This window comes from Lotus japonicus, chromosome 5 (assembly GCF_012489685.1).
Source record: "Lotus japonicus ecotype B-129 chromosome 5, LjGifu_v1.2".
NCBI lineage: Eukaryota > Viridiplantae > Streptophyta > Magnoliopsida > Fabales > Fabaceae > Lotus > Lotus japonicus.
Genome location: NC_080045.1, coordinates 27,224,204 through 27,296,292, shown reverse-complemented (window position 1 = coordinate 27,296,292; position 72,089 = coordinate 27,224,204). Strand labels below are relative to the sequence as shown.

Below are 72,089 nucleotides of genomic sequence, written 5' to 3'. Positions count from 1 at the left end.
GCAAGTAAACAAATAGGCTTAGCACCATGAACAGGTTTAACTAATTTCATATATAATTGGAACGGGTAGAAACATAGCAAAGGGTAGACGAAATCAATTTCCCGGTGCGCTTTTCTCTGATTAATATCAAATCAATAATTGTCTTTTCTGCATTTTCCTGTTACTTCGTATTATCAACCAACCAAACCTCATTTTTACTTTAGTTTTCCGTCCTTACAACGAGAAATTCGTAACAATAGAAGTAAACTATCACAATCCTTGAGGTTCGATAAATTAAAACCCCGGGCGAAACTGTACACTTGCAGTTTGGCTTATCAAGTTTTTGGCGCCGTTGCCGGGGATTGTGCTTCCGCTTCTATTAGTTAAGCTAGCCGGGTGTTGTTTAGAACATTATCATAGTATGCATTTTTTATGTTATGCTTCTTATATGTCAATTCGATTGATTTGTTCTTGTTCTAAATGCTTGTTGTGGCCTGATCAACTATAACATGATATGAGGTTTGGAATTCTGTGAACCTGACTTAGAATGAATCAGCTAGTGGATTTAATGAGAATTAAGTTCATTAGTAAGGAATTGATGATTTGATGCATTTTATTTTGAGTCATAGTGTCTCATTAAATTATTTGAGTTGTGTTGTGGTGTTTTAATTTGTGTGCTCATTTTTGCAAGGACTAAGTAATTTTACAGGAATTAATTTGAGTTAGAGGGCCCAACTGACCATGTCCTGATGCTTTCAAGTTTGCACCCAAATTGAGTACAGGGAGTTTTTCTGAACCACTCATCTCTCATTTAATTTAATGATCATGCATATAGCATTTGTTTATTTAGATTGCACACACTAGTATGCACATGCCTTGGATTCTTGGTATTCACACTTTTGTGCTTGAATAATGCTTGTTGTTATTCTTAATATATGTTCTGAGTTGGATGCTAGTTGTTATAATAAAATGAGCTTGATGCATGTGTGTGAGTGAAACTTGTGGAACATGTGGAGAGTTAGGTGATAGAGACTTGAGTGAGTTTTGGGAAAGTGCAGTCAGGTTATTAAGATGCCAGGTTAGTGGGGATAATGCATAAAATATGTAGTTTTCCTTTTAATCTTTATATTGGGTCTACACTCTTTTTGGCTGTGAGGTTACAAAAGGGGCACACATGTGAAAGTAAAGATAAAGTGCTAAAGATGCAAAAAAAAAAATGGGAAAGGATGTGAGTAAGGGAATGGGAAGTATTTGCACCACTGAGCATACCCCCAATCATATTCTGACCTTGTTAAATAAAAGAAAAGAATTTCGCCCTGAGTTGGTAATAACTGTGAAGGGTTGGGAAAAAGCTAAATTGAAAAGGAAAGAAAACATGTGTGTGCTCATAATAACTAAAACTGCTGGCCATCATTAGTGGATTCTCTATATAGGGTTGGGGAAATAGGGATAAAATGTGAAACCCCGCATCTTGGTATTTTCTATAATTTTTATTTGCACTGACTAAAGGTTACTCAGTTTTTAAAACTTGAATCTTTGCATGAACTATTTTGTGGAATTCATCTCATGTATCTTTTGTGAAAATATGTTACTAGCATTTTACTTTGAATTGTTTTCTTGAGCTTGAGGACAAGCAACCTTAAGTTTACGCTTGAGGACAAGCTGCCGTTGAGTATAAGGGTATGATGACCCGGGATTTAAGGTTATTTTCCTAGTTTATTTGCATACATTTTAATATATTTTTTAGGATATTTCAGTCATTTTAGGACACTTTAGGATTATTTCATGCATTTTAATATTTTTATTTAGTTTTAGTATTTTTCTACATTTTATATTATTTTTTTTAGATTTTATTAGGATTTAAATTAGCTTTATATTCTATTTAATTATTATTAGGATTTGTTTACTTTAATTTAGGAATAGATAATTTTATTTCAAGTTGTTATCTTATTTTTATCTTTTATTTTATTGTTATTTTAGGAGAAGATAGAGAAAATTCGGAATTAAATTAGAATTCTGGAGGCTGGAATCATACGATGCGCAAGTGCACGAGCTTACCATGTAACTGCGGCGGGATCGCGACACGTGGCAGATGGGGGAAGGAAATGCACCAGATGCACGCTAGGCCCTTGAGGGCCGGTGTCAGGGCCATGGAGGAGGTGACAGCTTCTCCGGATGTCCATGGCTCCGTTCTATTTTGGGTTTTGCTTTTCTCTTTACCTATTTTATTGTTTTGACTCTCTTTTGGTATTTGGAATGACTTATTTGATTTTCTTTCTTGTTCAATATACTTTCATGCAATTATAATTATGAGTTTTCATTATTTGGTGTTTCTCTCTATGTTTAATGCTTCAGTTGGTTAATTGGTAATTTAAAGGGTTTATATTAATTCATAAATAGATTGAGAAATTGATATGAGTTAATGTAGCTTAGTTCATAGAAAGGGGAAAAATTCCTATGTCTTAGGTTATTAATTCTCTTTGCGCGTTCATGTATCTCTTGCCAATATGATGATTTTTAGGATTTGCATGACAATTGAAAAGTTGGTGTGAGTTTAGTTAATGAGAGAAACCACTCTTGCATCAGTCATCTTAAGAAAGACGTGTCTTAGGTAGGGTTGAGGTTTTCTAGGTGACAATAGGAGACATTAATTCTTAGGTATGAATATCATGAGTTGGAAAAGAGGTCTAAACCGAGTGACTAGTCGGGATACTCACCTCTCTAGGATATGATTATCTAGTAGGAACTATTAGGATTTCTTGAGTGACAGTCAGAGATTCTATCCACTAGGACATGAACTTCTTGGGTTAGGAACAGAGCTTGGGAATGTCTTATCGAGTAGGTATGTGTATAATGCTCCTTTTATGATCACTAGGTCTTAAGAGATTAAGGCTAGATTTTTAATGGGTAGATTCGCTTAGCTAAGAAATTAGTGGGTGAATAACTCTTATCGGCATCTTAAATGTTAATTTCATCTTATTAGAGTATATTGGTTGAGAATAAGTGATGAATCAAGTGAACTCATTTTCCAAATACGTTTTCTTCTTTGTTTGCCTCCGTGAACTTCTTTTATCGCTTTAGTTACTGTTGTCCTTTATTTGAATAAATTCATATTGACTTTTTAAGCCATTCATCCAACATCTAGCTAGTAAGATTAATACGTAGCAACACAATCCCTGTGGAGACGACAAAACCTGATACTATACTACGATTGAGTCTTGAAAGGGATTTGATAGTAGTTAGTTGAGGAAAACCTCTTCATTAAATATCCTTTCATCAGGCTTATTCCCTTAATGTCACTGATGGTCCACCCCAAGGCAGATTTATACTCCCTCAACACTCTCAAAACTTTTTCTTCCTCTAAAGGAGAAAGAGAGCTACTTATGATCACAGGTTTTAATTGGCCCTCATCAAGATAAGCATACTTGAGAGTGGAGGGCAAAGGTTTGAATTCTACCTTTTCGGGTTCAGGGGTCTCAACATCTCTAATTAATTCTTCTCTCCATATTCTTTTAGAATCAAGAGATGAAATAGCCTCCAACTGGTTAATAGTGGCATTTAATACGTCATTGTCAAAATCATCTAATTTACACCCTTCCATGATTACAACTTCTAAGGTGTTTTTAGTAGATATCCTAACAAATTCTTTGCAAATTAATTCATCAACTACGTCACAGCTAAAGACATCTCCCTCTCTAGAGTATTTCAAGGAATCAAAGACATTGAATCTTACTTTTTCATCTCCCACCTTTAAGGATAATTCACCCTTCTTTACATTAATTTTGGCATTTCCAGTGGCTAAGAAGGGTCTTCCCAAAATCAGAGGGACTTTAGAGTCCTCTTCCATATCAAGAATAACAAAATCTACAAGGAAGACAAACTTATCAACTCTCACTAACACATCCTCTATTATTCCATAGGGTGTCTTAACAGACCTATCAGCTAGTTGTAAAGTAATCATAGTAGGGGTGACTTGTCCTAATTCTAGCCTCTCAAACATGGACAGAGGCATCAAGTTTATGCTTGCACCTAAATCACATAATGCCTTAGCAACCGATAAACCCTCAATATCTACCAGAAGAGTGAAACTCCCCGAATCTTTCATCTTTTGAGGGGGTTTTCTTTGTAAAATAGCACTACACTCTTCTGTCATCATTATTGTTTCATCTATCTCACTTAATTTTCTCCTCCTAGACAGAATATCTTTCATGAATTTAGCATAAGCAGGCATCTGTTCCAAAGCTTCAGAAAATGGAATATTAATTTGTAATTTTTTGAAAACTTCAAGAAATTTAGAAAATTGCTTTTCTAAATTCTTTTTTACTAAAGCCTTTGGAAAAGGTACCTTGCAATTGCTATTAGTGGGGATGGTAGTGGTAATTTTGTTCTTGTCCTCTTTTTTCTTTTCAGCTTCTACCTTATTCTCTGTGAAAGGTTCAATATCTCCTACAAACTCATCATTGACATTATTATTTTCTACATTTTTCTGTTTAGGCTCACTCAAGGTAGCACCACTTCTAAGAGTTATGGCAGAGCAATTTTCTTTAGGATTAACCACAGTATCTGAAGGAAACATACCTGAGGGTCTTTCTGACATTTGCTTAGCCATCTGTCCCACCTGAGTCTCCAAATTTTTGATAGCAGCTTCATGATTTTTGAGACTGGTGTCTGATTTGTTAATGAAATTCTCCATCATCTCTTCTAAGCTTTTCTTCCCACTGCCGCTTCCTTGATCCTGAGTTTGTTGAGGTCTTGAATTCTGAGACTGAAATCGTTGATTTGAATATTGTCTCTGATTATTTCCTCCTTGATTGGAGTTGTTCTGATCCCTCCAGGAAAAGTTAGGATGATTCCTCCACCCCGGATTGTAGGTGTTGGAATAAGGATTATTTTGGGAATTTCCCAAAACCTTGACTTCCTCGTCAAAATCTGTTCCGCACTCTTCACTGGCATGAGGGCCACCGCATGTTCCACAATGGATACTATTCACATTCGATATCTTGGCTGCCTGGAACTGTCGTTGCATAGCTGTCATTTGTTGAGATAATTGCTTGTTTGAAGCAACCATCCTATCATACGCTTTTATTTCCAGTACACCCCTTCTGTTTTGGCGGTCATTGGTAGAGTTTACTGCACTTTCAGCCATTTTATTGATTAAGTCCCAACCTGCTTGAGCTGAAAGAGCATCAAATTCGGCACTAGCTGCTGCTTCCAAGTTTGATCTAGCAGAATCAGTCAAGCCGTCATAAAACCTCTCCACCTGTGCTCCCAATGTGAGGTTGTGCTGAGGGCACTTCCTTAACAGTTTCTTGAACCTCTCTAGAGCTTCATGGAGATTCTCAGTATCTTCCTGTTTAAAAACCAGGATGTCGTTCTTCAGCTTCCTCAGCAAGGTACGAGGGAAGAACTTTTTAATGAATTTCTTAGCTAAATCTTCCCAAGTTGTTATGCTGCCTTGAGGTTGGGAGTTGAGCCACTCCTCAGCTGTGTCCCTTAGTGAAAAAGGAAAAAGTTGCAAACGAACAAGCTCGGGGTTGGGAAGACGTGTAGTACTACAGTTTCTGATGAACCGCTCTAGATGAGCATGTGCATCTTCAGTGGCAGATCCTCCATATTGATGTTGACTGATCAGGTTGATGAGTGCAGGTCTGAGTTCAAAGTTCTGAGCCTCGGCATTCTGAGGGGCTATACTTCCTGGGTAATCATAACTCATGACAGGCTCATTCAGATCCCTGAGGGGGCGGTTGGCCTCCTCTAATTCTCTTTCTTGCTGGATTCGGCGCACGGCTTCCTGCACCCGTTCCTCTTGAGTCCTTGCGAACTCCGCTCGAAGTCGCGCTTCCAATTCAGCATTCGTTTCAGCTGCCATTGCAGATGCAAGTCCTCTTCTTTGTTGTGCTAACCGGTAATGAAAGGTGCGGTCGATTTCTGGATCAAAAAGCAATGCCTCTGGATCAACTGTACCTCGCATACACTGAACACACTAATTAGAAGCACCCGTTCAATAAAGATGGAATAACAAAAAAAAATTGAAACACAAAAAAAAAAAAATCTAAACAAAAGAGATTAATTAAAACTAGTATTGGAAAGACAATTCCCCAGCAACGACGCCAAAAACTTGATAGCTCCTTTGCAAGTGTACAAAGTTGCCCGTACTAATAAATTATCGATCCCTCGAGGATTGTGATTCAATACTAATTATATTAACTTCTAGTATTTATATTATGAAAATAAAAACCAATTTTAAGGATTTTAAAGATTGTAACAATCACTAATAAAAAGTAAAAGCGAAAATCAAATAGTTTATGAAATCAGATGAGAAAGATAGTACTTGGGTCCTGTTTCACCTATTCGGCTTATGCCTTTATTCTAACAATGTTCATATGAATTTAATAAACTCCTCTACGACGATTTAACCTATGTTCTAAGCTGTTGATAACTCACACACCCTAGACTTTCAATTCAATTACTAAATCTGTTTTACGAGCACCTAGACCAGGGAATTGAAGATTAAGTTCTATTTAAACTAGCCAACGCAATTAGGTTCTACTCTTGAATCAAGCAGTAGGGAACGCCTAATCTAATTGTTTCCTTGTTTCTCTAATTCCTAATCAACTTCCGTTCTGATAAGAATCAGTAAATTACTCGCATGCATTCAAGTATAATCAAGATAAATTGAAACAACTACGTAGATTAATAAACAAAATTCATATGAAGCAAAGATTCGAATCAAAACATAATCCTAAAAAGGATCCGCATCCCAAGTACTAAAAGAGGTTTAGCCAAGCATGGCCATAATCAAGAATTAAAGATAAAGAAAATAGCACCTAAAATCTCCAGGAGGAACCTTGCAAAAGCTCTCAAAACCCTAAGAAGACTGTGCTCAATTCCAATCACCAAAAGCCTCCCCCAAATCAAACTTCTACCAAAATATATATATATATGTAGATCTAATTGTTTTTTTCTGCAATTTTCCCTTTTCAGTTTCAAAAATCCGTTGCCTGCTGCACTCTTCACGTGGTCCCCTTTTTCACATTTTGTCTTTTAGTTCTTCCACGTGTCAGAATCCAATTGGTCCAAGCCTTAAGTGAAGATTTCAGTGCTCCGCGGGTGCATGGCCTTTCAGTAATCCTCCAGCTTGATTAAATCACGTGGCAAGGATAGAAACAACAACCGTTTGATCTCCTGCGGGTGCACAGTAGCTCCGTGGACCTGCAGCTCCGGATCAGATCCCTTTTCCTGATTTTCTCTTTTCTCTTTATTCCGAAAATCCTAAATAAAATAACAAAATAAATCAAAATCAAATACTAAAAAGATAATAATCCCAAAATAAACAACTCAAATCCTAACTAAATCTATCATTTAAAAAGTACTAATTAATAATAAGATAAAAACTACTAAAATCTACCAAATCGTAATAAAAACTCCTAAAATCCTAAATTAATTAAAAATACGAAAATTACTTAAAATTACCATAAAAGCTAATTAAAACTTAGAAAATAAATTATAAATAAAATAAAAGACCCATAAAAATACTCTTATATTCTCGGGTCAACATTGTGCTAGATATCAAGCTGCTCCAAAGACTAGTCATCTCTTGCAAGTGAAGAGAATAATCAAATACGTTAATTGTAAGGCCCAAGTTTTTAAACTTATGCTAAGTGAATAAACTTCTTATTCACGATTAGGGTTGATGTAATGTGAAGGGAAACCTGAACGAAAGTTTATTAAATGAAATATATTTATGAAGGAGAAAGTTCAGGAAAAGTTCAAGGATTTCATTATGATCGATAAAAGTTATAGCACGAACGTTTTACGCTTAAACCTAGGTCAGAAACCCTAGTATATAGCTAATTTTCACTTTTAGGCACGATGGCAGTTAATTCCAAAAATATTCAGAGAAATGTTAGAACTTCTCTTTTTCCATATATCACAATCGTTTCGAGGCGAAACTCTAGGATCTACGAACGTCCGATTCCAATCATCGGAAGTTTGCCGAAACCGAATCCCTGGTATTTCAAAACCCTAGAATTTCTCGACAATGAAGACTTTTTCTATTCAGAGCTTCAAATGAATATTCTACACGCGTACACCCATTTCTCTTGATGATTTCAATCTTTCTTCAGAAGGAAGTTTTCCATTCCGACATCCGATGCAAAAAGCAACTTATCGGGTAAAATAGTTTTATACCGACTATGCTTTAGTTGCCAAAAATACAAAGAGACCTCATTTTAGTTTTGGAATTCTTTCGCCAAAACATATCTATTAATTCACGGAGAATGACGCCGGAAAAATCAGATTCGCGAAACTTTCATTTTCCCGCGAATTTCCAACCTTTATATATAGCAAAGAAAGGAAGAAAAATCAAAACAAACTACCCAAAACCCACCCAAAGGCCGCGAGTTTGCTAAGGAGAGGAGGAGAAGAGATTTTGTTCAATCCTTGCTTGATCGTTGATTAATCAGTTGCTGCTTCAAGGTTTCGAGGTATAGTCGCTAATCCTTACCTCTGATCGCTTTTTCCATAGCTTTTCTGTAGAGTTTTCTGAGTGGATAGTTTATGGGTTTTTGCAAAACTATCCTGAATCTTTCATTTCTGATTCTAAACCTCTTCTATATGTGCCCAAGATCACTTCTGCCGGATTAGATTTTCCGTTATGTCGCCGGAATTCCGTCGGAATCAATTTTAGCCTAAAATACCCATTTTGGAGTTTTTGGAGTAAAGCTTCAACCTTTAGGCTGAAAACTATCGCCTTAGCTTAGTGCTAGTAGGATTAGTTGTCATAAACGTCGTTGGTGACGTCCCTGCAAAATTTTATTTTTGGGATTTCAGTTTTGAAAATCCTAAGTTAAAAATCATGACCAAAATACCCTTGCGACAGTTTTTGATCCGATAATTTTTCCGAGTTCAGAATACCCTTAGTTACGGCTTATGAAAGCATAGGAACCAAGTTTGATCGAAGAAAAATCGAGCCCCTTAATTGTGAAAAGTGGCCGAGCCTATTAGAGGGGGAGGAGGAAATTTCCTTTTCCGAAAACTTGTCTTTTCGCGCTAGATTATCGTACCTTAGAGTATAGATTACTTCGAGTAACCTTAGTAAGTATCGATAGCTTAGTTTCCGATAGATTCTTATAGTATTCTGTGATTTTGTTGTAAAGGTGCTTTTGAGGATTTCTCTGAGGACCAACACTTTGAGTGCGAGGAAGCACTAGTTGATCATTCTGGAGAACTTTCAGGTGAGGGCTTCTCACTGAATCTCTAGTTAATGCTTAGGGTCGATGTTTCGACATTGTTTACTGTTTATGCACTGAGATTGTGTGTGATTGAAAATGTTTTCTGAGGCTTCGGCTGACAATGTAGATGATTCATCTACTGAATGTTTTTGAAGATTGACTTACATGCTATGTGCTATGTGGGTAATCTAGGATGTGTGGTGCATGCTTTATATGCTAAGTGCTAAGTGTTAATGTTGAGATTTCTTGATATATGACATGTTGTTGATTGTGATGATTTAAATATGCTTTACACTGGAAATCTGAGATTCTGAATGGTGAGAATAGCGGGCAGGTCATGCCGATTTTATTTTGAGAGTTTTGAGAAAGTTTGATAGGACGAACGAGGTTCGGGCCTTGATTTTGTTTAGTGGATCGAGACATCCTCTGGAAGCGACTTGGGATTGGGAGATCCTGCAAATGTATAAGACTTGCGATAAGACAAAATGGAATCTATTTTATAAAGAAAACTCATAAGACCTTAAATAACCTCTAAATCTTTAAGTAATGATAACAACCTCGAAGGAAGGCATTGGAAGTGAAATCTTAATTTTGGAAAACGAGGAGTGTCGTCGGATCCAAGTGTTGAGTATGTTGTCGTTGTGCTGTTGGAGCAGCGTTTGATGTTGTGCTGTTGGAGCAGCGTTTATTGTTGTGCTGTTGGAGCAGCGTGTGTTATTGTGCTGTTGGAGCAGCGTGTGTTGTGGTGCTGTTGGAGCAGCTATGTGTCGTTATGAAGTGTGTCTTTTGGTCGCAGAATCGACTTTACCTTAGGGTAAGCTTTTAGAGACTTTAACTTCCCTAGAACACGTGGCGACGTGTCGAGTGAGGTCGGAGACGTTGTTTGACTAATCATTTTGCATACATGCAACATTAATGAGGTATTAACACAGGACGTACTCTGGACCTCGTCGGTTTCCAAAATGGTCATAAGACCCGGAATGCCGTGAAAGAGCGTTTGTAGACGTCTCTTGTAGCAGACCGAAATGGCAGACCTACGGGTTTACTGCTGATCTGACTACCCCTGTTGGAGTAAGAGGCATCACGGGCCGAAATGGCACCACCGTGGCTGGTGAAGGGCTGATCCGATGATGTCCATCCGTTCCGGATTGCATATTGGTTGACTGGGTTAACCTGCATACATATCACGCAACATGCATACTGACTTAGTTGATGAGTGTGGTTGCTATTTGATAAACTTACTTGGAACATGCTAATTGTTATTATTGTCGTTATGATTTTGTGGAACATGCAACCCTAGGAATGATATCTCTAGTTATAAGCCTAAGTGGCTATCTATTATTTGTACCTATTGGGTTTATTATCTACATAGTTCTTTAGAGTTGACCCTCGCGTCTTCTGTGTGTGTTTTGGCGGACAACGCCTTTTGTCAGATGAATATTGCGGATTGGTTCACCATGGTCCACCCTTCGGGGGGGATTAGATATGAGATGATCGATCAGGACGACCCCGGGTCGTGGGTGGTTGACCCCGCGAGCCATCGAGCGACGTATTCGGGGCGCATCATGGAGGACCACGTGGACAGTGGAGGACTCTTGAGGTCAGGAGTGTTGAGGCGATGCTCTATCAGCTTCAACTTGCCACCGGGCGTTCACTGCGGACCAGGATTCGGAGGAGCACCGCCGCCACCGTCATCTTCAGAGGAGGAGGATCCCTCAGAGGAGATTCCAGTGGGAGTGCCTTCGGCAGGGTCTAGTGCACCCTCTGTTGCGATCATTGATGATCAGGGTTTGGGCCCTAAGCCCGTGAGTCCAGCATCGGAGCGCACTGCGGTTGCGAGGGGAGGACGGATAGGGTTAGTAGACTTGGTCGTTCTGGATTCTGATTCAGACGACGATCATGCTAGCACATAGTTTTGAGTGTTGGTATGAGCTCCTCGAGTTAGGATTAGTGTAGGAGTAGAGTTTTAGCTCTGACAGTCTTGCTTCATTTGTTACTTAGGGGACAGGGTAGATCCGCCTATAGCTTTTTGTGTGGTTTCCTTACGGGAATCACAGAGAGTTGGTTGGACTTAGGAGGTCTTATTTTCAGGCCATTGGGTCAGCTGATTCTCAGTTTTGAGGGATGGTGTTGCGGGCACTTCACCCTTTTCATTTGGTTTGTATATATTGCCTACGGGCGTCGCACTTTTCTTTCCGTCACTGGAGGTTACTCGTGACGAGGTTGTTACTTACAACGGGGGCTGTTTATATATTGTATATTAGTTCTATTGCTTTTCGCTTTTGGGTTTTATTTAATTCAGTCTTGTCTTAGTTATTATCGAAAAAAAATATTTCACGTTTTTCCGCATTAAGTTTACTTTTGGTTACTAAAGTGACGCCACCGAAATCGGGGTGTTACATTGTGGTATCAGAGCACGGTCGAGTCTTTCGGGAGTTGTTGGGGAATAGGTCTTCTGTGCTAGGTTGTGTGACTCTGCAAAGAGTGAAAATTGATTGTCTGCAAGCGATTTTTCGCTTAAAAATTGATTGAAGTTATTGCTTACTCATATTGTATAGTGATGCTAGATGCTATCTTATGATAAGTACTGACTGTTTGCTTCCTTTAACAGAACATGGTGAACACTAACCAGTTAGCTGAGATGATGGCCACTATGGCCCAAGCGGTAACAGCGCAGGCCCAAGCGGTAACAGCACAGGCAAATGATAATGCCATGAGGCGTGCTACTGAAGAAGCACGTGAACAGCATCAACGTCAGAGAGAGATAACTCTGGACCAGAACAAAGGCCTCAATGACTTCAAGAGGCAAAACCCACCAAAGTTCTCTGGTGGTACTGACCCGGACGCAGCGGATCTCTGGATCCAGGAAATCGAGAAGATTTTCGGTGTTCTGCAGACTGTAGAGGGTGCCAAGGTGGGAATGGCGACTTATCTTCTGCTGGGAGATGCTGAATACTGGTGGAAGGGCACCAGGGGAATCATGGAAGCCAACCATGAAGAAATTAACTGGAACTCGTTCCGGACCGCATTCTTGGAAAAGTATTTTCCGACAAGTGCCCGGGATGAGAGAGAGGCGCAGTTTCTGACACTCCGTCAGGGAGGTATGTCTGTACCGGAATTTGCTTCGAAGCTGGAGTCTTTGGCGAAGCATTTTCAATTCTTTAATGATCATGTTGACGAGCGCTACATGTGCAAGCGCTTCGTGAATGGACTGAGGCCGGATATTGAGGACTCAGTGAGGCCACTGGGAATCATGCGATTCCAATCAGTGGTGGAGAAAGCCACTGAAGTGGAGCTGATGAAGAACCGGAGGTTGAACCGGGCTGGAACTGGAGGGCCGATGAGGTCGGGCTCTCAGAATAATCAGAACAAGGGAAGGTTTCAGAACAGGAGGCCGTATCAGCGTCCTGCTGGTAGAGGGTTTGCATCAGGATCTTACCGGCCCATGGTGGGTGCTGCTGGAGGTTCTGGAGGTCAGACTCAGAACAGGGAACTGACGTGCTTCAAGTGTGGGAAGCCGGGGCACTTTGCTCGTGCTTGTCCCGACACGAGGCCTCAATGCTTCAATTGCAACAAGTTGGGGCATACTGCTGCTCAGTGCAGGGCACCAAAGGCGGAGCCAACCGTCAACACTGCTCAAGGAAAGCGTCCTGCTGCAAAGGCGAGAGTCTACACCATGGATGGTGAAGATGCTGAGGGGGTAGATGGACTGATTAGAGGCGACTGCGGGATTGACGGTAATCTTCTATCCGTACTTTTTGATTCCGGAGCAACGCATTCATTTATCTCTAGAGATTGTGCAATCAGATTAAGACTTCCTATTACTGCTTTGAGCTTCGATCTGATAGTTGCTACTCCTGCCAAGACTCTACTTGCTAATTCAGCATGCATGTATTGTCCGATAACATACAACAATAGGATCTACCATGCTAACCTAGTATGCCTAACTCTTAAGAACCTAGATGTTATCCTAGGAATGGATTGGTTGTCCCGCTATCATTGTCTTTTGGACTGCAACCGAAAGAGAGTGGTATTCCCTGATTCGGATCTTTCCGAGTATCTATCTGCCAATCACATCAGCGTCGCTTTGAACGAGGGATCTCAGGAGTATTCTGTTTTGCTAAGCTTGGAGAGCAAAGGGAACCCAGAAGTTGGCAGTATTCCAGTGGTGAAAGAATTCACGGATGTTTTTCCTGGCGATGTACCTGGATTGCCGCCTGTGCGCGACATTGAGTTTGCTATAGACATCGTACCGGGAACAGGGCCGATTTCGATTGCACCATATCGTATGGCACCTGCGGAGCTAGTGGAATTGAAGTCCCAACTCGAAGATCTTCTGTCGAAGGGATTCATACGACCAAGCGTTTCACCTTGGGGAGCGCCAGTCTTATTGGTGAAGAAGAAGGACGGGAAGTCGAGATTATGTGTCGACTACCGACAATTGAACAAGGTAACCGTCAAGAATAGGTATCCGTTACCTAGAATTGATGATTTGATGGATCAACTACGAGGAGCTACAATATTCTCGAAGATCGACCTGAAGTCGGGTTATCATCAAATCAGGGTCAAGACCGAGGATATCCAGAAGATGGCATTCAGAACCCGTTATGGACACTATGAGTACTTAGTGATGCCATTTGGGGTGACAAATGCACCGGCAATATTCATGGCTTACATGAATATGACTTTCCATACATTCCTGGATCGATTCGTCGTGGTGTTTATCGACGACATTCTGATCTATTCAAAGAATGCTGAGGAACATGAGGAGCACTTGCGACAAGTTTTACAAGTGCTGAGGGAGAAGGAGTTGTATGCCAATCCTTCTAAGTGCGAATTTTGGCTTAAAGAGGTAAAATTCTTAGGCCATGTGATCTCTAAGGAGGGGATAGCTGTGGATCCAGCAAAGGTAGAGACCGTATTGTCGTGGGAACGGCCCAAGACAGTGACGGAGATCAGAAGTTTTGTCGGTTTGGCGGGATACTATCGTCGCTTTATCGAGAATTTCGCGAAGATTGTTGGACCTTTGACTCAACTGACGAGGAAGGACCAACCGTTTGCATGGACTGAAGCGTGCGAGACTAGCTTTCAGACGATGAAGGAACGGTTGACGACGTCACCTGTACTCGTCTTACCGCAACCGGAGGAACCTTATGAGGTATACTGTGATGCTTCGCATCAAGGTTTGGGATGTGTGCTGATGCAACATCGGAAGGTGGTTGCTTATGCTTCAAGACAACTGAAGGTGCATGAGAAGAATTATCCGACTCATGACTTGGAACTAGCTGCAATCGTATTTGCGCTGAAGATTTGGAGACATCACTTATATGGATGCAATTTCACCATATTCAGTGATCATAAGAGCTTGAAGTACTTGTTTGAGCAGAAGGAGCTGAACATGAGACAGCGTCGGTGGATGGAATTTCTCAAAGATTACGAGTTCACTCTGCAATATCATCCTGGAAAGGCGAATGTTGTTGCTGATGCCTTGAGCAGGAAGATGCACATCTCGTCGATGATGGTGAAGGAGCTGCAGCTGTTAGAGCAATTTCGAGATTTGAGCTTGGATGTGAAATTATCCGAGGGAGAACTGAAGTTCGGGATGATCAGGATTACCAATGGGTTGATGGAGGAAATCCGAGACCAACAGTTACAAGATGAGTTTCTGCTCGGGAAGAGAAATTTGGTAAGTCAAGGTAAGGACCCAGAATTCAAGGTGGGAAGTGACAATATCCTACGGTGCAAGGATAGGGTTTGTGTACCTAACAACCCTGACTTGAGAAGATTGATTATGGATGAAGGTCACAAGAGCAAGTTAAGCATTCATCCTGGAATGAAGAAGATGTACCAGGACTTGAAGGTGAATTTTTGGTGGCCAGGAATGAAAAGACAAGTGGCTGAGTATGTAGCTGCATGTCTGACATGTCAGAAGGCGAAGGTGGAGCATCAGAAGTCTTCAGGTATGCTACAAAGCTTGGATGTGCCAGAATGGAAATGGGATAGCATATCGATGGATTTCGTCGTGGCTTTGCCAAGAACTCAGAAGGGATACGATTCTATTTGGGTAATCGTGGATCGACTGACTAAGTCGGCTCATTTCGTACCTGTGAGGACTACGTACAACGTGGAGAAACTATCAGAGATATATATAGCGGAGATTGTACGACTTCACGGAGTACCGACAAGTATTGTATCCGATCGAGACCCGAAGTTTACATCACATTTTTGGGGAGCTCTTCAAGAGGCTTTGGGAACGAGGCTGAGACTAAGTTCTGCTTATCATCCGCAGACTGATGGACAGACTGAGAGAACTATTCAGTCGTTGGAAGATTTGCTACGCGCTTGCGTTCTGGACAACATGGGCAGTTGGGATACCTTATTGCCATTGATTGAGTTCACATACAACAACAGTTTTCATACGAGCATTGGTATGGCACCGTATGAGGCTTTGTATGGCCGCAAGTGTAGAACACCTTTGTGTTGGTACCAAAACGGAGAAAATCTGTTGGTAGGACCGGAACTTCTGCAACAAACCACTGAGAAGATCAAGCAGATCAGAGAGAAGATGAGGACTTCTCAGAGTAGACAGAAGAGTTATGCAGATCAGAGGTGCAGAACTCTGGAGTTCGAAGAAGAAGATCATGTATTTCTGAGAGTTACTCAGACGACGGGTGTTGGTCGAGCAATCAAGTCAAAGAAGCTTACGCCCAAGTTCATTGGACCGTATCAGATCACTCGTCGAATTGGACCAGTCGCATATCAGATTGCACTACCTCCATTTCTATCAAATATTCATGACGTATTCCACGTGTCACAACTGAGGAAATATATTGCGGATCCGACACATGTTATCGAGCTGGATGACATTGAGTTGAAGGATGATCTGTCTTTCGAGACACCGCCAATTAGCATTGGTGACACCAGGATAAAACAGTTGAGAGGGAAAGAGATCGAGTTAGTGAAGGTCATTTGGAACAAAGACACCGGTGATGCGACATGGGAGCTGAAGGAGAAGATTCAAGAACAGTATCCAGAACTTTTTACTAACCCTTAAGTTTCGAGGTCGAAACTTTCTTTTTGGAGGGTAGTAATGTAAGGCCCAAGTTTTTAAACTTATGCTAAGTGAATAAACTTCTTATTCACGATTAGGATTGATGTAATGTGAAGGGAAACCTGAACGAAAGTTTATTAAATGAAATATATTTATGAAGGAGAAAGTTCAGGAAAAGTTCAAGGATTTCATTATGATCGATAAAAGTTATAGCACGAACGTTTTACGCTTAAACCTAGGTCAGAAACCCTAGTATATAGCTTATTTTCACTTTTAGGCACGATGGCAGTTAATTCCAAAAATCTTCAGAGAAATGTTAGAACTTCTCTTTTTCCATATATCACAATCGTTTCGAGGCGAAACTCTAGGATCTACGAACGTCCGATTCCAATCATCGGAAGTTTGCCGAAACCGAATCCCTGGTATTTCAAAACCCTAGAATTTCTCGACAATGAAGACTTTTTCTATTCAGAGCTTCAAATGAATATTCTACACGCGTACACCCATTTCTCTTGATGATTTCAATCTTTCTTCAGAAGGAAGTTTTCCATTCCGACATCCGATGCAAAAAGCAACTTATCGGGTAAAATAGTTTTATACCGACTATGCTTTAGTTGCCAAAAATACAAAGAGACCTCATTTTAGTTTTGGAATTCTTTCGCCAAAACATATCTATTAATTCACGGAGAATGACGCCGGAAAAATCAGATTCGCGAAACTTTCATTTTCCCGCGAATTTCCAACCTTTATATATAGCAAAGAAAGGAAGAAAAATCAAAACAAACTACCCAAAACCCACCCAAAGGCCGCGAGTTTTCTAAGGAGAGGAGGAGAAGAGATTTTGTTCAATCCTTGCTTGATCGTTGATTAATCAGTTGCTGCTTCAAGGTTTCGAGGTATAGTCGCTAATCCTTACCTCTGATCGCTTTTTCCATAGCTTTTCTGTAGAGTTTTCTGAGTGGATAGTTTATGGGTTTTTGCAAAACTATCCTGAATCTTTCATTTCTGATTCTAAACCTCTTCTATATGTGCCCAAGATCACTTCTGCCGGATTAGATTTTCCGTTATGTCGCCGGAATTCCGTCGGAATCAATTTTAGCCTAAAATACCCATTTTGGAGTTTTTGGAGTAAAGCTTCAACCTTTAGGCTGAAAACTATCGCCTTAGCTTAGTGCTAGTAGGATTAGTTGTCATAAACGTCGTTGGTGACGTCCCTGCAAAATTTTATTTTTGGGATTTCAGTTTTGAAAATCCTAAGTTAAAAATCATGACCAAAATACCCTTGCGACAGTTTTTGATCCGATAATTTTTCCGAGTTCAGAATACCCTTAGTTACGGCTTATGAAAGCATAGGAACCAAGTTTGATCGAAGAAAAATCGAGCCCCTTAATTGTGAAAAGTGGCCGAGCCTATTAGAGGGGGAGGAGGAAATTTCCTTTTCCGAAAACTTGTCTTTTCGCGCTAGATTATCGTACCTTAGAGTATAGATTACTTCGAGTAACCTTAGTAAGTATCGATAGCTTAGTTTCCGATAGATTCTTATAGTATTCTGTGATTTTGTTGTAAAGGTGCTTTTGAGGATTTCTCTGAGGACCAACACTTTGAGTGCGAGGAAGCACTAGTTGATCATTCTGGAGAACTTTCAGGTGAGGGCTTCTCACTGAATCTCTAGTTAATGCTTAGGGTCGATGTTTCGACATTGTTTACTGTTTATGCACTGAGATTGTGTGTGATTGAAAATGTTTTCTGAGGCTTCGGCTGACAATGTAGATGATTCATCTACTGAATGTTTTTGAAGATTGACTTACATGCTATGTGCTATGTGGGTAATCTAGGATGTGTGGTGCATGCTTTATATGCTAAGTGCTAAGTGTTAATGTTGAGATTTCTTGATATATGACATGTTGTTGATTGTGATGATTTAAATATGCTTTACACTAGAAATCTGAGATTCTGAATGGTGAGAATAGCGGGCAGGTCATGCCGATTTTATTTTGAGAGTTTTGAGAAAGTTTGATAGGACGAACGAGGTTCGGGCCTTGATTTTGTTTAGTGGATCGAGACATCCTCTGGAAGCGACTTGGGATTGGGAGATCCTGCAAATGTATAAGACTTGCGATAAGACAAAATGGAATCTATTTTATAAAGAAAACTCATAAGACCTTAAATAACCTCTAAATCTTTAAGTAATGATAACAACCTCGAAGGAAGGCATTGGAAGTGAAATCTTAATTTTGGAAAACGAGGAGTGTCGTCGGATCCAAGTGTTGAGTATGTTGTCGTTGTGCTGTTGGAGCAGCGTTTGATGTTGTGCTGTTGGAGCAGCGTTTATTGTTGTGCTGTTGGAGCAGCGTGTGTTATTGTGCTGTTGGAGCAGCGTGTGTTGTGGTGCTGTTGGAGCAGCTATGTGTCGTTATGAAGTGTGTCTTTTGGTCGCAGAATCGACTTTACCTTAGGGTAAGCTTTTAGAGACTTTAACTTCCCTAGAACACGTGGCGACGTGTCGAGTGAGGTCGGAGACGTTGTTTGACTAATCATTTTGCATACATGCAACATTAATGAGGTATTAACACAGGACGTACTCTGGACCTCGTCGGTTTCCAAAATGGTCATAAGACCCGGAATGCCGTGAAAGAGCGTTTGTAGACGTCTCTTGTAGCAGACCGAAATGGCAGACCTACGGGTTTACTGCTGATCTGACTACCCCTGTTGGAGTAAGAGGCATCACGGGCCGAAATGGCACCACCGTGGCTGGTGAAGGGCTGATCCGATGATGTCCATCCGTTCCGGATTGCATATTGGTTGACTGGGTTAACCTGCATACATATCACGCAACATGCATACTGACTTAGTTGATGAGTGTGGTTGCTATTTGATAAACTTACTTGGAACATGCTAATTGTTATTATTGTCGTTATGATTTTGTGGAACATGCAACCCTAGGAATGATATCTCTAGTTATAAGCCTAAGTGGCTATCTATTATTTGTACCTATTGGGTTTATTATCTACATAGTTCTTTAGAGTTGACCCTCGCGTCTTCTGTGTGTGTTTTGGCGGACAACGCCTTTTGTCAGATGAATATTGCGGATTGGTTCACCATGGTCCACCCTTCGGGGGGGATTAGATATGAGATGATCGATCAGGACGACCCCGGGTCGTGGGTGGTTGACCCCGCGAGCCATCGAGCGACGTATTCGGGGCGCATCATGGAGGACCACGTGGACAGTGGAGGACTCTTGAGGTCAGGAGTGTTGAGGCGATGCTCTATCAGCTTCAACTTGCCACCGGGCGTTCACTGCGGACCAGGATTCGGAGGAGCACCGCCGCCACCGTCATCTTCAGAGGAGGAGGATCCCTCAGAGGAGATTCCAGTGGGAGTGCCTTCGGCAGGGTCTAGTGCACCCTCTGTTGCGATCATTGATGATCAGGGTTCGGGCCCTAAGCCCGTGAGTCCAGCATCGGAGCGCACTGCGGTTGCGAGGGGAGGACGGATAGGGTTAGTAGACTTGGTCGTTCTGGATTCTGATTCAGACGACGATCATGATAGCACATAGTTTTGAGTGTTGGTATGAGCTCCTCGAGTTAGGATTAGTGTAGGAGTAGAGTTTTAGCTCTGACAGTCTTGCTTCATTTGTTACTTAGGGGACAGGGTAGATCCGCCTATAGCTTTTTGTGTGGTTTCCTTACGGGAATCACAGAGAGTTGGTTGGACTTAGGAGGTCTTATTTTCAGGCCATTGGGTCAGCTGATTCTCAGTTTTGAGGGATGGTGTTGCGGGCACTTCACCCTTTTCATTTGGTTTGTATATATTGCCTACGGGCGTCGCACTTTTCTTTCCGTCACTGGAGGTTACTCGTGACGAGGTTGTTACTTACAGCGGGGGCTGTTTATATATTGTATATTAGTTCTATTGCTTTTCGCTTTTGGGTTTTATTTAATTCAGTCTTGTCTTAGTTATTATCGAAAAAAAATATTTCACGTTTTTCCGCATTAAGTTTACTTTTGGTTACTAAAGTGACGCCACCGAAATCGGGGTGTTACATTAATGGTACATGTGATTATGGTATTCTTTATACACATGATACAAATTCTACTCTTGTTGGTTATTGTGATGCAAATGGGGCTGGAAGTGCTGATGATAGGAAAAGCACATCTGGATGTTGTTTCTACCTAGGAAATAACTTGATTTCTTGGTTCAGCAAGAAGCAAAATTGTGTCTCTTTGTCAACTGCTGAAGCTGAATATGTTGATGCTGGGAGTAGCTGCACTCAACTCATGTGGATGAAACAAATGCTAAAGGAGTATGAAGTCAAGCAAGATGTCATGACATTGTATTATGACAATCTTAGTGCTATTAATATTTCCAAAAATCGACTTCAACATAGCAGGACCAAGCACATTGATATCAGACACCACTTCATTAGAGACTTGGTTGAAGATAAAATTATTACTTTCGAGCATGTTTCTACTGAAAAGCAACTGGGGGATATCTTCACCAAACCACTTGATGCTATCACATTTGAGAAGTTAAGAGGAAATCTTGGGATCTGTTTCTTTGAAGAAGCATAGCAATTACCGCATCTCCTTGCTCTAACAGCTAGTTTTCTCGTAACTACCAATAACAGCCGTTATGATATCATCATCATGATTGCTTCTCCTCTACTCAGTCGTTATATAATCATCACCAACGACCACTTTTCTACCTTACAACTGATTGAGTGTTCTGGTTCAGTAATCCTTTTCTTTCTCTGCTCTCAATTTTTCTTCAATTCTCGGAATTTGTAAACTCTGTACTATTTCATCATGTCTCAAGTCTCAGGAAAGCAAGATTCTATCTGTGACACATCGATTTCCGGGTGTAAGATCAAGTTTTGATCGTGTAGTACAACTCTATGTTTTGATGATTACAAGTTAACATTTTAGTATGAACAATTATGGTACTCTAACGTGTTTTTCTGAGTGTGCTATTTACAGGCTCTGACCTCAATTCAATCTCACACAAATCAGAAGCACTGTGAATAAAGAGTGACCCAAGCAACGCTTTCGCAACATCTATGTTCACTCTGAACAGTAGAAACGCTTCAGAAGATCTGAAGTCATACAAGCTCTGATATGGACTCAGTCACTTGAAGTTCTGAAGATCCAGACGTTCTGACCACCAAGAAACTCTGAAGGTTCAGATGTTCTGATGGTGTAGAAGACTCTGAAGATCCAGAAGCTGAAAAGTGGAAACTCTGATGTCCAGAAGCAAGATGACTCTGAAGACCATGTACTTCCCTCTGAGTTCAGAATCAGAAGATACAACGGTCAGAGGATCTCTGCTTCCCTCTGACTCTGATCAACGAGCTTCACAAGTTCCAACATGAAGCATTCCCCTGATCAGAAGTCTACTAGGTTTAAAGGTCAAGTCACTATCCAAGTACAAAAGCAAATGTACTATCCTGACGACCTACGTAACATTCTCAGCCACAGCAGAAGCTGGAATTTCCAGAACTGCCCTCCAACGGTAGCATTTTCATGCAGCGTTCAAACCCTAATCCTTGGAGTATAAATAGAGGCTGAAGATTGAAAGATGCGGTTGGAAGAATCTCACACGCGCAAGCCATATTCAAACTTTCTAAGCATTCTTTCATCTGAATTCATTGTGTTTACTCTTAGCTTTTTAGATGCAAATTCTTTGTAAACATTCTTTCTTAAACAGTTGTTTAGTTACCTTTAGGAGATCAAGTTTGATCGGATCCTAGAGAAGACTAAGAGAATGAATCTTAGAGTGAGCTAAGTCAGTGTATTGTTAGTCACTTGTAGGTTTCAAGTGCAGTTGTAACATTTACCTGATTAGTGGATTGCCTTCATTCTAAGAAGGAAGATATCACCTTAACGGGTGGACTAGATTAGCTTGAGTGATTCATCAAGTGAACCAAGATAAAATCCTTGTGTGCTTTTCTATCTCTTATCTTAAGCACTTTGTTCTCGAAAGATTTGTTAAAATCTTTAAGGTGGAAGTTTTATTCGGAAAACGTTATTCAAACCCCCCCCTTTCTACCGTTTTTCATACCTTCAATTGGTATCAGAGCGCAAGTTCTGATTACCACACCTAACAGTGTTCAGTGATCCGGGCCGGTGTGAAAAACAATGGCTACCACCAGTGAAACGCAAAAAGATGGTTACAATGCAAAGCCTCCCGTGTTCGATGGTCAAAGGTTCGAATATTGGAAAGATAGACTTGAAAGTTTCTTTCTGGGTTTCGATGCAGATCTCTGGGATATTATTGTGGATGGCTATGAGCGTCCAGTTGATGAAGAGGGCAAGAAGATCCCAAGGTCAGAGATGACTGCAGATCAAAAGAAGCTTTACTCACAACATCACAAAGCTAGAGCAATTCTTCTAAGTGCTATCTCTTATGAAGAGTACCAGAAGATTACAGATCGTGAGTATGCAAAGGGCATCTTTCAATCCCTGAAGATGTCTTATGAAGGAAACAAGAAAGTCAAAGAATCAAAGGCGTTGTCCTTGATCCAAAAGTCAAAGAATCCTTCATCATGGAGCCAAACGAGTCCATTGAAGAAATGTTTTCCAGATTTCAGTTGCTTGTAGCTGGAATACGACCTCTCAACAAGAGCTACACAACAAAAGATCATGTCATAAGGGTCATCAGAAGTCTTCCTGAAAGCTGGATGCCCCTGGTGACTTCAATAGAGCTTACGAGAGATGTTGAGCGTATGAGTTTAGAAGAACTCATCAGCATACTGAAGTGCCATGAGCTGAAGCGCTCAGAGATGCAAGATCTGAGGAAGAAGTCAATAGCCTTGAAATCCAAATCTGAGAAGGCTAAAGCTGAGAAGTCAAAAGCTCTCTAAGCTGAAGCAGAAGAATCTGAAGAAGCATCAGAAGATTCTGATGAAGATGAGCTGACTCTGATCTCTAAAAGACTCAATCGTATCTGGAAGCACAGGCAGAGCAAGTACAAAGGCTCTGGAAAGGCCAAAGGAAAGTCTGAATCCTCAGGTCAGAAGAAGTCCTCAATTAAGGAAGTCACATGCTTTGAGTGCAAAGAATCAGGGCACTACAAAAGTGACTGTCCAAAGTTGAAGAAGGACAAGAGGCCAAAGAAGCACTTCAAGACCAAGAAAAGTCTGATGGTGACTTTTGACGAACCAGAGTCAGAGGATGTTGACTCTGATGGTGAAGTCCAAGGACTCATGGCTATTGTCAAAGACAAAGGAGCAGAGTCAAAGGATGCTGTTGACTCTGACTCAGAATCAGAAGGAGATCCTAACTCAGACGATGAAAATGAGGTATTCGCTTCTTTCTCAACCTCTGAACTGAAACATGCTTTGTCTGATATCATGGATAAGTATAACTCTTTATTGTCTAAGCATAAAAAGCTGAAAAAAGACTTATCTGCTGCTTCTAAGACTCCTTCTAAACATGAGAAAATCATTTCTGATTTAAAAAATGATAACCATGCTTTAGTGAATTCTAACTCTGTGCTTAAGAAACAAATTGCTAAGTTAGAAGAAGTTATTGCCTGCGATGCCTCTGATAGTAAGCATGAATCTAAGTTTGAAAAATCTTTTCAAAGATTCCTGGCTAAAAGCGTAGACAGAAGCTTAATGGCTTTAATGATCTATGGCGTAAACAGAACTGGAATGCATGGCATTGGCTATTCTAAACTAATTAGAAATGAGCCTTCTATGCCTAACGCTAAATCTTTGTATGAATGCTTTGTTCCCTCTAGTCCCATATTGCCTGATCCTTTACCTGCTGAAGTTGCCAAACCTCCTCTTAAAAAGAGATCTTTCTCCATGTCTAAATATCATGCAAAAATTCCTTTACATTATCATGTTGAGAAACCCAAGGTGATCAGAACCTCTGGGGTAACTAACAAGAGAGGACCCAGAAAGTGGGTACCTAAGGATAAGATTATCTATGTTGCAGATATCCTTGATAGCTCCACTGAAACACCAATCATGGTATCTGGACAGTGGATGCTCGCGTCACATGACGGGAGAAAGGCGTATGTTCCAAGAGCTAAAACTTAAGCCTGGAGGCGAAGTTGGCTTTGGTGGCAACGAGAAGGGTAAAATTGTTGGTACTGGTACTATTTGTGTAGATAGTAGTCCATGCATTGACAATGTTTGATGAGGACAAGGACAAGGACAAGGGTCATGGAGCACTAAAAGGACTTGGAGGACCAATGACAAGGTCTAGAGCTAAAAAGGCCAAAGAGACTCTTCAGCAAGTAGTGGCAACCATTCTTGAAGACAAAGTGGTAGAAGAGATGGAACAAAAAATCATGATGATCACTCAGGCCCAAGAAGAAGAGCCAGCCCACGCATAGGGGCTGCCATGTGATGCTTTGTTTCATTTTATTTCAATAAAGATGCAAATGACTAATTGAATAAGTTGGATCCAAATACATTATGTTGCTGAATTTTATTTTAGTGTGTTTAATCCACTTCAAGTGGTGTGTGTGTGCATGTGACACATGAAGGGCTTAAAGGGAGGGACCCATTCCTTTCTTAAAACTCTTTGAATGTGTTTGAATTTGAATAAGTTCTGAATTGAGGAGTTACATCAGCAAAGTCAAAGGATTGAAGAGCTTTCAAAGCCAAGAATGGAGTTACAAAGACAAGGAAATTAAGTGCATAAAGAGCATTGAATGCTATGTTCCCTGGTCAGAATAACAATCAATAAAGGGAGTTACATGAAGCAATCAGCCACCAAATACACGTTCAGGGCTGAAGCAAATCACTATCTTCCTCCTTTAATTTGTAACTCCTAGCCTAGGATTCTTCTAGAGAAATTACACCTCATCATTTTTTGTAACTAGGCTGAATTTTCTTCTTCTTTATAAGGACCACTCCTTCAATGTAATAGACAGATTATGAATGAATTAGTATTTTTTTTTCCTGAGTGATTCAGATTTGTGAGAGTGATTCTCATAGTTCTTGAGTGATTCAAGAATTAGGCTTATCAAAGGTTTGTCACCACCTTTGTGTGAAGTCTTCATCTTCCATTTCACTAAAACTTCCCCTCTTTTCTGTCCCTTTCCCTTCTATCACGAAATTCTTCTTCTTCTTTCTCACATTTCAGAGTTCTCATCATCCAAGATCAATCCTAGATGATCCATTTCAGCCCTTGCATCAACTTGGGGCGTATCATTTGGTAATCAGAGCTCCGGTTCTAGGATTTTGGTTTCTTTTCTTATCTGGAATTCTGGTTAGCAACTCTTTGTCATTTCTTGTTACCTTGATTTTAGTTTTTGTTTCTTTTGGCTGAACCATTGCAAAAGTTAAGCCTTGTTAATTGTTCAGAATCAAAAACAAATTACCAAACGAAAATTCAAAAAAAAAATGAAAATTCAAAAAAAAAAGATGGCTGAATGGTTCTTGTTTAATTAGCCAAATTCAATTGTTCAAGGTAATTTTGTTGCTAGCATTCCAATTTATTTTCTTCTTTCTGTTTGTTCTTGAATTCTTCTTTAGTCTCTAAATATTTTGAGTCCTTTCCATTTCTGTTGTGATTTGTCTTGTCTTCTTTTTTTTCATATCCTAAAGTCTATCCTAATCCTTGAGACTTTGCACAAATTGGGGGTGTTCCTTTGTGTGTCTTAACTTTGATTTACTCACGAGATTGTGAGAATTTTTGAGTGGAAAAAAGCAAGAGTGCACATCATAGAAAAAAAGCTAATTTGAGGGAAAACACGAGTGAAGTGAGTTAAACACTAACATTTTTTTTTCTGTTCTACTTGAATCTTTTCATTTGTTCAAAGATGTCAGGAGAAGAGGAGGAACAACCTGTAAGGCCCAAGTTTTTCAGTTTATACCAAGTGAATAAATTCTTATTCACCGGTAGGTTTGAAGCATGGCAAAGGGAAACCTGAACAAGAGTTTAGTAAATGAAATAAATGTATGAAGGAGAAAGTTCAGGAAAAGTCTGAGGTTCGTATTGAAGTCGATAAAAGTTATAGCACGATCGTTTTACGCTTAAACCTAGGTCAGAAACCCTAGTATATAGCTAATTTTCACTTTTAGGCACGACGGAAGTTAATTCCAAAAATCTTCAGAGAAATGTTAGAACTTCTCTTTTTCCATATATCACAATCGTTTCGAGGCGAAACTCTAGGATCTACGAACGTTCGATTCCAATCATCGGAAGTTTGCCGAAACCGAATCCCTGGTATTTCAAAACCCTAGAATTCTCGACAATGAAGACTTTTTCTATTCAGAGCTTCAAATGAATATTCCACACGCGTACACCCATTTCTCTTGATGATTTCAATCTTTCTTCCGAAGGAAGTTTTCCATTCCGACATCCGATGCAAAAAGCAACTTATCGGGTAAAATAGTTTTATACCGACTATGCTTTAGTTGCCAAAAATACAAAGAGACCTCATTTTAGTTTTGGAATTCTTTCGCCAAAACATATCTATTAATTCACGGAGAATGACGCCGGAAAAATCAGATTCGCGAAACTTTCATTTTCCCGCGAATTTCCATCTTCTATATATAGCAAACAAGTGAGAAAAAAACACAAAACTCCTCCATTTTCTCTCCTCAAGGCCGCGAGTTCATCCAAGGAAGAAGGAAGAAGAATTTTCTTCATTACTTGCTTGATCGTTGATCCGTTAGTTGCTACTTCAAGGTTTCGAGGTATAGTCGCTAATCCTTACCTCTGATCGCTTTTTCCATAGCTTTTCTGTAGACTTTTCTGAGCTGATAGTTTATGGGTTTTTGCAAAACTATCCCGAATCTTTCATTTCTGATTCTAAACCTCTTCTTTATGTGCCCAAGATCACTTCTGCCGGATTAGATTTTCCGTTATGTCGCCGGAATTCCGCCGGAATCAATTTTAGCCTAAAATACCCATTTTTGGAGTTTTTGGAGTAAAGCTTCAACCTTTAGGCTGAAAACTATCGCCTTAGCTTAGTGCTAGTAGGATTAGTTGTCATAAACGTCGTTGGTGACGTCCCTGCAAAATTTGGTTTTTGGGATTTCAGTTTTGAAAATCCTAAGTTAAAAATCATGACCAAAATACCCCTGCGACAGTTTTTGATCCGATAATTTTTCCGAGTTCAGAATACCCTTAGTTAAGGCTAATGAAAGCATAGGAACCAAGTTTGATCGAAGAAAAACCGAGCCCCATAATTGCACAAAGTGGCCGAGCCCTATTAGGGGGGAAGAGGAAAATTTCCTTTTCCGAAAACTTGTCTTTCGCGCTAGATTATCGTACCTTAGAGTATAGATTACTTCGAGTAACCTTAGTAAGTATCGATAGCTTAGTTTTCGATAGACTCTGATAGTATTTCTGTGGTTTTGCTCTAAAGGTGATTTTGAGGAATTCCCAGAGGAGCAAGCCTTTGATTGTGAACAAGTGTTAGGAGATCGTCCTGGAGAATCTACAGGTGAGGGCTTCTCACTGAATCTCTAGTTAATGCCTAGGGTCGATGTTTCGACATTGTTTACTGTTTATGCACTGGATTGTGTGTGATTGGAAAATGTTTTCTGAGGCTTCGGCTGACAATGTAGATGATTCATCTACTGAATGTTTTTGAGATTGTCTTACATGCTATGTGCTATGTGGGTAATCTAGGATGTGTGGTGCATGCTTTATATGCTAAGTGCTAAGTGTTTATGATGCGATTTATTGATATATGACATGTTGTTGATTGTGATGATTTAAATATGCTCTGTACTGGAATCTGAGATTCTGAATGGTGAGAATAGCGGGCAGGTCATGCCGATTTTATTTTGAGAGTTTTGAGAAAGTTTGATAGGACGAACGAGGTTCGGGCCTTAATTTTGTTTAGTGGATCGAGACATCCTCTGGAAGCGACTTGGGATTGGGAGATCCTGAAAATGTATAAGACTTGCGATAAGACAAAATGGAATCTATTTTATAAAGAAAATTCATAAGACCTTAAATAACCTCAAAATCTTTAAGTAATGATAACAACCTCGAAGGAAGGCATTGGAAGTCAAATCATAGTTTGGAAAAACGAGGAGTGTCGTCGGATCCAAGTGTTGAGTTTGTTGTTGTGCTGTTGGAGCAGCGTTTGTTGTTGTGCTGTTGGAGCAGCGTTTATTGTTGTGCTGTTGGAGCAGCGTTTGTTATTGTGCTGTTGGAGCAGCGTTTGTTGTGGTGCTGTTGGAGCAGCTATGTGTCGTTATGAAGTGTGTCTTTTGGTCGCAGAATCGACTTTACCTTAGGGTAATCTTTTAGAGACTTTAACTTCCCTAGAACACGTGGCGACGTGTCGAGTGAGGACGGAGACGTTGTTTGACTAATCATTTTACATACATGCAACATTAATGGGGTATTAACACAGGACGTACTCTGGACCTCGTCGGAATGCCGTGAAAGAGCGTTTATAGACGTCTCTTGTAGCAGACCGAAATGGCAGACCTACGGGTTTACTGCTGATCTGGCTACCTTTGTGTGGTGTAAGAGGCACGCGGGCCGAAATGGTTCCACCGTGGCTGGTGTTAGGGCTGATCCGTTTGATGTCCATCCCTTTCCGGAATGCATGTGGTTAACTGGGTTAACCTGCATATCATTTCATGCCACATGCATACTGACTTAGTGATGAGTGTGTTTGATACTTGTTAGTTCTACTGGATGCATGTTAACTGTGTTTTACTGTCGTTATATTCTTTGTGGAATAATGCAACCCTAGGATGTTATCCCTAGTTATAAGCCTAAGTGGCTAATCCTTTAATGGTATCTATTGGTGGTATTATTTATATAATTCTTTGGAGTTGACCCTCGCGTCTTCTGTGTGTGCTTTGGCGAACAAACGCCCTTTGTCAGATGTCTTTGGCGGGCTGATTCATGATGGTTCATCCTTCGGGAGGAACTAGGGTTGAGATGCAGGAACTGAAGCGTATCGCGGTTGCGAGAGGAGGACGGATGGTGTATGTAGACTAGGTCGTTCTGGATTTCGAATTCGGACGACGATCATGCTAGCATGTAGGATTGAGTGTTAGTGTGAGCTCCTCGAGATGGGATTAGTGTAGGAGTAGAGTCCTAGCTCTGAACATCATTTGTTCCTTTGGGAACAGGGTAGTTTCCCACCTATAGCTTTTTGTGTGGTTTCTTTACGGGAATCACAGGGAGTTGGTTGGACTTAGGAGGTCTTGTTTTAGGCCATCTGGGCTGACTTATTCTCAGTTTTGAGGGATGGTGTTGCGGACACTTCACCTTTTTATTTGGTTTGTACATATTGCCTACGGGCGTTACAGTTTTCTTTCCGTCACTGGAGGTTACTCGTAACGAGGTTGTTACTTACAGCGGGGGCTGTTTATATATTGTATATTAGTTTTATTACCTTTTAGCATTTGGGTTTTATTTAATTCAGTCTTGTCTTAGTTATTATCGAAAAAAAATATATTCACGTTTTTCCGCATTAAGTTTATTTTGGTTACTAAAGTGACGCCACCGAAATCGAGGTGTTACACAACCAGCAGTGCAACTTTCGACCATCGAAATGCGGGCTCTTACTCAACATCTGGAAAACTTAATGGGGAGGCAAATTGAAGAGATCCACGAAAGGCTGGATCAAATGGAGAACCGGAACAATAGTGACAGTGAAGGCGGGAGGCCACGACGAATTCATGAAAATCCTAGACCTGCTCGGATTGAAGGAGTCAAATTCCAAATTCCTCCTTTTAAGGGAAAGAGTGATCCAGAGGCATACTTGGAGTGGGAACTCAAAATAGAGCATGTCTTTGCTTGCAACAACTATGAGGAGGACCAAAAGGTGAAACTTGCAACTGCTCACTTTTCAGACTTTGCTCTTGTTTGGTGGAATAAGTTTGCAAAAGAGAGATTGAGAAATGAGGAGCCAGCGGTGGAAACATGGGCTGAAATGAAACGAATCATGAGGAAAAGATATGTCCCTTCAAGCCATGCTAGGGATGTAAAATTTAAACTTCAAAAACTTACCCAAGGCAGCAAGAGTGTTGAGGAGTATTACAAAGAACTTGAGGTGCTTATGTTGCAAGCCAATCTTGAGGAGGATGAAGAGGTAACCATGATTCGATTTATTAATGGTTTATCTAATGATGTTAGAGATATTGTAGAACTTCAGGAATATGTAGACATGGAAGAATTGCTGCACAAGACCACTAAAGTTGAGCAACAACTCAAAAGGAAAGGGCTTGCAAGGAAGAGTTCTACCAATTCCAATTCATCTTGGAGAGACATAATGAAGAATGAAGGTCCGAGCACCCTTAGCAAACCAGCCACCAAACCACAAGCTTCAGCTCCTTGAAAACCTCTTGAACAACCATCCAAAAAGAGCAAAGAGGTCAAGTGCTTCAAATGCCAAGGTATGGGACATTATGCTTATGAGTGTGCCTCCAAAAAGACCATGATTCTTAAGGATGATGGAGACTACACCAGTGAGTCCAAAGGAGAACAAAGTGAAGAAGAAGAGGAGGCAGCCATGAATTGTGAACTGTTGATGATCCGGAGAATGCTTGGTAGCCAACAAAAGCCAAAGAAAGAAAGCCAAAGAGAGAATATCTTTCACACAAGATGTTGTGTCAATGGGCAGATTTGCTTGATGATTGTTGATGGCGGGAGCTGTACTAATGTGGCTAGTGAAAGAATGGTGGAGAAGCTGAACCTGGTCACAAAACCACATCCTTGGCCATACAAACTTCAATGGCTCAGCCACTATGGAGAAATACTAGTAAGTAAGCAAGTTGAAGTTGACTTTTCCATTGGCAAATACAGGGATAAGGTTCTTTGTGATGTTGTTCCCATGGAGGCTAGTCACATACTGTTGGGAAGACCATGGCAATATGACACCAACTCTGATCATAATGGCAGCACCAACAAGATCTCATTCCAACATCATGGCCAGAAAATTACGCTCAAACCTTTGAGCCCTAGGGAGGTGCGTGAGGATCAAAAGAAAATGAGAGAAAAGATTGAACAAGAGAGAAAAGAAAAGAGTGAGACACTTGAGAGAAAGCAAAAAGAAAAGAGTGAAACACTTGAGAGAGAGCAAAAAGAAAAGAGTGAAATACTTGAGAGAAAAGAAATTTGTTTGATAAAAAAGAGAGAGGTGAAAAGGATGATAGCTTCAAAACAGATCCTGTACTTGATGTTTTGCAAAAATCAAATTTTGAACACTAACACTTTTGAAAATTTTGAACTGCCTTCTAGTGTTAAATCTCTTTTGCAGGATTATGAGGATGTGTTTCCAACAAGTGTTCCAAGTGGTTTACCACCACTGAGAGGAATTGAGCATCAAATTGATCTCATTCCGGGAGCTTCTTTGCCTAATAGGCCAGCATATAGAAGCAACCCACAAGAAACCACTGAAATTCAAAGACAAGTGGAAGAACTCTTGAACAAAGGGTGGGTAAGAAATAGCATGAGTCCTTGTGCTGTACCGGTGATTTTGGTACCAAAGAAAGATGGGACTTGGAGAATGTGCTCTGATTGTAGAGCCTTGAATAACATCACCATTAAGTATAGGCACCCTATTCCTAGACTTGATGATTTGCTTGATGAATTGCATGGAGCATGTTATTTTTCTAAAATTGATTTGAAAAGTGGATACAATCAAATAAGGATTAAAGAAGGGGATGAATGGAAAACTGCTTTCAAAACTAAATATGGTTTGTATGAATGGTTGGTTATGCCTTTTGGTTTAACTAATGCACCTAGTACTTTTATGAGACTAATGAACCATGTTTTGAGGGAATTCATTGGGAAATTTGTGGTTGTGTACTTCGATGATATTTTGGTCTATAGCACTACTCTTGAGCTGCATGTTGAGCACTTAAGATCTGTCTTGAGTATGCTTAGAAAGGAACAATTGTTTGCCAATCTTGAGAAATGCACTTTTTGCACTGACCATGTTGTGTATTTCTTGGTTTTGTTGTGAGTTCGAAAGGAGTGCAGGTTGATGAGGAAAAGATCAAAGCCATTCAAGAGTGGCCCACTCCTAAATCCGTGGGTGATGTAAGAAGTTTTCATGGCTTGGCTAGTTTCTACAGGAGGTTTGTTAAGGACTTTAGTACCTTGGCAGCACCCCTAAATGAAGTGGTGAAAAAGAATGTGGGTTTTCATTGGGGAAAGAATCAAGAAGAGGCCTTTGCTGCCCTAAAGCATAAGCTTACCCATGCCCCTATACTTGCTTTACCTAACTTTGCTAAATCTTTTGAACTTGAATGTGATGCTTCAAATGTAGGTATTGGTGCTGTGTTGCTTCAAGAAGGCCACCCAATTGCTTATTTTAGTGAAAAGTTAAGCGGAGCTGCCCTTAACTATTCCACTTATGATAAGGAATTGTATGCTTTGGTGAGAGCTTTGAAGACTTGGCAGCATTATCTTTTGCCCAAGGAATTCGTGATCCATAGTGATCATGAGTCGCTGAAATACTTGAAGGGGCAAGGTAAGTTGAACAAAAGGCATGCCAAATGGGTTGAATTTTTGGAACAATTTCCCTATGTCATAAAACACAAAAAGGGGAAAAGTAACATTGTGGCTGATGCTTTATCCAGGAGACACGTGTTGCTTTCCATGTTAGAGACTAAATTGCTAGGACTTGAACATGTGAAAGAAATGTATGAAAAAGATGATAACTTTGCTGAAATTTTTGTGGCTTGTGAGAAAGTTTCTCAAAATGGATTTTATAGGCACAATGGATTTTTATTTAAAGAAAACAGGTTGTGTGTGCCTAAAATTTCCATTAAAGAACTGCTTGTTAAAGAATCTCATGTTGGGGGATTAATGGGTCATTTCGGAGTCCAAAAGACTCTAGAAACTTTACAGGAACATTTCTATTGGCCCAAAATGAAACATGATGTGATAAAGTTTTGTGAACATTGCATTGTTTGCAAGAAGGCTAAGTCTAAGGTGATGCCACATGGTTTGTATACTCCTTTGCCAATCCCTGAATATCCTTGGGTTGACCTGTCTATGGACTTTGTTTTAGGCCTCCCTAGAACAAAGAATGGTAAGGATTCAATTTTTGTGGTTGTTGATAGGTTTTCAAAAATGGCTCACTTTATCCCTTGCAGGAAAGCTGATGACGCTTGTCACGTTGCTGATTTGTTCTTTAAAGAAGTTGTAAGACTTCATGGGATGCCTAGAAGCATAGTTAGTGATAGGGACACCAAGTTCCTAAGTCACTTCTGGAGGACTTTATGGGGGAAGTTAGGCACTAAACTTTTGTTCTCTACCACTTGCCACCCACAAACTGATGGGCAAACTGAGGTGGTTAATAGGACCCTAGGCACCTTGCTTAGGACTGTCCTTAAGGCCAATTTAAAGGCTTGGGAGGCGTGTTTACCTCATGTTGAATTTGCTTACAATAGGGCTGTCCATAGCACTACCAATTGCTCTCCATTTGAAGTAGTGTATGGATTTAACCCTTTGACTCCTCTTGATTTGTTGCCTATGCCTAACATTTCTGTTTTCAAGCACAAGGAAGGACAGGGCAAAGCTGAATATGTCAAGAAGATGCATGAGCGTGTGAAGGCTCACATTGAGAGAAAGAATGAGAGTTATGCTAGGCAAACTAACAAGGGAAGAAAGGAGGTGGTGTTCCAACCCGGAGATTGGGTTTGGGTGCACATGAGGAAGGAAAGGTTTCCAGAACAAAGGAAATCCAAACTCCAACCTAGAGGGGATGCACCTTTTCAAGTGCTTGAGAGAGTCAATAACAATGCCTACAAAATAGAGCTTCCAGGTGAGTATAACATCAGCTCAACCTTTAATGTCTCTGATTTATCTCTCTTCGATGCAGATGGAGGAGAATTTGATTTGAGGTCAAATCCTTTTCAAGAGGGAGGGAATGATGAGGACAAGGACAAGGACAAGGGTCATGGAGCACTAAAAGGACTTGGAGGACCAATGACAAGGGCTAGAGCTAAAAAGGCCAAAGAGACTCTTCAGCAAGTAGTGGCAAGCATTCTTGAAGACAAAGTGGTAGAAGAGATGGAACAAAAAATCATGATAATCACTCAGGCCCAAGAAGAAGAGCCAGCCCACGCATAGGGGCTGCCATGTGATGCTTTGTTTTATTTTATTTCAATAAAGATGCAAATGACCAATTGAATAAGTTGGATCCAAATGCATTATGTTGCTGAATTTTATTTTAGTGTGTTTAATCCACTTCAAGTGGTGTGTGTGTGCATGTGACGCATGAAGGGCTTAAAGGGAGGGACCCATTCCTTTCTTAAAACTCTTTGAATGTGTTTGAATTTGAATAAGTTCTGAATGGAGGAGTTACATCAGCAAAGTCAAAGGATTGAAGAGCTTTCAAAGCCAAGAATGGAGTTACAAAGACAAGGAAATTAAGTGCATAAAGAGCATTGAATGCTATGTTCCCTGGTCAGAATAACAATCAATAAAGGGAGTTACATGAAGCAATCAGCCACCAAATACACGTTCAGGGCTGAAGCAAATCACTATCTTCCTCCTTTAATTTGTAACTCCTAGCCTAGGATTCTTCTAGAGAAATTACACCTCATCATTTTTTGTAACTAGGCTGAATTTTCTTCTTCTTTATAAGGACCACTCCTTCAATGTAATAGACAGATTATGAATGAATTAGTATTTTTTTTTCCTGAGTGATTCAGATTTGTGAGAGTGATTCTCATAGTTCTTGAGTGATTCAAGAATTAGGCTTATCAAAGGTTTGCCACCACCTTTGTGTGAAGTCTTCATCTTCCATTTCACTAAAACTTCCCCTCTTTTCTGTCCCTTTCCCTTCTATCACGAAATTCTTCTTCTTCTTTCTCACATTTCAGAGTTCTCATCATCCAAGATCAATCCTATACGATCCATTTCAGCCCTTGCATCAACTTGGGGCGTATCAATGTTTTATTGGTAGACGGTTTAACTCATAACTTATTGTCTATAAGTCAATTAGCAGACAAGGGTTATGATGTTATCTTCAATCAAAAGTCCTGCCGGGCTGTAAGTCAGATCAATGGCTCTGTTCTGTTTAACAGGAAGAGGAAGAACAACATTTATAAGATCAGATTATCTGAGTTGGAGGCTCAGAATGTGAAGTGCCTTCTGTCTGTTAATGAAGAGCAATGGGTATGGCATAGACGGTTAGGGCATGCCAGTATGAGAAAGATTTCTCAGCTGAGCAAGCTAAACCTTGTCAGGGGCTTACCCACTCTGAAGTTCTCTTCAGACGCTCTTTGTGAAGCATGTCAGAAAGGCAAATTCACAAAAGTCCCTTTCAAGGCAAAGAATGTTGTCTTAACCTCAAGGCCGTTGGAACTTCTGCATATCGACCTGTTTGGACCAGTGAAAACTGAGTCTATAGGTGGCAAGAGATATGGGATGGTCATTGTTGACGACTATAGCCGCTGGACATGGGTAAAATTTCTAACCCGCAAGGATGAGTCTCATGCTGTGTTCTCTACCTTCATAGCCCAAGTGCAAAACGAGAAGGCTTGTAGGATTGTGCGTGTCAGAAGTGACCATGGTTGAGAGTTTGAGAATGACAAGTTTGAGAGTCTGTTTGATTCCTATGGAATTGCACATGATTTCTCTTGTCCCAGAACCCCTCAACAAAATGGTGTTGTTGAGAGGAAGAACAAAACTCTTCAGGAGATGGCTAGAACCATGCTCCAAGAAACTGGCATGGCTAAGCACTTTTGGGCAGAGGCAGTAAACACAGCGTGTTACATTCAGAACAGAATCTCTGTGAGACCAATTCTGAATAAGACTCCCTATGAATTGTGGAAGAATATCAAACCCAACATTTCTTATTTTCATCCTTTTGGTTGTGTTTGTTATGTTCTTAATACTAAGGATAGATTGCATAAATTTCATGCTAAGTCTTCTAAATGTCTATTACTTGGTTACTCTGTGTAAGACCCGAAATTTAATATAACGTTTATTTATTTAATCTCCTTAATCATGACAACGCGTATTATTTATTAATTAATTTCAATATTTTTATTTTATAGAGTTTTATTTAAATAGAATAATAAAATTATAATTATTTTTGTGTGTGTTATTTCATTTTAATCTTAATAATTTCTATTGGTTAATTATCCCTTTCTTTATAAAGATGACCTGCTCTAACATGTTTCCTTCTCATAATTACCTATGTTAGCCTATCACCAAAGAATATTCTTTATTCTTTTCCCTCAACCACTCAATTAATTCATTCTCATCTTCTCATACCATCCACTATCTTCCCAACCACTCATTCAAAATTCAAATTCCCAATAACTTCTTATCTCTCCTTCACGTGGTCCCCACTTCCCTAATAAGCATTGATCTTTCTCTCTCCCTCCACTCACTCTCTCAACCGTCCCCACTCTTTCTCCCTCTTTAGTCATTAAATTAATTTTCTTCCTCCTCACCTTTCCTTGCACGTGAGCCACCCCCATCAGATGAAACCATTTTCCTTTCACCACATGCATGTACCATACATGATGTATGAACACACCATTGGTCCCACATACTCACACAAAGGATGCACATGCCACTCATTAAAAATCTGAACCATATCCCCTCACACACACTCGACCGTTTCTCTCTTTCTCCCACAAAAGAAAAATATCTTTTCTTCTTCCTCATTCTATTTCTTCTGCAACTTATTTTCTTTCTCCTCACCACCATAGTGCCTTCCTGCAACAACACCACCACCACGTGCCAAAACCGCGAGCACCACCACCTCCATGCCTCCTTCACGCAGCAATCACCACTGTCCCTGTTCTGTTTTTCCTCTCCATGAGAGCCACCACCAAAACCCTAGCCGCCACCTTTTTCCTCCGATCTCCGGCGAGCTCCGTTCTGAGAAAGAAGGCCAATTTCTTGAAGCTTTCGACCTCCTCTTTCCAAATCCAAAGTCAGATCATTGTTTAGAGGTGATACTTTGTCAATTTCAATTTCCCCTTTTCAAAACCCTAACTTCTGTCTTGTTCATATCCTAAGTTCCATTCTCTGAGTTATGTGCCTTATTATTCAGTTTCAATAGCTACTGGAGGAAGGGGAGAGCACGACCAGACCAGAGGAAGAGAAGCTCAGTCCCATGACCATGAGACTTGAGGTAGAAGGAGAAAGACATAAACTTTGTGCTTAAAAGCTTTGTATCAATAGGGTCCCTTATGCGTCTGATGTGTGTGGTGTGAGTTAGTGTTTTGGTTGTTCAATAGCAAAGGGTATGAGAATTTCAATTGTATTAGCTCCTTAGTCCTTACTGTATTATACATGATAGATTTATGAGAAGAGGAAAATAGGATTTTAGCTTATCTAGCTGTTAACTAATTAAGTTGGAAAATGGAAAATTTGACTTTCAACTTTTGAAAGAGAACTTATAATTCGTTTTGTTTTGCTTAGAAAGTTTTGGTATAGCACTTGGAAATACATGTCTTCATGTACCATTGATGGTTGTAGCAAAAATACTTTAAAATAAGAATAATTCTTCGCAACTTTTACTTGTTCTAGGACTCCTTGTTACTGCCACATTTTTAGGGGCATAATGAGGTTTCAATTCTAATTAATTTGAGGCTGATTTCTATCAATGAAAGGGACTACTATATATATATATATATATTGAGTTCTTTAAACCACAATCCCTATTTTAATATTAACTGTACTTTAGAGTGTGTATTTTGGAATTGTAATTTTGGAAACCGTATGTTGAGATGGAAGTATGTTAATTGTCCATTCTTTTTAATCTTTTGAATTTCAACCCAGAAATGAAATTAAAGAAACCCCTTTTAGGCTATTGAACTATTATGTGGGTTAGTAGCTTTCCAATCAATTATATTTGCCCTGTTCTTAGAATCTTAATAACTGAAAATGATTTTGAAATTTACTTAGGAGAAGTCTCATGTTGATTCAAGGTTCTAATTTTGCTTTCACGTGAATATAGTAGGCAGGTGACCAATTGATAAATCATTTTTGCAAAATTGGCATTGGATTAGAAAAGGAAAAATTCTTATGTTTTGTATTCTAAATCATTTGTATTACCACTTCAAATTCTTTGATCCTAGGTGTAAACTTTTAGCAAATGCAATTCGTGAATCAGTAGATGATGACATACATGATTAGAATATTAAAGATAGTACTTAGTAGTACAATGCTTAATTTAAAATGACAGTTTTATTTCTTCAGTAGTCTTAGTTCTTAAGGTTCTCTTAAATATGCTATAAGTACATTAAATTTTGGACTCTAAAACATACATCACGATCTTTTGGGAAAATTAATTCTGAAACTTGTTACCTTGTGTGTTAGGGCACGGCCGAGAGCTCTTTAAGCTTTAGGAAGCCTTGGTTTACTTTGAAAACTCGTATTTCAATGGGTTAAATGTTTAAGGAATTATGTATGAGTAGTTGGTTTTAAAGTTGATTTACTAAGTCAAAAGCTTTTTGAAGTATGGAATACTGTTACTGTTTGGTTGTCATTATGACGACTTGTCTTGATTTCTGTGATTGATCCTAATGGGTTATAACCATTATGGGGATTAAGTTTAGCATACGTTCGCTCCGAGTTAATTGCCTGAGGTTGTAGCTTTAGACTTGGAAAGTAAGTAGCTCAATTAGTAATTACGTTATGTGTACTTATGAAGGGTACGAATAACGGAAGCGCTTGGCGACGATGCCAAAGGACAAAAGGAAGCGAGCTAACACGTGAAAACAAAGATATGATTGGATTGGATTTGAGTCGCAGCTTAGTAAGGAAAGCGCCTAAGGTGATGGCTACTCACTGAATCTCTAGTTAATGCTTAGGGTCGATGCTTTCGACATTGTTTACTGTTTATGCAATTGTTTGTGCTTGATTGGAAAAATGTTTTCTGAGGCTTCGGCTGACAATGTAGATGATGCATCTACTGAATGCTTTTGAGATTGAATCTTCATGCTAAGTGCTAATTGGGTAATTTAGGATGTGTGGTGCATGCCTTATATGCTAAGTGTTATGTGGTTATTGTTTAATATATTGATATATGACATGTTGATTGGTTGTGCTGAGTTATTTATACTTATGCAATGAGATCTGAGATTCTGAATGGTGAGAATAGCGGGCAGGTCATGCCGATTTTATTTTGAGAGTTTTAAGAAAGTTTGATAGGACGAATGGGATTCGGGCCTTGTTATGATGTTTGTGGATCGAGACATTCTCTGGAGTCATTTGGGGATTAGGAGATCCCGAGAACTTATAGGATTTGCGATAAGACTAAAAAGGATATTATTTTGAAAAGAAAACTCATAAGACATTAAACAACCTCTAAATCTTTAAATAAAGATAATAAACTCGAAAGGAAGCTTTGGATGCAAATCTTAGTTTTTGGAAAACGAGAAGTGTCGTCGGATCCAAGTGTTGAGAAAGTTGAGAAGTGTTGAGTATGTTGATACTCTTGTGCTGTTGGAGCAGCTATGTGTTGTTGGGCTATCCTGGGGATAAGTCCGGGAAACCGTTAGTTTCCGAGAGTGTGATACTCTGTGCTCGTTGAGCAGTTGTGACCATCGGATTGAGATGAGTCGGATGATTTGGAGATCATCGTGGGTTATGTGTTGTTGTGAAGAATGTGTCTTTTGTCGCAGAATCGACTTTACCTTAGGGTAAGCTTTTAGAGACTTTAATTTACCTAGAACACGTGGCGACGTGTCGAGTGAGATTCGGAGACGTTGTTTGACTAATCATCCTGCATTCATGCAACATTAATGAGGTATTAACACAGGACGTACTCTGGACCTCGTCGGATTCCAAAATGGTCATAAGACCCGGATTTCCGTGTAAGAGCGTCTGTAGACGTCTCTTGTAGCAGACCGAAATGGCAGACCTACGGGTTACGGCTGATCTGGCTACCTTGGTTTGGTGTAAGAGACACGCGGGCATAATGGTCCCACCGTTGCTGGTGCTAGGATTGATCTGTTTGATGTCCATCCCAGAGGCACGCGAGCAGAAATGGTCCCACCGTTGCTGGTGCTAGGATTGACTCGTTGATGTCCATACCTATGTTTGGTGTAAGAGGCACGCGGGTAGAATGGTCCCACCGTTGCTGGTGCTAGGATTGATCCGTTTGATGTCCATCCGTTTCCGGAATGCATTTGGTTAACTGGGTTAACCGCCATATCATCTCATGCAACATGCATTCTGACTTAGTTGATGAGTGTGTTTGATACTGGTTAGTTCTACTTGATGCATGTTAACTGTGATTTACAGTCGTTATATTCTTTGTGGAATAATGCAACCCTAGGATGTTATCCCTAGTTATAAGCCTAAGTGGCTAATCTTTTATCGGTATCTATTGGTGGTATTATTTATATAATTCTTTGGAGTTGACCCTCGCGTCTTCTGTGTGTGCTTTGGCGAACAAACGCCCTTTGTCAGATGTCTTCGGCGGGCTGATTCATGATGGTTCATCCTTCGGGAGGAACTAGGGTTGAGATGCGGGAACTGGAGCGTATCGCGGTTGCGAGAGGAGGACGGATGGTGTATGTAGACTAGGTCGTTCTGGATTTCGAATTCGGACGATGATCATGCTAGCATGTAGGATTGAGTGTTAGTGTGAGCTCCTTGAGATGGGATTAGTGTAGGAGTAGAGTCTTAGCTCTGAACATCATTTGTTTTCTTTGGGACAGGGTAGTTTCCCACCTATAGCTTTTTGTGTGGTTTCTTTACGGGAATCACAGAGAGTTGGTTGGACATAGGAGATCTTGTTTCAGGCCAATGGGCCAGCTCATTCTCAGTTTTGAGGGATAGTGTTGCGGACACTTACCTTTATATTCGGTTTGTACATATTGCCTACGGGCGCTACTCTTCTATTACCGTCACTGGAGGTTTACTCGTGACGAGGTTGTTACTTGCAGCGGGGGCTGTTTATATATTGTATATTAGTTCTATTGCTTTTCGCATTTGGGTTTTATTTAATTCAGTCTTGTCTTAGTTATCATCAAAAAAAAAATTCACGTTTTTCCGCATTAAGTTTATTTTTGGTTACTAAAGTGACGCCACCGAAATCGGGGTGTTACACTCTGAGAGATCTAAAGGTTTTAGATTCTATAATACCGATGCTAAAACAATTGAAGAATCTATACATGTTAGATTTGACGATAAGCTTGACTCTGACCAGTCAAAGCTAGTTGAGAAATTTGTAGATTTAAGTATGTGTTTCTGACAAAGGCAAAGCTCCAGAGGAAGCTGAGCCAGAGGAAGATGAACCAGAAGAAGCTGGTCCCTCTGATTCACAAACTCAGAAGAAGAGCAGAATCACTGCAGCTCATCCTAAGGAATTGATTATGGGCAACAAAGACGAACCAGTCAGAACCAGATCAGCCTTCAGACCATCTGAAGAGACCCTGCTTAGTCTGAAAGGATTGGTGTCCTTAATGGAACCCAAGTCAATTGATGAAGCTCTTCAGGACAAGGACTGGATTCTGGCCATGGAAGAAGAATTGAATCAATTTTCCAAGAATGATGTTTGGAGCCTAGTGAAGAAGCCTCAAAGTGTCCATGTAATTGGAACAAAATGGGTGTTCAGAAACAAGTTGAATGAGAAAGGTGATGTAGTCAGAAACAAGGCAAGGCTAGTTGCTCAAGGCTACAGTCAGCAGGAAGGAATAGACTACACTGAAACATTTGCTCCAGTAGCAAGACTAGAAGCAATCAGACTGCTGATCTCCTTCTTTGTGAATCACAACATAATTCTACATCAGATGGATGTTAAGAGTGCCTTCCTAAATGGATACATATCTGAGGAAGTCTACGTTCATCAACCCCAGGTTTTGAGAATGAGAAGAACCCAGACCATGTTTTCAAGTTGAAGAAATCACTCTATGGTCTAAAGCAAGCTCCCAGAGCATGGTATGAGAGACTCAGCTCATTCCTTCTGGAGAATGAGTTTGTAAGGGGTAAAGTAGATACAACTCTCTTTTGCAAAACTTACAAAGATGATATCTTAATTGTGCAAATTTATGTTGATGATATTATATTTGGTTCTGCTAATCAATCTCTATGCAAAGAATTTTCTGAGATGATGCAGGCTGAATTTGAGATGAGTATGATGGGAGAACTCAAGTACTTTCTGGGAATACAAGTTGATCAAACACCAGAAGGAACATATATCCATCAGAGCAAGTACACTAAAGAACTTCTGAAGAAGTTCAATATGCTGGAATCTACAGTTGCCAAGACTCCAATGCATCCTACATGCATTATGGAGAAAGAAGATGCAAGTGGTAAAGTTTATCAGAAGCTCTATCGTGGTATGATAAGATCACTTCTATACTTAACTACATCTAGGCCTGATATATTGTTTAGTGTTCATTTATGTGCTCGTTTCCAATCAGATCCAAGGGAAACCCACTTAACTGCTGTTAAGAGGATCCTGAGGTATCTGAAAGGTACCACTAACCTTGGCTTGATGTATAAGAAAACATCAGAGTATAAGCTTTCAGGTTATTATGATGCTGATTATGTTGGAGATAGGACAGAGAGAAAAAGCACTTCTGGAAATTGTCAATTTCTGGGAAGCAACTTAGTCTCATGGGCAAGCAAGAGGCAATCAACCATTGCACTATCTACTGCAGAGGCAGAATATATCTCAGCAGCAATATGCAGCACTCAGATGCTCTGGATGAAACATCAGCTGGAGGATTATCAAATCCTTGAGAGCAATATCCCAATCTATTGTGATAACTCTACTGCAATTTCATTGAGTAAGAATCCTATCTTACATTCAAGGGCAAAGCACATTGAGGTAAAATATCATTTTATTAGAGATTATGTACAGAAGGGCGTACTTCTTTTGAAGTTTGTTGATACTGACCATCAATGGGCAGATATCTTTACAAAGCCCTTAGCAGAGGATAGATTTAATTTCATTCTGAAAAATCTGAATATGGACTTTTGTCCAGCATGAAGATGGATCAGAACCTCTGACTATGATGCTTCTTTATCAGAAGATGTCTAGTCCAGAAGGTAACTCTATCAGAGTTTATGTACCCATTGGTGCTGACTCTGAAGCTGAGACAGTAAACGTGTGTCAGTATCTCTGATACATAGTTCCTTGTGCCTGTGCTGACAGTCTGTCGTAATGAAGGTTGATGTGCTTCTCTCCTGCGTGTGATATGTGTATTAACTGTTACTATCATGTCTTTAATTTTTAACCGTTGATTTTAAAATTGCTTTTTGATCAACAACGGTTATTTGTCAAAACCCACTATACACACACGTTCTCCTACACTTACGGTTTTACCTTCTCTCTCTTCAGTTTTTCAAAAACTTATCCCCACGATCTCTCTCTCTCTCTATTCATCCTTCTCCTTTCTACCCATAACCTTCAAGCGACTTCAAGATGGTGAGACAAAACAGAAACGAAACTGCAGCTACAACCAGATTTCCTCATATGGTAGTAGGCCAAGCTACAGGTCAATTGGGTCCTGAAACTCCAAGTCAAGGTCAGGCTCAAGAGAAGATGATTCCAATTGCAGAACGGGGCTGTGCCGTTCACTGTGTTTTTGCTCCGGAAGAACTCCAGGTGCTTGCTGAATGGAGATTCGACCTGGATAATATAGCTGCAAATGGGTATGATCTCTGTCCTGAAGTTCATGTGCAGGGCTGGGAAGAATATTTCAACAGGCTTCGAGGACCAATCTATGACAAATTGGTCAAGGAATTCTGGAAACATGCTGACTGCGATGACACACAAGTTGTTTCCTACATTGCTGGAAGGAGGATAATCATCACTGAGAAGTCTATTGTGAATCTTCTGGGTGCACACACTGGAACTGGGTATAGATTCCAACTGACTGAGTCAAAGGTGAAACCCAGAACCAAGGATGAAACCATCAAGGCTCTTTACACCACCTACAAACCTGGCAAGAGCGACTACAAAGTGGTGGATCTTCATCCCAAGCTAAGGATCTGGCACAAGATTCTGCTTCACTGCATCAACCAGAGGCCAAAGGGAAGCTCTCCTGATTACATCAACTTCTGCCAGAAGGCGATGCTGTTCTTCATTCAGGATCATAGGAAGATCTGCCTTCCTTTCTTCCTGTTCTCTTATCTGAAAGAGTGTATCAGGAAATCCAGAACCACTGCCTCCATCAAGTCTGCTATCAAGTACATCCCTTTTGGGAGACTGCTTTCAGATCTCTTCATTGAAAGCAAATTCATAGAAGATCTGATCAAGGCAGGATGCACAGAGGATCTGTCAACAATTGTCAGTGATGTCTTCACATCCACATCCTTGAAGAAGATGGGATTGGTCAAGAAGAAGGTTGCCCCTGCTCATGAAGATACTTCTGATGAAGTAAGACAAAGAAGGTGTAAGACCTGGATTTGCAGAACAAGTTAATTTCCGACTCACACGTAGAATCAGTGTAAGCGTGACAGGAGTTTTCTGTTTGAGAAAGATTAATGAAGAAGAAAGCTCAGGAATTGCTTGAGGAATGTTGCGTAGTCGCTGTAGGAATTAATGCGAGTCGTCTGCACACCTGCCTTATGGCGAGAGTGTCCAGAATAGGCTAATTTCGCTTTTAGAGCAACGTATTAAGTAAGATTTCGAATCCTTGGAAACTTTAAAGGTTCTCTTTATTTTTCCTTCGACCAGCGTTTCATTTCGGAACCCTGGACTGTACGCACGATAGTATTCACTTTTCGGAAGTCCGACGACGCTAATTTCTTTGCTTCGAAACCCTAAATTCAAGCGCTGGATGAAGACTTTATCTATTCGGGACTTCTAACGAAGTTTCCGTCCGCGTTGCCAGATTTGTTTCGACATTTCCAATCTTTCCTCAGAACAAAGTTTTGTCGTCTGACCATCACAGCAAAAAGTAGTTTTTCGGGACAGATTAACTTACACCGCTTTTGGGATTTTAGATATCGTTTTTCCCAAATGTCAGAGATTTGTTTGGAGTTCTGGAATTCTGTCGCCAGAATCTCTCTTAGAATTCACCGATGAACATGCTGCAAAAATCGGAATCGCGAAATTTTCATTTTCCCGCGATTTCACCTTCCTATAAATAGCTAAAAATTCAAAATATCTTCATTTTCTTTCCAAAGAGGGCCGCGAGTTTAGGAGAGGAGAGGGAGAAGAATTTTTCGCCGAAACTTGACTGATCTTCGCGCAGTTCGTTCCTACTTCAAGGTATCGAGGTAACTAGCTTGATTCTTACTTCTGATCATCGTTTCTACTGCTTTTCTTTAGTCGTTTCTGTGCTCAAAGTTTCGAGCTTTTTGTAAAACTGTCCGTTTTTCCTGATTTCTCTGTTGGGGTATCTTCTCTATGTGCCCAAGAGCCTAAAACCTTCGTCGGTATTCGCCGATATGGATCGAGTTGTCAAGGATCTGAAAAACTGATTCAAAACCCCTTTTGTCGCACATTTCGAAACTTTACTGTCGAAAAGTCGTAATCTGACTTCGTGCCTTTAGGATTAGTTCTTACGGATGTCGTTAGGATCATTGCTGTCAAATTTGTTTTCCGAAGTGATAACTTTGAGGTTTTGAGCTTTTATTTTGGACCAAAACGCCCCTGAACAGCCGTATTTCGATCCGATCGTCCGAAAATTTTTCCGACAGTTTCTTTGCCTTAGTTTTACCCTAAAACTACCTTGTAAACTGATTAGATCGAAGAAAAATTGCCGGAGCTCTTTTCCCTTTATGGCCGAGAGCTATTCCTAGGGGGGGAGTTTTTCGTTTTCGAAAACTTGTCTTTTCGTACCTGATTGTTGTATTCTGAAGCTTTAATGCTTTGTCTATCATTAATTAGCTGTATTGTGATCGAGCTAATCGATTTTGTTTGGATTTCTGCTTTGTTTTCTCCGAGGTTCAGTTGAAGGGACTTTGGATATTTTAGAGCAATCGTGTGAAGGATATTTAAACCACGAGACTGGAGCACTCGAGGTTAGGGAAACTTACTATTAGCTATGACTGCATGATAGGCGTCGATAAATTCGACTTATGCTTTACTTTGATGTTGATTATGTTGATGAACTGATGTTATGATGTTTTCCATAACTGATGATGTTGAGTTGTTATTGAATTGTGCGTTTTGACGCGACTTCGGAGTGGGGGGTTCATTGAACTGGTGTTATTTGATATTTCGGGTTGGATGAACAACCCTAGGCACGTTCAAACGTGGGGTTTGAGACTTAGCCATTCGTTGGTATTCGTTGGAATACTTAGACTTTCCCCGGGAAATTTCTTTTGGTGGGTTTTTGGAAAACTTAAAATGAATAGAATTTTGAAAACTAGAGATTTTGGGAAACTTAGACTTCGAGAAATAAACTCATAACTTGACTAATTGAATTCGAGACATTTTTATTAACGAATAAATCATAGGGAATCTCAATGGGGAAAATGATTGCGAAAGACGGGGAAAAGTCGACTTTTGTCGTGGGTTTTGGAGATTGCTGGACACCAAAGGGGGTGAGCCACGGTGATGATTGAAAGTCACCGAGTACTTTAAGTACTCTTGTTGTTGGGGTTGTGTTGTATTGACCGACACTAAACCCTTGGGTTCTCTTGTTGTTGGAGTTGTGTTGTATTGACCGACACTAACTCTGGGTTTTGACTTTGGGTTTTGTTGTTGGAGTTGTGTTGTATTGACCGACACTAACTCCGAGTTGTGTTGTATTGACCGACACTAACTCTTGGGTTTTGTTGTTGGAGTTGTGTTGTATTGACCGACACTAACTCTTGGGTTTTTGATGTTGGGTTTTGAGCTAAACACTTGTGTTGTGAGGACGATTCGATGTTTGGCTAACCATATTGCATCATGCATCATTTGGTGAATAACGGGAATGGTTCACCAATGCATCATTTGGTGAATAACGGGAATGGTTCACCAATGTATCTTTTGATGAAGAACGGGAATGCTTCATCATGCGGTGAATAACGGGAATGGTTCACCAAGAGTGAAGAACGGGAATGCTTCACTAGTGAAGAACGGGAATGCTTCACAATCCGGATCATCTTGATTGCATTTCACGCATACATTCACTCTGACTGGAATTGTGTGCTATTTGATTTATTGAAGCATTGTTAGAGCCAATAACATGCTAGGATTATCTATATGTATATATAACAACATATATAACTATACCCCTGTCACATGTTGAGTGTATATCTACTTATTTCCGTGAGTTGACCCTAGCGCTTTGGCTTTGGTTTCATGTTTGTGTTTGGGCGGTCGGCCTGCTGCCAGATGTCAATGGCCGACTGGTTTTCGATGGTCTCTCCCTCGGGGGGATCAGGTATGAGTTGGTGGATCGTGATGCCCCCACCGCTTGGGTGATCTATCTTGTGGGTCATCGGGCGACGTACCGGGGAAGGGTCATGGAGGACCGGACTGACGAGCGTGGACGTTTGACGAAAGGAGTTCTACGACGCATGGAGCTGAGCTTCAACTTGCCGACTTCAGTTCGCTGTGGACTCGGTACCGGGAGGGTAGGTTTAGGCAGGCGTCATATTTTGTGTAGAGCTCTGATTCGTTTTGCTTTTGGGACAGGGTAGGTTCCCGACGCATGGCTTTTGTGTGGTTCTCTTACTGAGGGATCACAGTGAGTCAGTCGGACCGTTATTTGCCTGCGGGCACACTACTTTGGAGTCACTGCGAGTGCGCGTGACGTGGGAGTGCAGCTGAGGCTGTACATGTGTATATTTGTATATCGGTTAGTTTAGTTGTTGGGTTATGTCTTTATTTTCTATCGCTTTAATTTAAAAAGGAATCAAACGAAAAAAAATACCTGTTTTTCGCGTAAAGTTTATTTTTGTGTTACTAAAGTGACACCCGGAAATCGGGGTGTTACAGAAGGGTGCCTCTGAATGATTACCCTCTGTGGTCCCAAGCAGGTAACCCAGAGGCTATTTTGTGCTACATTGATGATCTGAAGCAACAAGGGTATGAGATTGATGTGCACGAGTTTTTCAGAAAACTGCCACCAGCTCTAGAGTTTGACTCTCCTCCCAAGAGGAAAGTTCAGAGAAAAATGGTCTTGGAGGAATCTTCTGAAGAGTCTGATGTTCCTCTGAAGAAGAAGAAGGCTTACAAGTCTAAGAGGAAGCACGATGAAACCACCAAGCCTGATGATGATGATGATGGTGATAATGATGATGCTCCTTCTCCTCCAAAGAAGAAAAAGAAGCAAGTCAGAATTGTGGAGAAGCCTAGCCGTGTGGAACCTGCTGCTGTAGTCATCAGAATGGAGACTTCTGCCAGAGTTACTCGGTCTGCCGTGCGATCATCAAGTAAGTCTGCTCTTACTGAATCTGATGATGATTTAAATTCACTTGATGCACTCCCCATCTCTACACTCCTTAACCGCACAACCTCTCAACTCACTCCTATCCCAGAGTCTCAACCAGCTGCCCAAACCACATCTCCACCAAATTCACCAAGATCTTCATTTTTCCAACCTTCCCAAGAAGAAGCATCTCTGTGGAATATGCTTCAGACTCCACGTCCCTCTGAACCAACCTCACCCATTACCATTCAATACAACCCACTAACCTCTGAACCCATTATTCTTGAACCCTCTGAACCTAAACCCAGAACGTCTGATCACTCTGTCCCTAGAGCATTAGAACGTCCTGTTCGTAGAACTGCTGATACAGATTCTTCCACTCCCTATACTTCTGTATCCTTTCCTACCAACGTTGCTGACTCCTCACCTTCCAACAACTCTGAGTCACTTCGTAAATTTCACGAAGTTAGGAAAGAAAAAGTGTCTGCCATTCCAGAGTACTACCTCACAGTGCCAAGCCCTAGGAGATACCCTGGACCTAGACCAGAACGTCTAGTTGACCCAGATCATCCCATCCAGGCTGACCCCTTGCATGAAGCAGACCCTTTAGCCCAACAAGTTCAACCAGACCAAGTTCAACAAGAACCCCTTCAACCAGAACCAGAAAACTCAGTGTCTAACCACTCTTCGGTTAGATCACCACATCCTCAGGTTGAAACCTCTGTACCAAACCTTGAAACCTCTGAACCAAATGTCCAAACTTTTGATGTTGGTTCTCCTCAAGGTGCCTCTGAGGCAAACAGCAGCAACCACCCAACCTCTCTTGAAACCAATCTCTCAATTGTTCCCTATACCTACCTCAGGCCAAACTCTCTCTCTGAGTGCATCAGTGTTTTTAATCATGAAGTTTCACTGATGATTCGCAATGTGCAAGGTCACACTGACCTGAGTGAGAACTCTGACTCTGTTACTGAAGAATGGAACCGTCTGAGTACTTGGTTAGTTGCTCAGGTTCCTGTTATGATGAGTCATCTCACTGCTGAAAGGGATCAGAGGATTGAGGCTGCCAGGCAGCGTTTTAACAGAAGAGTGGCTCTGCATGAACAACAGCAAAGAACTAAGTTACTTGAAGCTGTTGAAGAAGCAAAAAGAAAGAAAGAGCAAGCAGAAGAAGCTGCACGTCAAGCGGCTGCACAAGCTGAAAATGCAAGATTAGAAGCTGAAAGACTAGAAGCTGAAGCTGAAGCTCTTAGATGTCAAGCTCTTGCACCAGTGGTCTTCACTCCTGCTGCTTCTGATTCCACTTAAGCTCCTAACTCTGCTCAAAATGTTCCCTCTACCTCTACACAGCCAAGTTCTTCCAGACTTGACATCATGGAACAACGTCTCAATTCTCATGAGACTCTACTGGTGGAAATGAAGCAAGTTCTTCAAGAACTCCTGCGTCGCTCTGACAAGCCTTAGTTTTTAGGATTTCTTTCGTTTTTCCTTCTTAACTTATTTTATTTTCATTTTTTTTACGTTTATTATTTGCTATATTTTGCTTACTCGTCGTTGATCATTGCATATATATATATGACATTGTGTTTGAAAATTTTTTTTTATTCATGATAATTCATGTTTATTACATCATACATTTTATTCCCTACATCTAGAATGGAGGATCCTTCCTCATTCTTCTGCACTCCCGGCGTTGCTCTGCTCTTTCCTTCTCCAGCCGATCCAGTGCATACTCTATATTGCCAAGCTTGATGCTAAGCTCGGTCTTCTCCAGACTATCTTCTATAGTCTTGATTCTTCTTTCCACTGACTCCTTCTCTTCCAGAAAATTCAGCTCAAGCTGGCTGAGTTCCTGAATTTCCTCTACGAAGCCAAGGAATTCTTTCAGATCTTTCTCCAACTTTGGACCAAGATCTTCTTCAAGCAGTGTCCTCGTCAGCTCTTGTATCGTTTGTGTACCATCAGGGTGCCGGATGTTAAGGAACATGTCTTCCTCGAAGGCTTTCCTTCTGAGCTCTTGCAGTGCAACCATGTATGAAGCCATTTCTTTTTATGGTATTGATCGAGTTGTGAAGCTTACTCTCTTCTAAATCGCTTTATATAGCTTCATTCTCTCCTTGGAAGTTATTGCTCCTACAGTTTCTCGAGGTTAAGTCCTTGATAACTGAAGCTTCTCTTTACTCCCGTGGCCCAAACGTTCTTCTTATGCTTTAACTCCCTTCTTTAATTCGCGTAACTCTTATTCATGCATCGTTTATTTCTCCATATCGTTTTTAAACTTAGACCTTCTCTAAGGGGGAGTACCTTGTACTTCAAGCTAAGTTTTTCACACCCCATACTTTTTGCTTATGACAAAAAGGGGGAGTACACCCAGTTTTTGATGTGTAAGCTGTGTTAGTGTGATTTATTTTTATTTTGGAGAATTTAAGAGTTCCACCTTTATGACCATAGATGTGTCACTGGGCAAATACAAGGAATACATTTCACTTCTTCTGAAGTGATTTCATTTGACTCTGATACCCTTATTGTTGACTCTGAATACCTATGCGCTCTGATTATTTTATTTCATCTATGTCATGCGCCTTCACTTTGAACTCTTACATTATTTAGCTCAGAATCTAGACATTTCTAACGTTTTCATTAAGTCTTAGATTCAGGGGGAGCTATGCTCAGAATCAAGCTGTGACTTGGATTCAGAATGAGCAAAATAAACTATTCACATCAGGGTAAGTCTTATTCTATCTCTCTAAACTCTGAGTGAATTCAGTTTATTGTTTAAGAATTGTTCATCAAAATACTTGGTTTTGTCATCATCAAAAAGGGGGAGATTGTAAGATCAAGTTTTGATCGTGTAGTACAACTCTATGTGTTGATGATTACAAGTTAACATTTTAGTATGAACAATTATGGTACTCTAACGTGTTTTTCTAAGTGTGCTATTTACAGGCTCTGACCTCAATTCAATCTCACACAAATCAGAAGCACTGTGCATAAAGAGTGACCCAAGCAACGCTTTCGCAACATCTATGTTCACTCTGAACAGTAGAAACGCTTCAGAAGATCTGAAGTCATACAAGCTCTGATATGGACTCAGTCACTTGAAGTTCTGAAGATCCAGACGTTCTGACAACCAAGAAACTCTGAAGGTTCAGATGTTCTGATGGTGTAGAAGACTCTGAAGATCCAGAAGCTGAAAAGTGGAAACTCTGATGTCCAGAAGCAAGATGACTCTGAAGACCATGTACTTCCCTCTGAGTTCAGAATCAGAAGATACAACGGTCAGAGGATCTCTGCTTCCCTCTGACTCTGATCAACGAGCTTCACAAGTTCCAACATGAAGCATTCCCCTGATCAGAAGTCTACTAGGTTTAAAGGTCAAGTCACTATCCAAGTACAAAAGCAAATGTACTATCCTGACGACCTACCTAACATTCTCAGCCACAGCAGAAGCTGGAAATTCCAGAACTGCCCTCCAACGGTAGCATTTTCATGCAGCGTTCAAACCCTAATCCTTGGAGTATAAATAGAGGCTGAAGATTAAAAGATGCGGTTGGAAGAATCTCACATGTAACATCCCGATTTCCAGGTGTCACTTTAGTAACCAAAAATAAACTTTCGCGGAAAAACAGGTAATTTTTTTTTCCGATTGATTCATTTTAATCAAAGCAATATAAAATAACAACATAACCCAACCACTAACTAACCAATGTACATCAAATATAGACATGTACAGCCTCAGCTGCACTTCCACGTCACGCGCACTCGCAGTGACTCCAAAATAGTGTGCCCGTAGGCAAATTAATACAGACCCAGAAGTGTAAGTGAGAAAAATTATAATTACAAACCACTAGGAGAAAGTCGGCCTCAAAATGGCCTAAGCAAATACCCCTATGGTCTGACTGACTCACTGTGATCCCTCAGTAAGAGAACCACACAAAAGCCATGCGTCGGGAACCTACCCTGTCCCCCAAAGCAATACGAATCAGAGCTATTACAGTAACAACCAACTCAAAAGACTCTAACCACCCATATCCCACACTACTATCATCGACCCTCCCTCGATCAGGCATGAAGTCCGGGTCCTCGTCGGAAGCTTTAGTAATAGTCATTTCGCTCCGGGTCTTTCCCGCACAACGAATCATCACGAACCGGCTGACGGACGCCTGGCAGTAGGCCGACCGCCCAAACACAAACATGCAACCAAAGCCAAGGCGCTAGGGTCAACTTACAGAATACAATAGATATACAATCAACATGCGATAAAGGGGGTATATATATATGTTGTATATATATACATATAAGTCATGAATTGCCTAACCTAAGGCATATACATAGCATGTTATCGAATCTCTTACACAATTCAACCATCAAAACACATAACGATGTTTATGAGTGCACGATATGTCATGCAACGTCCATCATAATAAGATGCATTGTGTGCCAGTGCAGAATATGCAGACACAAACCCGAATAATGTCACTCTGCTTGGCGACGAGACAAATCAACAACGTCACTCTGGTTGGCGACGGAACAAATCCACAACGTCACTCTGCTTGGTGACGGAACAAATCAACAACGTCACTCTGCTTGGCGACGAAACAATTCAACGACGTCACTCTGCTTGGCGACGGGACAAAACAACGACGTCACTCTGCTTGGCGACGGGACAAACCAACGGTATTGCCACTTATAGGCTGGGCACCTCGAGACGGTCGTAACACTGGCCTCGTGTTTAACCATTTCTGCTCGGGCGTCGCTTATCACCTTTGGCTATAGTCAAGACGGTACAAACTCTACATGGTTCGACCATTTCTGCTTGCTATGCCGGACATCAACAGGCACGATACAACTCTACATGGATGATCGTTACCTCCTGTTGTGCCAGGTATAGTCAGGATCGATTCAACTCTGCATGGCTGATCGTTACTTCCTGCTATACCGAAGTACTCTGCTTGGCACTTCATCGCGTATATGCACGTGTGCAATATGATTATCAAAACCACGACTCGTCCTCACCACATAAGTGTTTAGCTCAAACCCAAACTCAAAACAACCCAAGAGTTAGTGTCGGTCAATACAACACAACTCGGAGTTAGTGTCGGTCAATACAACACAACTCCCACCACAAAACCCACAAACAACGCCCAGAGTCTGTGCCGGTCAATACAGCACGACTCGAACAACACTCCCAAGAGTACTAAAGTACTCGGTGACTTTCAATCATCACCATAGCTCACCTTAGTGGCTTTTCCCAATTCCAAACTCTCTCCAACCCACAACAAAAGTCGACTTTTCCCCGCCTTTCGTAAATATTTTCCCCCTTCAGTTCTCCTATGCTTAAACGTTAATAAAAATGATTTCAATTCAAATTAGTCAAATTATGAGTTTATTTCTCAAAGTCTAAGTTTCCCAAGTCTTTATTTTTCGAAAGCTCTATCATTCTAAGTTTCCAAAGATCAACCACCCAAAATACATTTCCCGGGGAATGTCTAGGAATTCCAACGAATCCCAACAAATGGCTAAGTCTCAAATCCCACTTTTGGACTTGCCTAGGGTTGATCATCCAACCCGAACACCAACTTTAACCAGTTCAGAGGTTCCCCACTCCGAAATCGCGTCAAAACGCACAATCCAACAATATCACAATATCACAAGTTATGGAAAAGCATCATAACATCAACTCATCATCATAATCAACATCAGATAAAGCATAAGACGAATTTATCGACGCCTATCATGCAATCATAGCTAAATAGTAAGTTGCCCTAACCTCGAGCTGTTCCAGTCTCGCAAGCAAAGGCTCCTTCACTCAATTGCTTTGAAGTTCCTAAAGTTCCTCCAACTGAACCTCGGAGAAAACAAAGCAGAATCCAAACAAAATCGATTAGTTCGATCGCAATACAATACATAAACGATAGACAAAGCATTAAAGCTTCAGAATACGACATTCGAGTACGAAAAGACAAGTTTTCGAAAACGAAAAACTTACCCCCCAAGGAAATAGCCCACGGCCCTTAAGGAGCTCTTTTTCTTCGATCAAATCAATTCACAAGGTAGTTTTAGGGTAAAACTAAGGAAAAGAAACTGTCATAACAATTTTCGGACAATCGGGTCGAAATACGGCTATCCAGGGGCATTTTGGTCCAAAATAAAGGCTCAAAACCTCAAAGTTATCAGTTCTGAAAACAAATTTGACAGCAATGATCCTAACGACATCCGTGACAACAAATCCTAAAGGCACGAAGTCAGGTTATGACTTTTCGACAATAAAGTTTCGAAATGTGCGACTAAAGGGGTTTTGAAACAGTTTTTCAGATCCTGGACAGCTCGATCGCAATCGGCGATTAGTGACAGAGGTTTTAGACTGTTGGGAACGTAAGGAACATAACCCAAGCAAGAAATCAGAGAAATCAGACATTTTTACAAAAAGCTCAAAACTGTGAGCACATAAACGACTTCAGAAACGCAACAGAAACAGTAATCAGAGGTAGGAATCATGCTAGTTACCTCAATACCTAGAAGTAGGGACGAACTGCACGAAGATTGGTCAAGTTTTCGCGAAAATCTTCTTCTCCCCCAAGCTCCTCAAACTCGCGGCCAACAAGGAAGGAAATGAAGAGATTTTTTTGCTTTTTCGCCTATTTATAGGCGGGTGAAATCGCGGGAAAATAAAAATTTCGCGATTCTGATTTTTGCAGCACGTTCACCGAAGAATTCTAAGAGAGATTCTGGCGTTAGAATTCCAGAACTCAAAACAAATATCTAAGATTTGGGAAAAACGATATCTAAAATCCCAAAGGCGGTGTAAGTTAATCTGTCCCGAAAAACTACTTTTTGCTGTGATGCTCAAACGACAAAACTTCCTTCTGAAGAAAGACTGCAAATGTCGAAACAAATCTGGCAACACGGACGGAAACTTCGTTAGAAGTCCCGAATAGAAAAAGTGATAGAGATCGGACCAGCCCATTCATAGACTCTTTTCCAAGGAATAGGATGTCCAATTACAAGGTCCAAGCCTAAAGGAATGAATCAAGCTTTGCAAGGATTTTTCCTTCAAATTAAGAATGATGGTTTGGGCCCAACATGAAGGCAGATTTGTCAAGAGCCCAATCTCCATGTTAAAGATGCATTCATGAGCGGAAATTATACAAATTAGAGACTAATAATTATTGGACCTTCATAACTACAAAATAAGTCCAATATTTTTATTCTCTTTTGAATTTTCGTATTTAATTTAGGGGTGAATTTTCTGAAGACATTTTGTATTCCCCCTAGTTGGTTTTTAATGTCTTTTATGAGCCTTTGACTCATCTTTAGGAATAGTGGGTTTTTACTCAAGTTTCCAATGCTAGTGGAGCTATAAATCTCTAGTGGAGTCTATTAAATGTTAGTGGGAGCATTATTACTTATTGGAAAGAGTAGCATCCCACTTAGCCTATAAATAGGGACTCAATGTATGGAACAAAGCAGTTTTTGAATCTGAATGATATTGAGTTTTCTCATATTGTGAGAGCTTCCCATTTGTTCTTGGGTTAAGAACTAAACTTGATAACTTTGGTTCTACCCGCAGGTCGCGGTTAGGGTCAAGTTCCCCTTTATCTTTGATAACTTTGGTTCTACCGGCAGGTCGCGGTTAGGGTCAAGTTCCTATCTTTTGTCCCTGATTTTCAAGACGATCCTTTGTGTTCCCAAATCATATCATTTGGTACCAGAGCTTAGGCTCTTGAAAACCAGGTTTCTTTTCTCCATTTTGATTTTATTTTTCGTTTTTTTTTGTTGTTCTCATTCTATATAAAAAAAAACAGCCTACTCATATTATCCTTTCCCTTGTCTTCTCATCATCTTTTTTTGAAGTTTTCGTGTGTTCCTTCATTCTTTTTGTCTTTTGTGATTTGCATTTTGCTGAAAAAAAAAGTGCAAAAAAAAAAGAAAAGAAGTGTTCAGGTCCAAAAGCACAAAAAAAAAGAAGTATTACAAAAAAAAAGAAAAAAAAAAAAGAGTTGTGACCTGAAGAATTTAAGTGTGTTCTTTCCAGCAATCAAAAAGAAAAAAAAAAAAAAAACCTCAGCCATTGTTCTCGTTTTCTATTTATCTTAAAAAAAAAAATTAGTGTGTCCTTCCTAATCTCTCATTTTCCTTAAATCACTGAAGTTATCATCTTCATACTCTAGCTGTTCCTTGTTGTGTAGAACCATCCTAAAGTTCTTAATTTAAGAGCTCATAAGGTGAAGCTGAGTGGTAAAAGGCAAGAGTTGTGAGATCATTAGAGAAAAAAAAAAGCCAAATATTGAGCGAAACACGAGTGATTAAAATGTTTTGAGCGTAAACACGTGAGATTGTGTGAGTGAGGATTTTATTACTTACTATTTCTTGCAGCACTTAATCATGAGTAGAGGAGGAAAAGAAGAACTTGATCTCAAATTTTTGGCAAAAGTTTTTCAAGAACAATTTGATGCCTTGAATAGAAGATTGGATGATTTAACACATTCATCAAGGTCTGGGATCCCTCCTAGGCGAAACAATAAAGAAGAGGAGTCTTCATATGGAAGATATTCTGGGAGGCATGAAGGGGAAAGAGGGAGAGAGCATGAGGGAGAAATAAGGAAGGATAGAAATGAGAAATTGGAAAAGAGAGAAAGTGAAAAGAAAGAGGAGTTGAGAGAAAAAGAAATGAGAAATGAAAAGAAAGAAGAGTTGAGAGAAAAAGAAATGAGAAGTGAAAAGAAAGAAGAATTGATAGAAAAAGAAGTTGATAGTGAAAAGAATGAGGAATTGAGAAAAAAAGAAAAGGATTGTGAAAAAAATAGCAGTGATGGTCAAGTGTTTTCTTGTCAAGAAATAACCTTGATTTCCAATGATTCTAATAACTTTTCTTTGTCTAGTGGTGTTGAACATATTCTGCAGGATCAAGATCCATGTGATTTTACATCACCATTAAGAACTAGGAAACAGATTGGTCTAATCCCAAGTGCACCATTAGTTGTGAAGCCAACAATTTTGAGCAATCCTCAAGAGACCGAGCAGGGAGTAGTTACTTTGTTTGATTCAAGTGTTGTGGTTGTTCCTAATGATTTACATGAAAATTTGATACACATGAAGAATTCTTCTGATTTACATGTTAATGGGCATACGTTGACTAATTCATTTTCACATGATGATTTGCATAACAAGGATGTTCTGAACATGCATAAATCTTCACCTGATTTTGATTGTAACTCTACTTGGAATAATTCTAAACAAGCTGAATGTGCCATGGGTAGAGAACATGAGACTAATGGTTCCAATTGTGATTTCATGCTCAAATACAAGTTGTACTGTCTTGATCAATATGGCTTCTTGAAAGGTGTTTGGCATGTTGATCATGGTGGTTTCTTATATGATGAATATGATTCCTTACTTGAATGGCTAGCATGCTTAAGATTAGTCTTCGATCCCGGAGGCTTAATTCAGTTTTGTGCAGTAGAGAGTTTTTCAACTCTTTTTTTTTAACTAATTATTGTTGTTCCTTTGACCAGGTTATGAGTTTGATTCGAGGACGAATCATCTCGAAGAGGGAGGGAATGATAGAGATCGGACCAGCCCATTCATAGACTCTTTTCCAAGGAATAGGATGTCCAATTACAAGGTCCAAGCCTAAAGGAATGAATCAAGCTTTGCAAGGATTTTTCCTTCAAATTAAGAATGATGGTTTGGGCCCAACATGAAGGCAGATTTGTCAAGAGCCCAATCTCCATGTTAAAGATGCATTCATGAGCTGAAATTATACAAATTAGAGACTAATAATTATTGGACCTTCATAACTACAAAATAAGTCCAATATTTTTATTCTCTTTTGAATTTTCGTATTTAATTTAGGGGTGAATTTTCTGAAGACATTTTGTATTCCCCCTAGTTGGTTTTTAATGTCTTTTATGAGCCTTTGACTCATCTTTAGGAATAGTGGGTTTTTACTCAAGTTTCCAATGCTAGTGGAGCTATAAATCTCTAGTGGAGTCTATTAAATGTTAGTGGGAGCATTATTACTTATTGGAAAGAGTAGCATCCCACTTAGCCTATAAATAGGGACTCAATGTATGGAACATTGCAGTTTTTGAATCTGAATGATATTGAGTTTTCTCATATTGTGAGAGCTTCCCATTTGTTCTTGGGTTAAGAACTAAACTTGATAACTTTGGTTCTACCGGCAGGTCGCGGTTAGGGTCAAGTTCCCCTTTATCTTTGATAACTTCGGTTCTACCGGCAGGTCGCGGTTAGGGTCAAGTTCCTATCTTTTGTCCCCGGTTTTCAAGATGATACCAAATGATATGATTTGGGAACACAAAGGATCGTCTTGAAAACCGGGGACAAAAGATAGGAACTTGACCCTAACCGCGACCTGCCGGTAGAACCAAAGATATCAAAGATAAAGGGGAACTTGACCCTAACCTTGACCTGCGGGTAGAACCAAAGTTATCAAGTTTAGTTCTTAACCCAAGAACAAATGGGAAGCTCTCACAATATGAGAAAACTCAATATCATTCAGATTCAAAAACTGCTTTGTTCCATACATTGAGTCCCTATTTATAGGCTAAGTGGGATGCTACTCTTTCCAATAAGTAATAATGCTCCCACTAACATTTAATAGACTCCACTAGAGATTTATAGCTCCACTAGCATTGGAAACTTGAGTAAAAATCCACTATTCCTAAAGATGAGTCAAAGGCTCATAAAAGACATTAAAAACCAACTAGGGGGAATACAAAATGTCTTCAGAAAATTCACCCCTAAATTAAATACGAAAATTCAAAAGAGAATAAAAATATTGGACTTATTTTGTAGTTATGAAGGTCCAATAATTATTAGTCTCTAATTTGTATAATTTCAGCTCATGAATGCATCTTTAACATGGAGATTGGGCTCTTGACAAATCTGCCTTCATGTTGGGCCCAAACCATCATTCTTAATTTGAAGGAAAAATCCTTGCAAAGCTTGATTCATTCCTTTAGGCTTGGACCTTGTAATTGGACATCCTATTCCTTGGAAAAGAGTCTATGAATGGGCTGGTCCGATCTCTATCAAAAAGTCTTCATCCATTGCTCGAATCTAGGGTTTCGAAGCAAAGAAATTAGCGTCGGCGGACTTCCGAAAAGTAAATACTATCGTGCGTACAGTCCAGAGTTCCGAAATGAAACGCTGGTCGAAGGAAAAATAAAGAGAATCTTTAAATTTTCCAAGGATTCGAAATCTCACTTAAAACGTTGCTCTAAAGGCGAAATAGCCGATTCTGGACATGCTCGCCATCAAGCAGGTGTGCAGACGACTCGTACTAACTTCGAAAGCAACTACTCAACATTCCTCAAGGATTTCCTGAACTTTCTTCTTCATTAATCTTTCTCAAATATCAAACTCCTGTCACGCTTACACTGATTCTACGCGTGAGTCGGAAATTAACTTGTTCTGCAAATTCCAGGTCTTACATCACACGCGCAAGCCATATTCAAACTTTCTAAGCATTCTTTCATCTGAATTCATTGTGTTTACTCTTAGCTTTTTAGAAGCAAATTCTTTGTAAACATTCTTTCTTAAACAGTTGTTTAGTTACCTTTAGGAGATCAAGTTTGATCGGATCCTAGAGAAGACTAAGAGAGTGAATCTTAGTGTGAGCTAAGTCAGTGTATTGTTAGTCACTTGTAGGTTTCAAGTGCAGTTGTAACATTTACCGGATTAGTGGATTGCCTTCATTCTAAGAAGGAAGAAATCACCTTAATGGGTGGACTGGATTAGCTTGAGTGATTCATCAAGTGAACCAGGATAAAATCCTTGTGTGCTTTTCTATCTCTTATCTTAAGCACTTTGTTCTCGAAAGATTTGTTAAAATCTTTAAGGTGGAAGTTTTATTCGAAAAACGTTATTCAAACCCCCCTTTCTACCGTTTTTCATACCTTCACCGGGTATCACTTTAGTAACTCAAAAATAAACTTTAAGCGGAAAGCAGGTATTTTTTTTTCTTTTGATTCTTTTTCTCTTTTTAATAAAGTGATAGAAGGTAAAGACATAGCCCAGCAAACTAAACTAACCGATGTACATCATATAAACATGTACAGCCTCAGCTGCACTCCAACGTCACGCGCACTCGCGGCGACTCCCAAGTACTGTGCCCGTAGGCAAATATGTACAAATCCAGAAACGTGAGTGATAAAGTAATAAATACAATCCTCCAGGAGAAAGTCGGCCTCAAAATGGCCTAAGCAAAGACCCCTATGGTCCGAATGACTCACTGTGATCCCTCAGTAAGAGAACCACACAAAAAGCCATGCGTCGGGAACCTACCCTGTCCCAAAAGCAAAACGAATCAGAGCTCTACACAAAATATGACGCCTGCCTAAACCTACCCTCCCAGTACCGCTCAAAGCTCCTCCTCCTCCTCCTCGTCGCTCAGCGAGTAGCTGTCAACGTCGGTGTCGGAGTCAGAGTCCACCGTGATCATCTCAGTATCCAAGTCCAAGACCTCCTTCCTAACTGTCCTGCGAACAACCCTAGTCGAGCCCATCTCAACATCTACCTCCTCAGAAAGGACATCCTCCTCCACCACACGAACCAGGGGTTCCACACGGTAGCCGCGTGATGGAGTAAACGGAAAATGGCGAGAGGCAGAGGAACAACAGGCTCCCTCTTCGGCTCCACGAGCCTCGAGGACGACGCAACGTCGGTAGGATCGAAAGCAGTAGCAGGAAGTGGCGCGACAGGTGCATCAATATCAGCCTCGATCTCGGATGGGTCCTCCTCGTCCGATGAAGATGAAGGTGGTGCAGGTGGTCCTCGGCCAGTGCCCGGTCCACAGCGAACTGAAGGCGACAAGTTGAAGCTCAGCTCCATGCGTCGTAGAACTCCCCTCGTCAGACGTCCACGCTCGTCAGTACGGTCCTCCATGACCCTTCCCCGGTACGTCGCCCGATGATCCACAGGATCGATCACCCAAGCGGTGGGGGCATGTCAGTCAACCAGCTTAAACCTGATCCCCCCCCGAGGGAGAGACCATCGAAAACCAATCCGCCATCGACATCTGGCAGCAGGCCGACCGCCCAAACACAAACATGAAACCAAAGCCAAGGCGCTTGGGTCAACTCACGGAATAGAGTAATTATACAGACAACATGTGATTGGGGGTATAGATATATATGTTTAGGTATATATATATAAATATATTCCTAGCATGTTACCGGCTCTAACAGTAGTTCGATAATTCAAAACAGCATACGATTCCAGTCAGGGTGAATGTATGCGTGAAATGCAATTCAATATGATCCGGATAGTTGTTTGGGATGGGCACCAACGAGTCTGCCCTACACCGGCCTAGTGTCGACAACTCTACTCGGGTGTCGCTTACAACCCATGCATAGTCAGATCAGTCCCAACCACCCTAGGTCGTACCACTCTGCCCGCTATGCCGAAGATACACCCAAGTGTTCTCCGATGAAGGTCGTCCCAACCTTCGTGAAGTCGTCCCAACTTCACCGAGGCCCAATCTTTCGACTGTACCAACCTCGAATGTATGCATGATGCAATATGGTTAGCCAAACATCGAATCGTCCTCACAACGCAAGTGTTTAGCTTAAACCTCAATTCCAAAACTCTAGAGTTTAATGTCGACCCTACGACATAAACTCCAACAACAAGAGTACCAAAGTACTCGGTGACTTCCTCACGTCACCGTGGCTCACCCCCGTGGTGTCCAACGATTCTCAAGAACTCATGACAATGTCGACTTTTCCCCGTCTTTCGCAAATCATTTTCCCGTTAGATTCCCTATGGTTTATTCGTTAATGAAAACGTTTCGAATTGAATTAGCCAAGTTATGAGTTTAATTCTTGAAGACTAAGTTCTCTAAGGTCTCTAGTTTCCAAAATTCTATTCATTCTAAGTTTGCCAAAATCCCACCAAGTGTAATCTCGGGGAAAGTCTAAGTATACAAACGATAGCTAAGTCTCAAACCTCGTGTTTTGACTCGCCTAGGGTTGTTCATCCAACCCGAAAGATCAAAAGGAATCAATTCAGTGATTCTTCGCTCCGAAATCGCGTCAAGGCGCACAATTTAATACAACATCAATATAATAAGTTATGAAAACAACATAACAATAATTCATCATCATAACCAATATCAAAGTAATACACAAGTCGAATTTATCGACGCCTATCATGCAATCTTAGCTAATAGGTAAGTTTCCTTAACCTCGAGTTGCTCCAGCCTCGCGGTATAGGTTCTTCTCACAATAAAGCTCCGTAGTACCCAAAGTTCCTTCAACTGAACCTTGGAGGAAACAAAGCAGAAATTAAAACAAAATCGATTATCTCGATCACAACACAGCTAATTAACGATAGACAAAGCGTTTGAAGCTTCAGAGTACCACAAACGAGCACGAGAGGACGAGTTATCGCAAAAACGAAATCCCCCCCCCCCTTAAAACATGCTCTCGGCAATAATGGAGAAAAGGGTCCCGGCACTTTTTCTTCGATCTAATTTAATTCCTAGGTAGTTTTAGGGTAAAACTAAGGTAAAGAAACTGTCGAAAAAATTTTAGAACGACCGGGTCGAAATACGACTAGTTAGGGGCATTTTGGTCCAAAATTAAAGCTCAAAAACTCAAAGTTAAAACTTCGGAAAAAAAATTTGATGGGAACGTTCACAACGGCATTTATAACAACTAATCCTAAAGGCACTAATTCGGATTGTGGCTTTTCGACAATAAAGTTTCAATATGTGCGCAAAACGGTTTTAATACAGTTTTTCAGATCTTCGGCGACTCGATCGAAATCGGCGCACAATGGCGAGTGTTCTAGGTTGTTGGGTAAGTATAGAAGGTAGTTCAAAAGAAAAATCGGGAAAATCGAACAGTTTTACGAAAAGCACGAAACTTTGAGCTCAGAAAGAGATAAGAAAACGCGATAGAAAGAATGATCAAAGGTAAGAATCAAGTAAGTTACCTCCGTGCCGTGAAATAGAGACAAACAGCTCGATGATCAGTCAAGAAACGACGAAGTTCTTCTTCCCTCTCCTCTCCTCCAAGCTCGCGGCCTCTATGTGGAATTGTGGTGAGTTTTGTGATTTTTTTACTATTTATAGGAGAGTGAAATCGCGGGAAAATGAATATTTCGCGATTCCGATTTTTGCAGCACGTTCATCGGTGAATTCTAAGCGAGATTCTGGCGACAGAATTCCAGAACTCAAAACAGGTTTCTTGAATTTGAGAAAAACGATCCAAAAGCGGTGTAAGTTAAATTGCCCCGAAAATTACTTTTTGCTGTGAAAGTCAGATGACAAAACTTCGTTCTGAAGAAAGATTGGAAACGTCGAAAGAAATCTCGCAGCGCGGAGGGAAACTTCGTTATAAGCTCCGAATAGAAAAAGTCTTCAATCAGCGTTTGAATTTAGGGTTTTTAAAGAAAAGAATTTAGCGTCGTCGGACTTCCGAGAAGTGAATCCTATCGTGCGTACAGTCCAGAGTTCCGAAATGAAACACTGGTCGAAGAAAAACTAAAGAGAACTTCTTATTTTTCCAAGGATTCGGAATTTCGCTTAAACAATGCTTTAAGAGCGGAATTAGCTTATTCTGGACAATCTCGCCATAAGGCGGGTGTGCAAACGACTCGCACTAACTCCTAAAACGACTATGGTACTATCCTCACGCAATTCCTGAACTTTCTTCTTCATTAAACTTTCCCAAACCATAAACTCTTGTCACGCTTACACCGGTCCTACGCGTGAGTCGGAAATGAAACATTAAATCTAGTTCTGCATATCCGGGTCTTACACTATCAAAGGTAAGGTTGAGAAGACTTCTTCTGGAGTCAAGGTAATGGGTTTGAATGTGCAATCTTCCGCTCAATCCAAGAAGGCGTCTGCTGTAAGATCAAGTTTTGATCTAGTAGTACAACTCTATGTTTTGATGATTACAAGTTAACCTTTTGATATGAACAATTGTGGTACTCTAACGTGTTTTTCTGAGTGTGCTATTTACAGCCTCTGACCTCAACTCAATCTCACACAAATCAGAAGCACTGTGTATAAAGAGTGACCCAAGCAACGCTTTCGCATTCACCATGTTCAGTATGAACAGTGGAAAAGCTTCAGAAGTTCTGAAGTTATACAAACTCTGATGAGGACTCAGTCACTAGAAGCTCTGAAGATCCAGAAAGTCTGATAACCAAGAAACACTGAAGGCTCAGATGTTCTGATGGTGTAGAAGACTCTGAAGATACAGAAGCTGAATAGTGGAAACTCTGAAGTCCAGAAGCAAGAAACTCTGAAGGCCATGTTCTTCCTTCTGAGTTCAGAATCAGAAGAAACAATGGTCAGAGGATCTGTGCTTTCCCTCTGACTCTGATCAACCGGCTTCACAAGTTCCAATATGAAGCATTCCCCTGATCAGAAGTCTCCTAGGTTTAAAGGTCGCGTCGCTATCCAAGTACAAAAGCAACTGTACCTTCCTGACGACCTACCTAACGTTCTCAGCCACAGCAGAAGCTGGATTTTCCAGAACTGCCCTCCAACGGTAGCATTTCCCATGCATCGCTCAACCCTAATCCTTGGAGTATATAAAGAGGCTGAAGACTGAAAGAAACGGCTAGTAGCATTCACATACGCGCAAGACAATCTTAAATTCTTCTAAGTTTTCTTTCATCCAAAATTCATTGAGTTTACTATTAGCTTTTTAGAAGCAAATCTCTTGTAAACAATTCTTTGATAAACAGTTTGTTTAGTTCCTTTAGGAGATCAAGGTTGATCGGATCCTAGAGAAGACTAAGAGAGTGAATCTTAGTGTGAGCTAAGTCAGTGTAATTGTTAGTCACTTGTAGGTTTCAAGTGCAGTTGTAACTCTTACCTGATTAGTGGATTGCCTTCATTCTAAGAAGGAAGAAATCACCTTAACGGGTGGACTGGAGTAGCTTGAGTGATTTATCAAGTGAACCAGGATAAAATCCTTGTGTGCTTTTATATCTCTTATCTTTAGCACTTAAGTTCTCGAAAGATTTGTCAAAATCTTTAAGGTGGAAGTTTTATACTGAAAACGTTATTCAAACCCCCCCTTTCTACCGTTTTTCATACCTTCAATTGGTATCAGAGCGCAAGTTCTGATTACCACACCTAACAGTTTTCAGTGATCCGGGCCGGTGTGAAAAACAATGGCTGCCACCACCAGTGAAACTCAAAGAGATGGTTACAATGCAAAGCCTCCTATGTTCGACGGTCAAAGGTTCGAATATTGGAAAGATAGACTGGAAAGTTTCTTTCTGGGTTTCGATGCAGATCTCTGGGATATTATTGTGGATGGCTACGAGCGTCCAGTTGATGCAGATGGCAAGAAGATCCCAAGGTCAGAGATGACTGCAGATCAAAAGAAGCTGTACTCACAACATCACAAAGCAAGAGCAATTCTTCTAAGTGCTATTTCCTATGAAGAGTACCAGAAGATTACAGATCGTGAGTTTGCAAAAGGAATTTTCGAATCTCTGAAGATGTCTCATGAAGGAAACAAGAAAGTCAAAGAATCAAAGGCATTGTCTTTGATCCAAAAGTATGAATCCTTCATCATGGAGCCAAATGAGTCCATTGAAGAAATGTTCTCCAGATTTCAGTTGCTTGTAGCTGGCATACGACCTCTCAACAAGAGCTACACAACAAAAGATCATGTCATAAGGGTCATCAGGTGTCTTCCTGAAAGTTGGATGCCTTTGGTGACTTCAATAGAGCTCACGAGAGACGTTGAGAATATGAGTTTAGAAGAACTCATCAGCATTTTGAAATGCCATGAGCTGAAGCGCTCAGAGATGCAAGATCTGAGGAAAAAGTCCATAGCCTTGAAATCCAAATCTGAAAAGGCTAAGGTTGAGAAGTCAAAAGCTCTTCAAGTTGAAGAAGAGGAATCTGAAGAAGCATCAGAAGATTCTGATGAAGATGAGCTGACTCTGATCTCCAAGAGACTCAACCGCATCTGGAAGCACAGGTAGAGCAAGTACAAAGGCTCTGGAAAGGCAAAAGGAAAGTATGAGTCCTCAGGCCAGAAGAAGTCTTCAATCAAGGAAGTCACATGCTTTGAGTGCAAAGAATCAGGGCACTACAAAAGTGATTGTCCAAAGTTGAAGAAGGACAAGAAGCCAAAGAAGCACTTCAAGACAAAGAAGAGTCTGATGGTAACCTTTGATGAATCAGAGTCAGAGGATGTTTACTCTGATGGTGAAGTCCAAGGACTCATGGCAATTGTCAAAGACAAGGAAGCAGAGTCAAAGAGAGTTGTTGACTCTGACTCAGAATCAGAAGGAAATCCCGACTCAGACGATGAAAATGAGGTATTCGCTTCTTTCTCTACCTCTGAACTGAAACATGCATTGTCTGATATTATGGATAAGTATAACTCCTTATTGTCTAAGCATAAGAAGCTGAAAAAGAATTTATCTGCTGTTTCCAAGACTCCTTCTGAACATGAGAAAATTATTTCTGATTTGAAAAATGATAATCATGCCTTGATCAATTCTAACTCTGTGCTTAAGAACCAGATTGCTAAGTTAGAAGAAATTGTTGCCTGTGATGCCTCTGATTGTAGGAATGAATCTAAGTATGAAAAGTCTTTTCAAAGATTCCTAGCTAAAAGCGTGGATAGAAGCTTAATGGCTTCAATGATCTATGGCGTAAGCAGAAATGGAATGCATGGCATTGGTTATTCTAAACCAATTAGAAATGAGCCCTCTGTGTCTAAAGCTAAATCTTTATATGAATGCTTTGTTCCCTCTGGTACCATATTGCCTGATCCTGTACCTGCTAAAGTTGCTAAAAACCCTCTTAAAAAGGGATCTTTCTCTATGACTAAATATCATGCAAATATTCCTTTAAAATATCATGTTGAGACACCCAAGGTGATCAGAACCTCTGGGGTAACTAACAAAAGAGGACCCAGAAAGTGGGTACCTAAGGACAAGATTATCTATGTTGCAGATATCCTTGATAGCTCCACTGAAACACCAATCATGGTATCTGGACAGTGGATGCTCGCGTCACATGACGGGAGAAAAGCGTATGTTCCGAGAGCTGAAACTTAAGCCTGGAGGCGAAGTTGGCTTTGGAGGAAATGAAAAGGGTAAAATTGTTGGTACTGGTACTATTTGTGTAGATAGTAGTCCATGCATTGATAATGTGTTATTGGTAGACGGCTTAACACATAACTTATTGTCTATAAGTCAATTAGCTGACAAGGGTTATGATGTTATATTCAATCAAAAGTCCTGCCGGGCTGTAAGTCAGATCGATGGCTCTGTTCTGTTTAACAGCAAGAGGAAGAACAACATTTATAAGATCAGATTATCTGAGTTGGAGGCTCAGAATGTGAAGTGCCTTCTGTCTGTTAATGAAGAGCAGTGTGTATGGCATAGACGGTTAGGGCATGCCAGTATGAGAAAGATTTCTCAGCTGAGCAAGCTAAACCTTGTCAGGGGCTTACCCAATCTGAAGTTCACTTCAGACGCTCTGTGTGAAGCATGTCAGAAAGGCAAATTCACAAAAGTCCCTTTCAAGGCAAAGAATGTTGTCTCAACCTCAAGGCCGTTAGAACTTCTGCATATCGACCTATTTGGACCAGTGAAAACTGAGTCTATAGGTGGCAAGAGATATGGGATGGTTATCGTTGATGACTATAGCCGCTGGACATGGGTAAAGTTTCTAACCCGCAAGGATGAGTCTCATGCTGTGTTCTCTACCTTCATTGCTCAAGTGCAAAACGAGAAGGCTTGTAGGATTGTGCGTGTCAGAAGTGACCATGGTGGAGAGTTTGAGAATGACAAGTTTGAGAGTCTGTTTGATTCCTATGGAATTGCACATGATTTCTCTTGTCCCAGAACTCCTCAACAAAACGGTGTTGTTGAGAGGAAGAACAGAACTCTTCAGGAGATGGCTAGAACCATGCTCCAAGAAACTGGCATGGCTAAGCACTTTTGGGCAGAGGCAGTAAATACAGCATGTTACATTCAGAACAGAATCTCTGTGAGACCAATTCTGAATAAGACTCCTTATGAATTGTGGAAGAACATAAAACCCAACATTTCTTATTTTCATCCTTTTGGCTGTGTTTGTTATGTTCTCAATACTAAGGATAGATTGCATAAATTTGATGCTAAGTCTTCTAAGTGTCTATTACTCGGTTACTCTGAGAGATCTAAAGGTTTTAGATTTTATAATACTGATGCTAAGACTATTGAAGAATCTATTCATGTTAGATTTGATGATAAGCTTGACTCTGACCAGTCAAAGCTAGTTGAAAAGTTTGCAGATTTAAGCATTAATGTTTCTGACAAAGGCAAAGCTCCAGAGGAAGATGAGCCAGAGGAAGATGAACCAGAGGAAGAAGCTGGTCCCTCTAACTCACAAACTCTGAAGAAGAGCAGAATCACTGCAGCTCACCCTAAGGAATTGATTCTGGGCAACAAAGACGAACCAGTCAGAACCAGATCTGCCTTCAGACCCTCTGAAGAGACCTTGCTGAGTCTGAAAGGATTGGTGTCCTTAATTGAACCCAAGTCCATAGATGAAGCTCTTCAGGACAAGGATTGGATTCTGGCCATGGAAGAAGAATTGAATCAATTCTCCAAGAACGATGTTTGGAGCTTAGTGAAGAAACCTGAGAATGTCCATGTTATTGGAACGAAATGGGTATTCAGAAACAAGCTGAATGAGAAAGGAGATGTAGTCAGAAACAAGGCAAGGCTAGTTGCTCAAGGCTACAGCCAGCAGGAAGGAATAGACTACACTGAAACATTTGCTCCAGTAGCAAGACTGGAGGCAATCAGACTGTTGATCTCTTTCTCAGTAAATCACAACATAGTTTTACATCAGATGGACGTAAAGAGTGCCTTCCTAAATGGTTATATCTCAGAGGAAGTCTATGTTCATCAACCCCCAGGTTTTGAAGATGAGAAGAAACCAGACCATGTGTTCAAATTGAAGAAATCACTCTACGGTCTGAAGCAAGCTCCCAGAGCATGGTATGAGAGACTCAGCTCATTCCTTCTGGAGAATGAGTTTGTAAGGGGTAAAGTAGATACAACTCTTTTTTGCAAGACTTATAAAGATGATATCTTAATTGTGCAAATTTATGTTGATGATATTATATTTGGTTCTGCTAATCAATCTCTATGCAAAGAATTTTCTGAGATGATGCAGGCTGAATTCGAGATGAGTATGATGGGAGAATTAAAGTACTTTCTGGGAATACAAGTTGATCAAACACCAGAAGGAACATATATCCATCAGAGCAAGTACACTAAAGAACTTCTGAAGAAGTTCAATATGCTGGAATCTACAGTGGCCAAGACTCCAATGCATCCTACATGCATTCTGGAGAAAGAAGATAAAAGTGGTAAAGTATGTCAGAAGCTCTATCGTGGCATGATAGGTTCTCTTCTATACTTAACTGCATCTAGGCCAGACATATTATTTAGTGTTCACTTATGTGCTCGCTTCCAATCAGATCCAAGGGAAACCCACTTAACTGCTGTTAAGAGGATCCTAAGGTATCTGAAAGGCACCACTAACCTTGGCTTGATGTACAAGAAAACATCAGAGTATAAGCTTTCAGGTTATTGTGATGCTGATTATGCTGGAGATAGAACAGAGAGAAAAAGTACTTCTGGAAATTGTCAATTTCTGGGAAGCAATCTAGTCTCATGGGCAAGCAAGAGGCAATCAACCATTGCACTATCAACTGCAGAGGCAGAATATATCTCAGCAGCAATATGCAGCACTCAGATGCTCTGGATGAAACATCAGCTGGAGGATTATCAGATCCTTGAGAGCAATATCCCAATCTATTGTGATAACACTGCTGCAATCTCATTAAGTAAGAATCCTATCTTGCATTCAAGGGCAAAGCACATTGAGGTAAAGTATCACTTTATTAGAGATTATGTACAGAAGGGCGTACTTCTTCTGAAGTTTGTTGATACTGACCATCAATGGGCAGATATCTTTACAAAGCCCTTAGCAGAGGATAGATTTAATTTTATTCTGAAAAATCTGAACATGGACTTTTGTCCAGAGTGAAGATGGATCAGAACCTCTGACTATGATACTTCTTGATCAGAAGATGTCCAGTCCAGAAGGTAACTCAATCAGAATGTGTGTACCCACTGGTACTGACTCTGAAGCTGAGACAACAACACGTGTGTCAGTATTTCTGATGCATAGTTCCTTGTGCCCGTGTGACAGTCTGTTATGATTGCGTGTAGATATGCTTCTCTCCTGTGTGTGATTTGTGTATTTTACTGTTACTATCTATCTTTAATTTTCAACCGTTGATCTTAAAGTGCTTTTTGAATCAACAACGGTTATTTGTCAAAACCCACTATACACACACGATCTCCATCACTTCCGGTTTTTACTCTCGCTCTCTCTGCTTTTCAAAACCGCTTATTCTCGATTTCTCTCTCGATCTCTCTTCATCTTTCAACCTTCATCTTCTACCTCAAACCTTCAACCGCTTCAAAAATGGTGAGACAAACCAGAAGAGCTACTGCAGATGCACCCCAGTTCCCTCACATGGTAGTTGGTCTAGCAACGGGTCAAAGGGGCCCTGAGAATCCGACACAAGATCAAGCTCAAGAGCAGATTGTTCCTATTGCAGAACGGGGCTGTGCCGTTCACTGCGTATTTGCTCCTGAGGAACTTCAAGTCCTGGCAGAATGGAGATTCGACCTCGACAACCTGGCTACAAATGGGTATGATCTTCGTCCTGAAGTCCAAGCTCAAGGTTGGGGAAATTACTTCAATAGACTTCGAGGACCCGTGTATGATAGATTGGGCAAGGAATTCTGGAAGCACGCCGACTGCGATGATACTCAGGTGGTATCTCACATTCTTGGAAGAAAGATCATCATCACTGAGAAGTCATTCGTGAATTTGTTGGGTGCAGACACTGCTTTTGGGTATCGTTTCCAACTCACGGAATCGAAGCTGAAACCCAGCACCAAGGATACAATCAACCAGGCCCTGTACACCAATTTCAAACCGGGCAAGACGAGTTACAAGGTGATGGACCTTCATCCCAAGCTCAGGATCTGGCACAAAATCCTGCTCCACTGCATAAACCAGAGACCGAAGGGCAGTTCTCCAGACTACATCAACTTCAACCAGAAGGTGATGTTGTTCTTCATCCAAGACCAGAAGAAGATCTGCCTTCCCTACTTCCTGTTCTCCTACTTGAAGGAATGTATCCGGAAGTCTCGCACCTCTGCCTCCATCAAGTCAGCAATCAAGTATATCCCCTTTGGGAGGCTGCTCTCAGACTTTCTCATTGAAAGCAACTTGGTGCAAGATCTGGTCCATGCTGGATGTGTAGAGGACCTGACCACCATTGTCAGTGATGTCTTCACTGCAAATTCTCTGAAGAAGATGGGTTTGGTCCAGAAGAAGATTGCTCCTGCTCGTGAAGACACATCTTCTGAAATCAGAAGTAGAAGGATGCCTCTGAATGACTACCCTCTGTGGACACAGGCAGACAATCCTGACGCCATTCGGTGCTATGTTGAAGACCTAAGGGCTCAAGGATTCGAAATTGATCTTGATGATTTCGTCAGCAGACTGCCACCAGCTCTAGAGTTTCCTTCTCCTCCCAAG

At 40.6% G+C, this 72,089-nt stretch overlaps 1 protein-coding gene, 1 long non-coding RNA gene, 1 other non-coding gene and 1 pseudogene across 3 annotated transcripts; 3 read left to right on the top strand and 1 right to left on the bottom strand.

Annotated features, from left to right (window-relative positions):
- Positions 1–3,321: 3,321 nt before the first annotated feature.
- LOC130719398 (uncharacterized) lies at positions 3,322–5,950 on the bottom strand. Its single transcript, XM_057570023.1, has 2 exons — positions 3,437–5,950; positions 3,322–3,339 (listed from the first exon to the last, which is right to left on the bottom strand). Exons 1-2 carry the CDS (start codon positions 5,948–5,950, stop codon positions 3,322–3,324), a joined length of 2,532 nt encoding a protein of 843 aa, XP_057426006.1.
- Positions 5,256–5,362, top strand: LOC130721653 (small nucleolar RNA R71). Its single transcript, XR_009013574.1, has one exon. It is a non-coding gene; the product is annotated as a small nucleolar RNA R71 (small nucleolar RNA).
- A 24,080-nt stretch (positions 5,951–30,030) lies between the features above and the next one.
- On the top strand, positions 30,031–34,082 carry LOC130717123 (uncharacterized; annotated as a pseudogene).
- A 4,751-nt stretch (positions 34,083–38,833) lies between these two features.
- On the top strand, positions 38,834–58,478 carry LOC130718062 (uncharacterized). The gene is made up of 2 exons (XR_009012516.1): positions 38,834–38,958; positions 57,970–58,478. It is a non-coding gene; the product is annotated as an uncharacterized LOC130718062 (long non-coding RNA).
- The last annotated feature ends 13,611 nt before the right edge of the window (positions 58,479–72,089 follow it).

Excerpts from the sequence above, each read along its gene's own strand:
- LOC130719398 (XM_057570023.1), bottom strand. The coding sequence starts at position 5,950 with ATGCGAGGTACAGTTGATCCAGAGGCATTGCTTTTTGATCCAGAAATC.